The 66,909-nt window shown below is 41.4% G+C and overlaps 1 protein-coding gene and 1 pseudogene across 1 annotated transcript; one reads left to right on the top strand and one right to left on the bottom strand.

Annotated features, from left to right (window-relative positions):
- Positions 1–10,503: 10,503 nt before the first annotated feature.
- Positions 10,504–45,661, bottom strand: OPTN (optineurin). Its single transcript, XM_065871801.1, is given in 13 exon segments — positions 10,504–11,040; positions 15,391–15,470; positions 16,966–17,096; positions 21,914–22,072; positions 23,419–23,512; positions 23,888–24,037; positions 25,344–25,459; positions 26,988–27,090; positions 35,413–35,565; positions 37,701–37,774; positions 40,048–40,209; positions 44,688–44,890; positions 45,496–45,661. Coding segments are annotated over 13 exon segments (1,719 nt in total). The 3' UTR covers positions 10,504–10,912.
- A 13,553-nt stretch (positions 45,662–59,214) lies between these two features.
- Positions 59,215–60,602, top strand: LOC136118759 (ras GTPase-activating protein-binding protein 1 pseudogene; annotated as a pseudogene).
- The last annotated feature ends 6,307 nt before the right edge of the window (positions 60,603–66,909 follow it).

The raw sequence follows: 66,909 nt of genomic DNA, 5'->3' as shown, positions 1-66,909 counted from the left end.
GGGGGAGGAATGTAGATGGTTAGAGAAAGATGTGGCTAAGTGCCCAGACTACGCAGTTAAGACTGCATGATTTTTAATTGCCACATGCTAACTGTGCAACCTCGGCTAAGTTACTTAACCTCTCTGAGCCTCAATTTATTCATGTGCAAAACAAGGACAGTCATAGTTATTTCATAGGGTATTGTGAGGATTCATGAGAAAAACTTGAAAATATGCAGAGTGTGCCCAGCACATGTAAGCATTAAAAGTGTAATAACTTTTATTCTTACTACTTTATAAGGCAATGCTTAGGACGATTAAGCTAACAAAGATAGGTGCTCAGGAGAATTCCCTGGCGGCCCAGTGGTTAGGACTTGGTGCTTTCTCTGCCGTGGCCCCAGGTTCAATCCCTGGTCAGGGAACTAAGATCCTGCAAGCCGCACAGCACGGCCAAAAAGAAAAAAAATTCAAAAGATAGGTGCTCAGGAACTGGATACACCAGAAATTGAAGACAAAGAAGCTTGATAGATCGTGATAGTCCCAGACTGTGAGAGCTGAAGGGAAGGGACGAATTGGAAGCACTTTACGAGGGAAACTTACCTGCTTTGGTAACTGACCAGAGGAAAGTTACCTTTGGCAGGAAAAGGAGAGGACGATGGCCAGGTTGGCAACAGCTGAGAGACGGCTGACTTACAGAGGAGGAGCTTGCTTTGGACAGGGTAGAGATGTGAGTTCAGCCTGAGGCGATGGTGGGGAGATTTCAGCGCTACCTTTAGATATGTGACCCAAGCCAAGGGGACATATCAGGGCTGCAGGTGTAGGCTTAGTGAGTGCAGTTGAGTTCTCTAAAGTAGAGATTGTAGAAGCAGAATATCTTTGAGTATGTTTCCAGGGTTAATGCACCAGACGATTAAATCGATGCTTCCACCTTTCGGCCCAGCAGGAAACAATGCTATTCAAAGTCAGAAAATCGGGGCTTCCCTGGTGGCGCAGTGGTTGAGAGTTCGCCTGCCGATACAGGGGACACGGGCTCGTGCCCCGGTCCGGGAAGATCCCACATGCCGCGGAGCGGCTGGGCCCGTGAGCCATGGCCGCTGAGCCTGCGCGTCCGGAGCCTGTGTTCCGCAACGGGAGAGGCCACAACAGTGAGAGGCCCGCGTACCGCAAAAAAAAAAAAAAAAAAAAAATCAGAAAATCAGATCTTCTGTTGGAATTAACAGACGGTTTCCAAAGCACCCACACCACCTGCCTGTAGACATCTGTTTACATCTGCCTTCACATCTCATGCTTTATGGCACAGAATTCTCTAGAGTCTTATCCCGAACTTGAATTTGCCCAACTAACTGAACAAAAACGCTTTACTGAGAAAACTGTCATCCTTCCTCAGAGGCAGTGCTCTACTTGAAGATGAATGGCCCTCCTGAGAAAGGAAAACCCAGCCTCCTTAATTTTCCTAACAGAATATTGTCTTTGTTGCCCAAATAAATGTCTATTGCTTTTCAAACAATCTAGAGGTTACTTCAAGCAACAGGGTATGTTCCTCCATCTCAACTGATGCTTTGCAAAGAGAAGCCAACAAAAAAAACTCTAGCCTTGCTGGTTTTAATTAATTCATGAGAATGCTCAGCACATCTCTTCCTTGGTTTTGCTGAGTTAATAACTATAATATATACTCTATGCATGCAGAATAAATTTGACCCGTGATTATGGCTCCATACGTTTAAAGGACAAAATTGCTTCATAAACCTATCAGCTTACTGAGAGTTCCTAAGCCAATATTTTTTTGTATTATACTTCATATCTTTGCAATACTTACCTAGAAAAAAAGAACACTTGCAATACTCAGTGATGACCAATATCTTCACAAAGAGAACATAATGTTATTTCAATAATTTTTAAAATGACGAACTCCGTAAGTCAAAGGATACCAAAGAAGATGGTAAAATTATTTCTACTTTTTGCTTTCATAGCAAAGCAGTTTTGGTACCTGTCCTTTCACTAAAACATTTGAATATTGGTCCGTATACTTGATTCCTATTACACTGCAAAGCTGCAACTAGCTGTTCTATCAGCTTTCTTCCATTGAATTAATGATTGCATAATAAATCTGACATTTCATTAAAAGCAATTCCAACTTAGCCCTTTCATCATGGGTCAAATGAAATTGTTGGTCAATTTTCACCATAATCTTGATTTTATGATTTAATGTGAACGATTTTATATGTGTTCATATTAAATAATCTTATATATAGTTAAAAGGTTTTTTTTTCATTTTTAAAGAAAATAATAGACTTTATTTTTTTAGAGCAATTTTAGGATTACAGAAAAATTGTGTGGAAAGAACAGAGTTCCCATATAGCCCCTTCCACACACACAATTTTTTTTAGCAGATCTTTATTGGAGTATAATTGCTTCACAGTACTGTGTTAGTTTCTGTTGTACAACAAAGTGAATCAGCCATGTGCATACACACGTCCCCATATCCCCTCCCTCCCTCCCTATCCCACCCCTCTAGGTGGACACAAAGCACCGAGCTGATCTCCCTGTGCTATGCAGCTGCTTCCCACTAGCTATCTGTTTTACATTCTGTAGTGTATATATGTCCGTGCCACTCTCTCACTTCGTCCCAGCTTCCCCCTCCCCGTGTCCTCAAGTTCATTCTCTACATCTGCGTCTTTATTCCTGTCCTGTCCCTAGGTTCATCAGTACCTTTTTTTTTTTTTGAGATTCCATACATATGTGTTAGCATATGATATTTGTTTTTCTCTTTCTGACTTACTTCACTCTGTATGACAGACTCTAGGTCCATCCACCTCACTACAGATAACTCAGTTTCGTCTCTTTTTATGGCTGAGTAATATTCCATTGTATATATACACCACATCTTCTTTATCCATTCACCTGTTGATGGACATTTAGGTTGGTTCCATGTCCTGGCTACTGTAAATAGTGCTGCAGTGGACATTGTGGTACGTCTCTCTTTTTTAAAATTTATTTATTTTTTGGCTCTGTTGGGTCTTCATTGCTATGTGCAGGCTTTCTCTAGTTTCAGCAAGCGGGGGCTTCTCTTGTTGCAGAGCATAGGCTCTAGGAGCGTGGGCTTCAGTAGTTGTGGCTCGCGGGCTCTAGAGCGCAGGCTCAGTAGTTGCGGCGCATGGGCTCAGTTGCTCTGCGGCATGTGGGATCTTCCCAGACCAGGGCTCAATCCCATGTCCCCTGCATTGGCAGGCAGATTCTTAACCACTGCGCCACCAGGGAAGTCGCACATGTCTCTTTCTGAATTATGGTTTTCTCAGGGTATATGCCCAGTAGTGGGATTGCTGGGTCATATGGTAGTTCTGTTTTTAGTTTTTTAAGGAACCTTCATACTGTTCTCCATAGTGGCTGTACCAATTTACATTCCCACCAACAGTGTAGGAGGGTTCCCTTTTTCACCACACACTTTCCAGCATTTTTGTTTCTAGATTTTTTGGTAATGGCCATTCTGACTGGTATGGGGTGATACCTCATTGTAGTTTTGATTTGCATTTCTCTAATAATTAGTGATGTTGAGCATCTTTTCATGTGCCCCTTGGCCATCTGTATGTTTTCTTTGGCACACACACAATTTTATTATTAACATCTTGCATTAGTATGGGACTTTTTGTTACGATTGATGAGCCAATATTGATACATTATTAACTAAAGTCTATAGTTTACATTAGGGTTCACTCTTTGTTACACATTCAATAGGTTTTGACAGAGGTATCCACCATTACAGTATAATGCAGAACAGTTTCACTGCCCTAAAAATCTTCTGTGCTCTTAACCCCTCATCCCTCCCTCCACCAAACCTCTGGCAACCACTGACCTTCTTTACTGTCTCCGTAGTTTTGCTTTTTCCAGAGCATTATACAGTTCAAGTCATACAATGTGTAGTCTTTTCGGATTGGTTTCTTTCACTTAGCAATATGCATTTAAGGTTTCTGCATGGTTTTTTTTTGTGTGGTTTGATAGCTTATTTCTTTTTAGCACTGAATAATATTCCATCACATGGATGTACACCATAGTTTGAGTATCCATTTATCTGTTGAAGGACATCTTGGTTGCTTCCAAGTTTTGGCAGTTATGAGTAAAGCTGTTATGAACATCCATGTGCAGGTTTTGTATGGATGTAAGTTTTCAATACATTTGGGTAAATTCCAAGGATTGTGTGCTTAGTTTTGCAACAAATTGCCAACCTGTCTTCCAAAGTACCATTCTGCATTTCCATCAGCAGTAAATGAGAATTCCTGTTGTTCCACATCCTCCCAAGCACTTGGTGGTGTTATTGTTTTGAATTGTAGCCATTCTAATAAGTGTGAGATGGTATCGTTGAAATTTGCAATCCCCTAAAGACATACGCGGTTTGGCATCTTTTCATATGTTTATTTGCCAACTCTACATCTTTGGTGAGGTATCCATTATCTTTTGACCTTTAAAATATTGGGTTGTTTTCTTATTGTTGCATTTTAAGAGTTCTTTGGATATTTTGATACCAGTTCTTTCTCAGATCTGTGTTTTGTAAAGATTTATTCCCAGTCTGTGGCTTGAGTTAGTTTTTGTGAAAGGTGTAATAAGGTCTGCAACTAGATTATTATTATTATTTTTCTTTTTGAATGTGGATGTTCAGTTGTGCCGGCACCATTTGTTGAAAATACTATCCTTTCTCCACTGAACTGCTTTTGCCCCTTTGTCAAAGACTCTCTGGGTCTGTTTCTGGGCTCTCTGTTCTGTTCCATTCATGTATTTGTCTATTCTTTCACCAGTACCACACTGTCTTGATTACTGTAGTTTTATAGTAAGTCATGAAGTTGGGTAGTGTCCACCTTCCAACTTTGTTCTTTTCATTCAATAGTGTGTTGGCTATTCTAGGTCTTTTGTGTCTCCATATAAACTTTAGAATCAGTTTGTTGATAGCCACAAAATAACTTGGGATTTTGATTGTAATTGCATTGAATCTGTAGATCAGGTTAGGAAGAACTGATATCTTAACAATATGGAGTTTCCCTATACATAAACATGGACTATCTCTCCATTTATTTCTTTTATTTCTTTCATCAGATCTTATACATATTTTATTGGATTTATAACTAAGCATTTCATTTGGGGGTGTTAATATAGATGTTATCGTGTTTTTTTAATTTCAAGTTCCAATTATTCATGGCACACTGATATTGGTAATCTGTGTCTTCTCTTTTCTTAGTTAACATGGGTAGAGGTTTATCAATTTTATCAATTGTTTCAAAGAACCAGCTTTCGGTTTCATTGATTTTCTCTATTGAGTTCCTGGTTTAAATTTCATCGATTTCTGGCCTCAGTTGTATTATTTTCTTCTGTTTATTTTGCGTTTAACTTGCCATTCTTTTTCTAGTTTTTTTTTTTTAAAGAAGCGTTAACTATTGATTTTAGATCTTCTTTTCTATATATGCAGTCAATGCTACACATTTCCTGCTAAGCCCTGCTTTCATTTCATCCCCCAATTTTGATGTTATATTTTATTTCATTTAGTTTAAAATATATTTAAATTTCTCTTGAGACTTATTTAATCCATGTATAATTTACAAAGTGTATTTTTTTTTTTTTTTTTTTTTTTTTTTTTTGTGGTACACGGGCCTCTCACTGTCGTGGCCTCTCCCGTTGCGGAGCACAGGCTCCGGACGCGCAGGCTCAGTGGCCACGGCTCACGGGCCCAGCCGCTCCATGGCATGTGGGATCTTCCCGGACCGGGGCACGAACCCGTGTCCCCTGCATCGGCAGGCGGACTCTCAACCACTGCGCCACCAGGGAAGCCCTACAAAGTGTATTTAATCTCCAAGTGTTTTGAGGGTTTCCAGGTATCTTTGTGTTATTGATTTCTAGTTTAGTTCCACTGTGGTATGAGAACATACTGTGTATGATTTCTGTTGTTTTAAATTTCTTAAATTAAGTTTAAATTTCTGTGTTTAATGGCTCAGAATGTGGTCTGTCATGGTAAATGTCCTCTAAGAGCCTGAGAAGAATGTGTATTCTGTCATATGTACACTATGAAGTATTCTATAAATGTCAGTTAGATCTAGTTGATTGACGCCGTTCAGTTCAACTATGTTCTTAATGATTTTTTTGCCTATTGGTCTGTTAATCACTGATAGAGGGATTTTCAAGTCTCCAGCTATACTAGTGGATTGGTATATTTTTCCCTGTAGTTTTTGCCCTATGTATTTTGATGCTGTGTTTTTAGGTACATATACAGTAAGGATATTTATGTCTTCTTGGAGAATTGATCCCTATATCACTTTGTAATGCCCCTTTATCCCTGATAATTTTCCTTGCTTTGAAATCTTGTCTGAAATTAACATAGCTACTCTTTCTTTTGATTAGTGTTGGCATGCTGTATCTTTCTCCATCTCTTTACATTTTATCTATATGTGTGTTTATATTTAAAGTGGGTAGAGAGCATATAGATGAGTCTTGCTTTTTTATCCATTCTCAAAGTTTCTGTCTTTTAATTGGTATATTGAGACCAATGATGTTTAAAGTGATTACTGATATAACTGGATTAACATCTACCATATTTGTTACTGTTTTCTGTTCACTGCCCTTGTTCTTTGTTTCTTCTATTGTCTTTCATTCTATTTCTGACTTTTCTGGTTTTAATGGAACATTTTATATTATTCCATTTTCACACTTCTCTTAGTGTATCAATTATACTTTCTAAAACTTTTTTTTGGGGGGTGGGGTGGTGTTGCCCTAGATTTTGCAATATACATCGACTACTAATCCAAGTTCACTTTCAAAGAATACTATATCACTTCATGGGTAGGGAAAATACCTTGTAACAGAGTATCCCCAATTCTTCCCTCCCATCCCTTATAACATTGTTGTCATTTATTTCATTTATCCATTAGCTATAATCACCAAATACATGTGGCTATTGTTATTTTGAACAAACTGTATTCTATTTGGGAATTCCCTGGCAGTCCAGTGGTTAGGACTCCATGCTTTCACTGCCAGGGCCTGGGTTCGATCCCTGGTCGGGGAACTAAGATCCCACAAGCCATGCAGCACAGCCAAAAAAACACCAAAAAACAAAAAACGAGAAAACCTATTATCTGTTCATGAAGAATAAGAAAAATAAAAGACTTTATCTTCATGTATCCTTTCTCTAATGCTTTTCTTTTCTTTTTATAGATCTGAGTTTTTGACCTTCTCTGAGGAGCTTTTACATTTCTGGCAAAGCAGGTCTACTGGCAACAAATTCCATCAACTTTTGTTTGTCTAAGATAGTCTACTGCTCCTTCACTTTTGAAGAATAATTTCCATGGACACAGAATTATAGGCTGGTGGTTCTTCTCTCTCAACTTTCTTCTTGCTTGCATGGTTTCTGAAGAGAGGTCTGATATATTTCTTATCCTTGCTCTTCTACAGGTAAGTTATTTTTCCCTTTTGGCTTCTTTCAAAAAATTTTTTTTTGTTTTTGATTTTCTGCTTTTTGCCCATGATACACTTAGGTGAAGACTTTTTTGGCATTTATCCTGTGTGGTGTTCTCTGAGCTTCCCAGATCTGTGGTTTGTACCTGTCATTAATTTTTGAAAATTCTCAGCCATTATTACTTCAAACATTCCTCTGTCCCCTTCTCTCCTTCTGGTATTCTCATTGTACACTTTCTGTAACTGCCTCACAGTTCTTGAATAATCTGTTCTTCTTCATTCTGTTTTTAAAATTGCTTTTCAGTTTTGGAAGTTTCTCATGCCATTTCTTCAAGCTCACTGATTCTTTTCTCAACCATGGTTAGTCTACTCATGATCTCATCATAGGCATTCTTTATTTCTGTTACAGGCTTTTTGATTTGTAGTATTCCCTTTTGAGTTTTTCTTAGAGTTTCCATCTCTCTGCTTACATTTCCCCTCTGTTTCTGCATATTGTCACTTTTTCCATTAGAGCTCTTAGGATGTTAATCACAGTTGTTTCAAATTCCATTTTATATCTATCCATTATGTCTGAGTCTGGTTATGATGCTTTCTTTATCTTTAAAAACTGTTTTTTGGTCTTTTAGTATGCCTTAGAATTTTTTGTTGAAAACTGAACATGATGTACTAGGTAAAAGGAACTGTGGTAAATAGGCCTCTGGTGTGGGGTTTTTGTTTATCTGGTTAGGAATTGGACTATTAGTGTTTGCTGCAGCTGTGTCACATGCTGAAATTCCCTCTGGTGTCCTTGTTTTTGTCTCCACTGTTGTCTTTGAGTTTCCCTATAGACTTCTTCTTAGAGAAAGTCTAAGATGTGCAGTTGTTTCCGTTGTAATCCCTTGTTATTATACAGAAGCCCTGTTGATGTGGTGGTGAGGGGTAGCGGGGAGGGGAAGCATTCTATAGGTCTATGGTTAGTCTTTTCGTGAGCTTGTGCCTCTGGGCTGTGACCTTTACAGGTTTTTTCCCTCCTCCTTAGGTGCTAAGAATAAGGGGGCATAAGTTGGGTGTATCTGTTCCTCCAGGTTGGTCAGGCTCTGATAATATCCCAGCAAGTAAGGCTCTGGTAAAAAAGTTTCCCTGAGGGCAGCCTTCTTAAGAACAGAATGCTCTGGTGTATTTCAAAATGTCTACTCCCACCTGCCCCCCAGCCCTGCTGGAATTATGGGGGAGTTTTTTCTAATCTTTACTGTGGGAATCTGGTAGGATTTGTGGAGGTAAAACTCATGAAAGTGCAGAGTTCCCCCTAAGACTGGGCTCCCCCTGGAGTTTTTAACTCTCAAGCTCATCCACACTGAGACTTTAGCAATTCTTCAATTACAGTTTACGTTTTCCTACTCAGGTACTGGCTCCTACTGTGGTTTCTGCTCCTGAGACCGTGGTCTGGTCATCAGCGACTCTCTGTATCTCCCTGTTTGTCTCCAGTTTGGGGGCAGAGGTTTACCCTGTGACCTCAGTTCTCTGAAAGATTTAAAAGAGTTGACGATTTTAAGTTTGTTCAGCGTTTTTCTTATTATAAGGATAGGAGTGATGACGTCCAAGCTCCTTACATGCCAGACCAAAATTATTTTTAACATAATATTTAAAGACTTAATTGTGTAAAATTATTAGCTGTAAAAGTTTCTTTTGCTCCCTCATATTTCTTCACATTTGCCATCTTTCTGTTGTTCCCATTAGCCACACAAGAATACAGCATGGCTGGCCCTAGAAGAGGGGCCTAAATTCTGATGAGGTGTAGTTAACTGGTAACATGGAACAAGGCCTTGAAGACTAAATTAACTGGATAAGACATGCACAGACTTTACAAGTTGTTTACCAAACTGTTTGATTCCCCCAAAACAATAGCCTTAATTTAAATTGACCATATGAACTTGCCTTCATTTACAATCCATCTAATTAGCAAGGAAACAATTTGATAACAGGCTTAATCAGCACATTCACACTGTTATTTCACATTGGGATCAGGTTAATATTTTTACTTGAACAAAGTAAAAGGATATTCCCAATATCTTAAGTGTAGAACCATTTGGTTTGCTTTTTCATTTAGGATTCTGTAGAAATCTATCTTCTCCAATATAAGATAGTAAGGGAAAAAAATTTAAACTAGAAACTATAAACAAGAAATTAAAAGTAAAACTTTCGTAGTTATTTTAGAAATGTCTTTAACAAACCCCCTGGGGTGAGGGAGGGGATCTAAATTACTGTTGAATTTGTGCAGTGTGTTCTCCTGGCATGAAGCTGTAATTAACTGTTTTGATTCCTGTTTTAAAATATATATATACCTACACACATAGGCACACACAAGTCAAGTCTGTGTAGGAGAGATCCTTATGACAAAGTCAAACAGAGGAGATTTAAAATTTTTCTCTTAAATATTTTAGGATATAGATACATAAGGACATTGCTAACTTTTATGGCTGGTAAACTGTAGGTTTACAAAATATGGCAAATCCCTATCTTTTCACCTCCTTAGAAAGAACAGTTTCTAATTCAAACACCACTTACTGGTATCTAGTAAAGGGATTTGCTCATATTCACGGAATTAACAAAATGGTTCTGAATAAGTATTAAGCTTATATGAAGCTGAATACAGAAAACACATCCTATGAAATTAGCTAGTCATATATGAACAATGTGAAAGATTCATAAGCAAAATTTTATTTTGCAATAACTATTTTTTTTGCAATAACTATTTTTGTGATTATGAATATAGAGCCTGATCCAGGAAGAAAATTAATAGATAGCTATTCTTTTTCGAAATTAATACACTATTTACTGTATAGTTGATAAACATATACCTGCAGCACAACAAAAGAAAAAGAAAACTTTACACTGTGGATGATTACGTGACATCCAGTGAACCTAATATATCCGCTTCACGTAGGTCAGTATTTTTTCACTTGTCCTGAGGATCAAGTAAAAGGTCACAGGGCTCATCTGAAAAGAGCCACATCATAATTTTGGTGCTGTGGCTGAAATAAAACTGTTAAGATAAACACATACACAAGCCCAGATAGATCTATCTTAAATGAATAAAGAAAAATAACAATGTAATTTATTTAAAAATACTTCAAAGACACTTTTCTTGATTAAATCTGTGACCACTTCATTTTTCCTGCCTCCTTAGAAAGTTCTTAATCAGTGAGGCTTCTTCCATCTTATTACCACATTTACTCTATCCACGATGTCACACACTCATAACCCGCATGGACAGTTCAGTGCTCACATCAACTGAATATTAAAAAAAAAAAAAAAACCTCTTATCATAAGAGTGGTACGTTAAGGATTCTATTTTGCGAGTTTGTGGGAATGCACCAAAAAATGTCCTTTTTAGAACATAATGGTTTTCTTTCTCCTAAAATAATGAGCCAAAATATTTGAGTGAAACAAATGACACAAAAGTACAACTCTTGGAGGAAAAAATCTGACATTTACCAACAGTTTGGGGGAGGTGAAAGGTCAACACTTAAATGATGCAGTCTGTAACATGAATCAGTAGTGTATCTATGTCAGGCAGAACTTCTCCACATTTGGGGCAAGAATGAATTGGAATATTCTGTTGTTCCTGCTGCATCCAGTTTCTATCCTCAGCTCCTGGGAATAAGCATTAAATGAAATGTTAATCCATTCCTTCCATGTTGCAAGCAGTTTTTAAAAACAGATGGTAAATTTTAATTTTAACATCAGTTAAACTTGGTAATCAATACCTCGTGGGAAATGAATACAGGTTTTATTTTGGTCTTTAACTGAAGTAATCGACACACATAGAAAAAAATCTCCAAAAGTAATACCTGCTTCCCTATCATGTTAGGATTTAGGCTCTGTTCTAGGTTCTAGGTATGTGAAAATATGTGGTTTTGGTTTTAGGTACAGGATGATACATGTTGTAGTAAAAACTAGAATATTTGAGAGAAGAAAAGGATAGATGAGGATGTAAGCTAAGGAGAAGGAGAGAATTTGGACAGTGCGCAGAGCATGGAGAGGGACCCTGGAACAGCAGGGACCTTCTCAGAAGCAGAGACAACAATTACGGCCATTCAGTAGATGCTTCTGAGCACTTGGGAGATGGGAGAGAGGGATACAGACATGGCGGGGACATCAGGCAAGAAAAAGAGACAGTGGCACGACGTGAGGGAAGCACTGAGGCTGTGTCAGACACAAGGTGGTTTTGTTGGGGAGGGCAGAGAAGGGCGCCTGGCTCAGACTGCTTGGTGCAGACAGGCCCCCCGATGAGACCAGCTCCACTTGAGAGGAGTCTTAAGAATGAACAAGAGTTATCCAGATAAAGGAAGTGAGGAGAAGGAATTGAAGAATCAGTCCTATTGTTTCCCCCAATCCTGGAGTTGGACTGAGGTTCAAGTCTTAAATCTAAGAATGCTCTGAAGAAGTCATGGCTCTCAGCAGGTCCCCTGTGTGCAGACCGTGCTCAGTACAGGAAATGGTTTCTAGTTCCCAGAGCACCTCATTGATCTGATCTTTCTGCACCGATGCAAAGCATTTTAGTTTTTCAGCGTCTCCACCCAGGTCTCTAGATTCTTATTCAGCCCCCAAAGTGTTTGTTTTTGCAGATGATAGTGGAGGTAACTTTTCTTTTTTTGATTAATTTATTTTGGGCTATGTTGGGTCTTCGTAGCTGCGCGTGGGCTTTCTCTAGTTGCGGTGAGCGGGGGCTGCTCTTCGTTGCGGTGCGCGGGCTTCTCATTGCGGTGGCTTCTCTTGTTGCGGAGCACGAGCTCTAGGCGCGCGGGCTTCAGTAGTTGTGGCACGGGGGCTCAGGAGTTGTGACTCACGGGCTCTAGAGTGCAGGCTCAGTAGTTGTGGCGCACGGGCTTAGTTGCTCCGCGGCATGTGGGATCTTCCCGGACCAGGGCTTGAACCCATGTCCCCTGCATTGGCAGGCGGATTCTTAACCACTGCGCCACCAGGGAAGCCCGAGGTAACTTTTAATATGGTTATTTGCTTCTGAGCATATTATTTGAATTCACTAACATGGGAGACTGTTACGGATAGTTTGTGTTAAGCAAACTTTAGAAGCACCCTTGAATAGAAATACTGATCACAAAGCAGGATTTCTGAAGCAGGGAGCTTTCTAACAGTCTCATTGTTTTAGATCAGGGGTCAGTAACTTTCTGTAAAGGGCCAGACAGTAAATATTTTAGGCTTTACAGGTCATAAGTTTCGGTCATAACTACTCAAGTCTGCCACTGTAGCATGAAAGTAGCCAGACAGTATGTCAATAAGCGGGCATGACTATGCTGTAATAAAACTTGACATGCAAATACGTGGCAGGCCAGATTCGGCCTGTGGGCTGCCGTTTACCAACCCCTGCTCTAGATGACAATCTGCCACTTATCAGGGACTGTTAATTCGTCCCTTTAAACTTTACTGCATCTGTCTGTGCCTTTATTTTTGTCCTGGTCTAGGTTTCAAGATGCAGACTGGGGCTGTTTTATCAGTCAACTAATGGGTTCCCTCTGCCTCCTGGCTCCTCACTATAAAATAAGCTTAGTCAGTTTTCATTATTAACACATCACACTCATTTCTGCCTTTGCCCTTTTATTCTCATACAGAAGTTATCTAAATCCTGGCTTCCAGGTCAAGCTTAAAGTCACATCTTTCCAAGGCCTTTCTCAACCCCCCTGGCCCTTAGGGGTTATCCTTTCCTCTTATCTCCAGCACTGTTATTTCTATTCCTTACTTGTTATCTTGTATTATGAATTCATCTTTTTATGTGCACATCCTGTCTCTCCAACTAAACCATAGGCCTTCACGGATCTGACCATGCCTTATGCCCGTTTGTTCCCTCGTGTTCAGTCAAGCGCCCAGACCAGAGTAGACACTTAGACGGCTGCAGACAGCAGAGGACAACCATGATGAAATATACTGAGGGGAGCTATTGTTTAAGGCAGCTTTGTTAGGAAACAAACAAAAAATCTTAAGACAATCTGTTTGGAATATTGTTTTTTATAAGACAAAAAAGCTTATTAGGATAATTATGAATACATTTGCACTCTGTGGCAATTTTTTTTTTTTTTTTTTTTGTGGTACGCGGGCCTCTCACTGTTGTGGCCTCTCCCGTTGCGGAGCACAGGCTCCGGACGCGCAGGCTCAGCAGCCATGGCTCACGGGCCTAGCCACTCTGCGGCACGTGGTTTCTTCCTGGACTGGGGCACGAACCTGTGTCCCCTGCATCGGCAGGCGGACTCTCAACCACTGCGCCACCAGGCAAGCCCCTCTGTGGCAATTTTTAGATTTTAGGTCAAAGAGTGTTTGACCAGTTTTTTTTTTTTTTTTAAGTGTAAATAGATATTTGCCTTATATAGCTATGAGGAAGGAAAATCTTCCCCTAAGAAATCCAGGCGCAAGAGATTGTCCTTTTTTTGAACCAAAACAATCTTGGAGGCACTTCTAGGTATGGGGTATATGGATGTTGCTAGGATATTTAAATTCACGTTAGAGAAAAGGCCTGGTGGTGCTCACGTGGGTAGATGCAGCCTTCAGAGAACACAGCTTTACCTGCTGATGCTACAAAATGCCTGAGGCTAACATTTATGTCAGTCCCTGTGCTGCTTCTGCATATGCCCCATGAATACCATGTGTATTATTTTTTTTGGAATTTTTTTTCTATGTGTATTTTTAACCTGAATTACTACCTCTAAATATTTACTTTAACCTAATTTTTCCTGTAAAAGAACTCTGGCAGGGGCATCGGTGGAGTTAGGACGTAAAAGAGATACTCAGAAATTTCCCTAGGATTTAATAGTTAACTATACATACTAATATTGCTTCCTTGCTGTTGATAACACTGTGATAGTTCCATATCAATAGTCTGTTGGTATGTGGAAGGGACTTAGACTCAGCCAGCATTTAAAAAAAGTTAGAGAACCAGTTATGTGAAATGTGGATAACATCTCTCTCTCGCTCTCTTTTTTTTTTGGATAACATCTAACACCCTGATTCTTCTTACTGGCATTGCTATTAACTTTTCATCTAGCTATGTCAGTCTTTGTTCCTGTGAATTTTATGTTTTTTCATATCTAGACTCAAGGAAAATACTTCCCTTTCAGTGATGTAATTTACTGTAAATGACGGAACATTATTACTAGAGTATTAAAACCACGTAATAAACAAAGCACCATACTTTGAATAAGTGTCAGGATCAATTTCACTCAGGGAATTAAAATCTGGATGTAGTATATAATTAGTGCCAGTCTATTACATGCAGTACCATGTAGTGGTGAACAGTCAGATAACCTTGGGTCCCATGTCCAGTTCTGTCCCTAAAAATCCTCGTGATCCTGGGTTATTTAACCTTGTCTTCTGGAAGATGGTGATACTATATACCTCGTGGAATTTTTGAGGATCACATGAAATAATATGTATGAAGGGATCAGCACAGCATCCATGCATAGTAAACTCTCAATAAATGGTAACATTACTATGTGCAAAACAGGAAACAGGTGAGCATATAAGCTCCAAGGGAGCTTATTTATTACAGTACTTAAATGCATATTTAGAACACATAAATAATGGGGTTAAGAGTTCACTGGAAAGAGACTGTAGGAAGAGAGATATGAATGAGGGAAGGGCATCTACGTGAAGGATACCGCATAAGCAAGTATATGTAGCTATATAAGCTTAGGATAAGTTCAAGGAACAGGAAGTGATTCCACTGGCTAATATCTATAGGGGAACAGAGTGAGAGAAGGCTCAAAAGTTTGGCTATGCCAGGCCTTAACTGCTAGTGTGAAGAGTCTGGTCTGGATTCAGTAGAGAGTAGGTGGAGTTTGAGGTAGTGGAAATAAGACTGATAGGTGCTATATTTTTGGTAGCTTGATTTGGAATCCATTGTACAGATGTATAGTGGAATTTTTCTTCAAGCATCTTCTTCATAGGATAGCTAACCCCAGGAGCCCTGACAACCTAGAATCACACGTGACTCACCTCTTTGAACGAGATAAGCCTGCTGGTCAGCGTCACTTGCTCTCGCCCCATGACGGCTCTGCATTTCCATCAGGGACTGCCTGCTGGGATGAAAAGCAGCACTATATGTGAAACCCTGAAATACGACAACGTTGAGCAGGCATTCAACAGAAGTACGAGAAAAAAAGACCTAAACTACAAAGCCAAGGTTCATAGAAACCAGAACTTAAGAGTAATTTGAGCTTTAAATATTACTGGCACTAGGACACAATGTAGTAAAAGTAAATAAGATTTTTAAAAATCAGGAAACAAACAAAATGTCAATTGACCGGGGAAAAGATTAGAAAAAAGTGGCATATTTCTAAAACAAGACACAACAGAGCAATTAAACAGAGTGAAGTAAATCTACATATATATATACACACACAGAGTTCAAAATTAGTTATGTAAAGCACGTTGCAGAATAATACCTATAGTGACCGTTTTATAACCTAGGCACCTTGTTTTAAGAAATTAATATTACCTTGTTTTAAGATATTATATAGATGTGTATATATGCAAAAGTACAAAACAGCTGGGGATGCTGTTGCGGGCAGTGTGGGGAAGGGAGAGAGGACTATAATGGCAGGGGGTGTGGGGAGAAGACTGCAACTTCATCTACAACTCCTTTTTCTTTTAATAAAAATATACTTGGGGCTTCCCTGGTGGCACAGTGGTTGAGAGTCCGCCTGCCGATGCAGGGGACGCGGGTTCGTGCCCCGGTCCAGGAAGATCCCACGTGCCGCGGAGCGGCTGGGCCCGTGAGCCATGGCCACTGAGCCTGTGCGTCCGGAGCCTGTGCTCCGCAACAGGAGAGGCCACGGCAGTGAGAGGCCCGCGTACGGCAAAGAGAAAGAAAAAAAAAAAAATATATATATATATATATACTTGAAGAAAATATTAGTAACTGTCGATTCTGGATGGATACATATTGGTGTGTATTATTTTATTCTCTGTAGTTTTCTATTTTCTATTCCTTAATATTTCAGTTTTTTATCAAAATGAGAATTTTAAAGATAGAAGTAATTTTAGCAGTATTTTCTTTGAAAACATTACAGAATTATTTAAAGTGTTAGGAATATTTCATCCATGACAATGGCAGGATATGACTTCGGAACATATAATGTCACGTTTTTACAATTTATCTAAAAGAACTCGATCAGGTTCCCACAAGGTGCTGCCAGGCCTTGCAGGGCAAACTAAGTGTTAGGGACACCGTCAGGCAAAGTGTGCTCAGAGCGATTCTTTTTTTTTTTTTTTTTTTGCGGTACGCGGGCCTCTCACTGTTGTGGCATCTCCCATTGTGGAGCACAGGCTCCTGACGCACAGGCCCAGCCGCTCCGCGGCCATGGCTCACAGGGCCAGCCGCTCCGCGGCATGTGGGATCTTCCTGGACCGGGGCACGAACGCGTGTCCCCTGCATCGGCAGGTGGACTCTCAACCACTGCGCCACCAGGGAAGCCCCAGAGCGATTCTTATAGCTCAAATTAGGAAACACTGTGGGTCACCTCTCCCACAGACGGGGTGATATGTGCTCTAAGTCTTCCCCTCATTCACCTGCCTTCATCTTCAAAAGCATTATTCTCTTTCAGCAGAATTGCCAGCTGCAATGCCATTTGCTCCTTTTCTTCATGAATCTTCTCTCTTGCTGCTCTTTCTGCATGAAAGTCAGAACAATAAACCTCCATCTGTTAGAGGAAAAAAAGAGACAGAAGTTACCACCTAGACAAATGTGGATTCTCTACAGCTCACCTGCTGATAAGGTGAAGAGGTAGTGCTGCATCCTGTGACATATTTGTACCTTGCAAATAACAGGTACTTGTCCCTGCTAGAAACCAGTGTAATCACCATGACTTTCCAACTACCTTCAAATAGAAGACACAAGTTGTGTGTGTGTGTGTGTGTGTGTGTGTGTGTGTGTGTGTGTGTGTGCTTTAAACTATCAGAGCCCAGCAATTACATAGATATAGGTAGTTTAAATACTGTGTGTACCATTAGCTCAGTAAAATTCTCTGGTCTCTTTTTTAAAAATAATATTCAGCACTAGCTTAATATGGTAAATGGTTTATTTACCCTGTCAGGTATATTTATGAAGGCTGGCCTTAAGCTAAATTTAAAATAACAACAATAAATAGATGCTATTTATTGACTTCCAAACATCTGCAGGGTCCTATGTTTGGTGCCCTTATTGACCATTTTATTTCCTCCTTATCCAAAATCCTGGGAAGGCAGAATTGCTATGCTCATCTTACATTTATAAATTTAATAGCTCTTAATCTTGGGGAAATTAGTTAAGTGCTCAAACCAGCATTTGAACCCAGATTGAAGCCCATGTACCATGGACGCTTCCATTTACCATACTGCTTTCCACAGTGGTAGCCAGCCTCCAAGATGGCACCAGTGATCCTTACCTCTTGGTAATCATACCCTCATGTGGTCCCCTCCCACAATGAATGGGCCAACCTGTGTAACCACTAGGATATTACAGAAGTAATGGTGTGTGGCTTCTGAAACTAGGTCATAAAGGACACCATGGCTTCTGCCTTGTTCTCTCATGGATCACTTGCTCTGGGGGAAGCTAGTTGCCATGTCATGAGGGTATTCAAGCAGCCCTATGGAGAGGCACACACGGTCAGGAACTGAGGTCTCCCGCCCATAGCCATGAGAATGAGCCATCTTGGAAATAGATCTTTCAGTCCATCCTGAGTGCAGCCTCATGAGAGACCCTGAGTCAGAATCACCCTGCTAAGCTGCTCTTGGATTCCTGATCCATAGCAACTGTGTGAGATAACAAATGCTTGTTGTTTTAGCTGCTACGTTTGGAGAATAATTTGTTACCTATAAAAAAGTAAATATGCCATAATATGTAATTTCTTCACTGTTACAAAAATTATAAAGTGAAAATGAATGCCTTAATAGTGAATTGAGCATTATTTCAATACCAGTTTTTAACTTCCTATATTTAAAATTGGGTTTTTCATTTCAAATTTAGTGGTTCTCGGATACAAATTTATTTATTTATTTATTTTCTTGGATACAAATTTTTATCCATTACTTTAAAAAGTAAAATTAATAAAAATTTAAATATTCTAATCACACTGTAGTTACCAAAAAAGTATGAAATAGATCATTTTAAGGGACTTCTGCCATTTGTGAGTAATCCAACATTTTATGGTTATCATTGATAGATTATGGGCTTTTTTTTGAGTCAGACCTAAATCTGAGTTAGAGTCTCACCTCCATCAGTTATGAGCTTTGAGCCAGTAAGAACTGGGCCTTTGTTTTGTCCATTCCTATATCCCCGGCAGTGAGAACAGTGTCTGACATAAAGTGCTCAAAAAAGAGTTGTTGAATGAATGAACAAGAGTATCCATCAAAACAAATGTCTCTGTACAGAACCTGGCAAAAGTACATGACTACAGTATCATGCACAAACAAAGGAAATGCCTTAAAGAGCTCAGGTTGAAATTCTATTCCTGTCGAAATAAAACTAAAACCATAAGTTCAGTCAACCACTTCCATATTTCACTGGGCCAGCCACTCTGGGCAGCTGGTACTGAGTATGTATATAGGGAATAATAAACTTCTGGCATTGTTACACTACAAATAATTTGTTTATCTTCTTCAGATTGGCAAACATTTAAAAGAGTGATGCAAGGATGTGGGGAAATAGGAGCTCTCATCTACTTCTGGTAAGAGAATAATTTTCATTATGCATTTTTGGAAGATAACTTGGTAATACTTATTTAACTTAAAAACAGGCATATCCAATGACCCAACCATTCCATTTCTGTATCTTTCTAGAGATTCCACAAGTGCACAAAGACACAGATACAAGAATGTTCAGTTCAGCATTGTTGATAATAGCAAAAATATTGGTACAACCTACAGGTCCATTAATAGAGGACTGGTTAAACCTGTCATGGCAATGTACACTTTGGACACCATACAACTGTTAAAAAAAACTACATATGGCTGTGAGTAATAACATGGAGAGATATCCAAGATATATCATGAATGAAAAAGTAGTGTAAAATGTATGGCATGATCCCACTTTTAATTAAGCAAACAAAATAGAAACAAACAAAAAAAGGTTTTCCCCCACTTTTTTGGTGATTTTACATCTCAGGCAGGATGTATGTTCACTAATAAAACTCTTCTCTAAGGACTCCACCCACCAGTATGAAAAGTGGGCCAAAACAGTCACAACCAGCCAATTGTACACAAATTCTTCCAGAGAACAGTGAAAGAAGAAATGTGCCCCAACTTGTTTTTATGAGGCCAGTAAAACCCTGAAATCCAAACCCAACAAGGACATGAGCAGAAAGAAAATTCTAGGCCAATCTTACTCAAGAATATAGAAACAAAAATCCTAAGCAAAATATAAGCAAACCAAATCCAACAATATATACAGAGGATAATTCAAGAAAGGCAAAGTTTAATATTTTAAAAATCAGTGTGATTTACCACATTAACAAATTGAAGGAAAAAGGCATATAATTATCTAATTATATCATTATACGAAGAAAAACATTTCCTAAATAAAATTCAGCATCCACTCAAAATAAACATTTTTGGCAAACAAGGAAGAGAAGGGAATTTTCTTAATCTAGTAAGTGATACCCATGAAAAGCCTATACCAAACACCACACATTCAACAGTGAAATGTTGGAAACACTGCCACTGAGACTAAGAGCAAGGCAAGGCTGCCTGCTCTCTCCACTGTTACACAGCATTGCACTGGGGTCCCAGCCAGTGCAATAAGGCAAGAAAAAGAAAGAAAAAAAATATAATGAACTGGAAAGGAAAAAAAAAAAAACTGTCATTATTTAACTGATCTTAGTGTACCAAGTCCAAAGGAATATTTAGAAGTATTATTAGAATTAAAATGTGAGTTGAGTAAGTTTACTGCATGGAAAGTCAATATTAGGAATCAATTGTATTTCTATATAGCAGCAACCGTTAGAAAATGAAGTTTTAAAAAATGCTATTTATAAAACTATCATTAAAAATAGAAAATATCAAAAAAATAGAAAATATCTAGGAATAATCTAATAAAAGATGAGCAAAATCTTTACTAAGAAGATTAAAAATATGACTGAAAATAATTAAAGAAGATATGTCATGTTTGTGGACTGGAAGAGTCAATGATGTAAAGTTGCCAATCATCTCCAAATTGATTTTTATATATTTAATAAAATTCTAATCAAAATCCCAGGGTTTTTTTTCTGTGTAGAAAATATCAAGCCAATTCTGAAATTTATAAGAAAAGGAAAACCTAAGGTCCTCTTGAAGAATCTCAATGAGGTAGGAAGACTTTCTACCAGATATCAAAGCATTTGATTCTTTATAATAAGAAAGTATGGTACCAGAGCAAGGATGTACAAATAGCCCAATGGAACAGTACAGAATCCAGAAATAGACCCGTGGGTACCTGGACACAATATGTGACAAAGAGGGCAGCAGAGTCCTTAAGATGACCTTTTAAATAAATGGTGCCAAATGAACAGGATATTCATGCAGAAGAAAATATGAATCTTTACCCTTACCTCACTCCATATAGAAAAGCTAATTCCAGATGGTTTTTAGATCTTAATGTAAAAGGCAAAACCATAAAACTTTTAGAAGACAACATAGGAGAATATGTTCATGGCCCTGAGATAGTGAAAGTTTTTAAAACAGGACACAAAAAGTACTATAATCATAAATAAAAAGACTCATAAACTGGATTGCATTAAAATTAAGAATTTTCATTCAACAGACACCTTCATGAGAGTGGAAAGGCAAATCATAGAGTGAAGAAATCTGCAAAAAGTATAACTGGCAAGGGCTTGTATGTGGAATATATAAAGAACTCCTATAAATTGAAGAAAAAGCCAGAAAACCAGAAGAAAACTGGGCAAAGACCTGATCAGGCTCTTCACAAAAGGGGATGCTTAGAAGGCCGTAAACATCTGAAAAAGTACTCACTCTCATACCATCAGGGGAATGCAGATTTAATGAGACACCATCATAAACCCACTAGAATGGTTAAAAATTCTGACAATACAAGTATGGGTAAGGATATAGAGCAATAGGAACTCTCTGTTGGTGGGAGTGAAAACTGGTCCACTTTGGAAACCTCTTTGGCATTATCTATTAAAGGTGGGTAACATGCATACGCTATGAACAAGCAATTCCACTCCTAGGTGTGTACCCAACAGAAATGAATGCACAGGTGAACAAAGAGACACGCGTAAGAATGACAGAGCAACATTAAACACAAAGCCCCAAGCTGGAAATAATCCAGCTGTCTATAAACTGTAGAATGGATAAATTCAGTGAGTAATACACTTAAAAGTGTGGTGCACTTTCCACCTGTGATATACTTCGGTAAAACGGTTTTTTAAAATATACTGGTGGAAATAGTATAAAATCAAAAGATATTTTAAGCACTATCACCTTCCTGTTAGAGAATATAATCGGGGTTGGCCTGCCTCGGCTCACATTTGGGAACGAAGCCTACCTGAGCCCTGAGAACAGCCATGGTTTCCAGGTCCTTCTCCTGCTTGGCGATGGTCTGCTTCATCTCATCCATTTGGAGCTGCTTGGAAGCCAGGGCTTTCTCTGCCAGTTCCAGCTTTCCACTCAGTTCCTGCAGCACCACCTTATCCACTTTTTCCGACTGAAAAAGACAAACTTATTCTAGATATGGTTTTGGAATAATTCAACCTATTTTAGTAAAATATTAGATGAAGGTTTATTTTTTAAAAAATGACTGGCTCTAAACTATTCTGGCAATCAGCGGTGATAACTTATTCAACAACTTTCATGCACTTAATTTACAGCTTGAAGGTAATAATTTCCTAATTTAAAATAGTGATTTATAAAAAGAAAACACTAAAATAAGGGAGATAATAGCAAACCCTATCTCAGGGCGGGTGTAAGTTGCTGATACTCCTATTCTTTCACTCACATTACTCTTAACTTTATGAAGTCAGTGGAATGTTTGAATTAAAAATTTACTAGGTCCTAGAGAGGAACAATATTCTAGTAAAAGTAAATGAAAAACAGAAAATATATTTCTAAGAATATAAACTCAAAGACCCCTTCTAATTCAAAGCTCCCATGGTCTTTATTTATTCCAGCTTTATTGAGGTAAAACTGCCAAATAAAATTGTAAAATATTTAAAGTGTACAACGTGATGATTTGATATACATATACATCGTGAAAGGATTCCCACCATCAGGTTAATTAATACATCTATCACCTGACATCTCTATCCATGGTGTTTAAATTATCACACCATTCTGGGGGCATTATTACTATTACAATAATTTAAGATGCAGCCGGATAAGTCCAGGGCCTCAAGTTCACTGACAGCAGGCAAGCTAGCCCTGTGATAGCTCCAGGCAGCAGTCTCACTATACAGTCATTACTCATGTAGGAGCCCAGGCTCAGCTCTCCTACAAACCCATCCACTGTTAGAAATGCTAAAAGCTTAGCCACGGAGCAAGTAAGCCCATGCGCCACAACTACTGAGCCCGTACTCTAGAGCTCGTGCTCTAGAGCCCGCGAGCCACAACTGCTGAGCCTGTGTGCCACAATTACTGAAGCTTGCGTGCTTAGAGCCCGTGCTCTGCAACAAGAGAAGCCACCGCAATGAGAAGCTAATGCACAGCAATGAAGAGTAGCCCCCACTCACTGCAACTAGAGAAAGCCCGCGCACAGCAACAAAGACCCAATGCAGCCAAAAATAAATAATAAATAAGTAAATAAATTTATTTAAAAAAATGCTAAAACTGTACTCCAACCGTAGGACATGCACATCACTTCTGTACACAAGGCACATTATACATATGTGGAATATCAGGAGTTATAAAATGTTATAAACACTTAGACACAAGAAATCAATTATAAATGGAAAAACAACCCTTGAAACCAGACCTAGTTAAGGATTAGCACAACTACTTTAGATATTTACATAAAATGTTAAATGGCTATGAAAGTAATTTTTTTTCTATGAGTACCTCTCTTCTTTTTAGTTCCTCGGTTGTTTTCAGTGCATTATTGTATTCTTGAAGAAGCCTGTTGTGTGTCAACTGTAGAGTGGCTAATTTGGACCTATTTAGAAAGAAATTTTAAAATGGAATCTTGGGAAAAATATCGTAGAAGCTTAGTCTTACCTCACAACCCTCTTCTGAACACTCAGGTGACAAAATCTTCCCTCCCACCCTTATCATCCCACCACCTACTAGCATGTGCTTACTTGCAAAGAAAACAATTCCCCCCTCCCCAATCAAGACAGATTACAAATAATTTTCATAATTGTTATTATAAAACTTAACATTTATCTCCTCAGAAAAGTCTACTAGTACGCCTTCAAATAAATAAAAGAGAAAAAATTTTTAATTTATTCTTAAATCCTGATTCCAATCTGCATAAAAGAGCTATTCTATCTTCTTTTAGCAAGTAGCCATTCAGTCACAGCATACTCACTTTTCATCTTCTGTTTTTGCTTGCTCCATTTTGATTTCTGATCGCATGCTTTCTACTTGGAGCTCTAACTTTCTGTTATTATAAACAAGCTCTTGCTTTTCATTCAGCTCTGATGGGGTTGGAGAATTTTTCCTTTCAAGGGCCTGACATCTAAGAAAGAGCAAAATTTCATGAGGACAAAACAATACTTCATTTCTCAGTGGCTTTTAAACGAATCCCCAGATTATGTAGCAAAATGCAAAGAATTTTAGGATTACATTTTTCAAAAATTTAACAGTACAAAATTAAATATTTTATCCTCCCTGCTTCTTTACTAGAAGTAAGTAATATTTCTGAACCCTTATGCCTAGTATAAACAAGTACAGATCTAAGATCACACAAGCTACTGTCTACCTGGAGTAATTGTTTCAACTAGTCATGCAAATATATTTCTGTGGTTTAGATACAGACCAAACTAGTAATTGGCTAGAGGTGCTTCTCATATAGTGATCCATGGATATCTTTAGTATTTTTAAAACTATGGGCTCTGTTAAGCATAAAAAATATGACTTCTGACAAAGATTCAATAGGGGAGAAGGAAATGCTTTCAGTCCTCTTAAAGATCAGAGAGAAATTTTCAATATAACAGCAAATACAAACCATTGATAGCTATGTGCAAGGCATTAACGCAAAGCATGTTAAACGTTAGCTTACTTAATACAAAGTCAGAATTATGACACACAGTTTACAAATGATAAAACTGAGACTCAGAGAGGTTAAATAAATAACTTGTCCAGGGTAATACCACAAATAAGGGGTAGATCCATATTTCAACCTTAGGTCTGTTTATCCAAAGTCCTTAGCATCAGCTGCTATGATGTACTAGATAACCATTAATACTGTACAACTTTGGTCAGTGTAACTCCATGGAAACATACACTTGTATATTGGGCTGGAAATATGTTTGCTAACTAATCCAAAAGAACAACATCAACTTACCTTTCCTAAATTTGGGATAACTTCTTACATCAAGAGAAACAAGCAAATGCAAAATTCTCCCAATTTATAAATTAGACTTCATAACTGACTGAAAATCAATTTTTTTTTCCTAAGTAAATCTCACTCAAGTTCTTCTTGCCCTTTGTAGCTTTTATGTTGGTTCACATCAATGTTGTCAGCTCACGCAAGTCACAGGAAGTCTGGCTCACTGCTTTTTCCAGGTCTTCATATACGCTTAACAAATGTCCCCAAACAGCAGAATCAGAGTCCCTTGGGCCCATTCCCCCATATTACTACAAGGACTTCCTAATATGTTTCTATATTAACCTGAACATTTGTGTTTTCTGAATTCATATTTTAATTAGGTCTCTTTTTCTTTTACTCAGTAAAACAGTAATAAAACTATATTTTTGTATATTAACGTATTTTGTAAAACTGTACACTTTTCGAAGGAGGATAAAATTCATCTCACTCTTACTTTTCCTGAAGTCTCTTCTTCATTAGGTCAGCCTCACTGAGCTTTGTGTGAGCCTCCTGCAGCTCCTTAAACAGGGTTGTCACCTGAAGGTTCAACGTTTCCACTTCACTTCCAACCTGTCATCCAGGCAATCACAAACACGCATTTATCAGAGGCTAAATGAACCTCTTTGTGAGAAAACAGTGTGAACCACTGGTGTCTAAATAAGACTGTTGAATTGATTAAACTTTTGGCAATTAACGCCCCAAATATCTTGTATGGAAAAAAAAAAGATTTGGGTACAACTCTGCTTCATTATAGATCATTAACTGATCAGTTTGGATGCACTTGTGATAATGTCTTTATCTTGATTAAAATGAATCCTGGACTTCCCTGGTGGTGCAGTGGTTAAGAATCTGCCTGCCAACGCAGGGGACACCGGTTAGAGCCCTGGTCCAGGAAGATCCCACATGCCATGGAGCAACTAAGCCCGTGCACCACAACTACTGAGCCTGTGTTCTAGAGCCGTGAGCCACAACTACTGAAGCCCAACATGCCTAGAACCCATGTTCCACAACAAAGAGAAGCCACCACAATGAGAAGCCCGTGCACTGCAATGAAGAGCAGCCCCTGCTCGACGCAACTGGAGAAAGCCCGCACGCAGTAACAAAGACCCAAAGCAGCCAAAAATAAATAAATTAAAAAAAAAAAAAAAGAATCCTGATCATAGTTCAAGGGACTATAGGTCACAATGATGTCAAAGCACAATCTAATTTATCCAGCTAGCAACTCATGCCCATATTCCCTGGCTGATTTATTTTTCTAGTTTACTCAACTATTTTCACTGTACTGCCTTTTCCCTGGCAGCTCTAGAATTTTTGTCAGTGAGTTTTATGGTGCCATGGAAGTCTCAGTACTTCTCTATTATTAGTTATCGATTAGTTTTAGTCAACAGGGTACTACGACTCACAGGTGTTCTCTTCATCTCAGTTTTTAAAATATTCTCCATTCTCTTGAAAGTAGGAGACGCAGCCCAGAGCATGGCATACAGTAGGCATTTGATATATATTTGCTGAATAAATAAATTAGCTAAAGTATTTTATGTAAATGCCTTCTCACGGGCTACTGTGGGTCTTACAACTTCCTGCCTTCATCACCTTTCCCCAAGCTACGGACTGTTTGCAGGCTACAAGGCACGTCTCTGAGTTGCCACAGAACAGAAATGTATATGAGCATGTATATAAAAATGAGCCTTTTTTGTTCATAGTATTTTGTTCAAACAAGTAGTGGGATAGAACCAAGGTCTTTCAATGCTACCTTACGTTTCTGGGTCACATCCTCAAATGATCTTATTATAAGTTGGACAAAATTCCTTTCTCAATTAGTGGGCCTGTCCACTTAGGAATTCTGGAGAGAAAATCAGCCAAGGAGAGAGAGAGACGTGATTTCTTAGAATCACTAGGACAGGAATACATCTCAGTACAATTTACAATGAATGAAATTCAGATCAGGACAAGGAAATATGAGAGAAATAGAAAATATTCAACATGGAAATTATTTCTCTATTGCTAAAGCCAGTAACACATCACAAGACGCGGCTCCAGCGCCTGCACTACTCTTTGTCCATCGGGGGTGTAGTAACAGTCTTAGACACTTAGTACCCACAGTTTCTGTGCCTTTCTCCTCTTCTTTCTCTTGTTCTGTGCGCCCTTCTGTCTGGGTCTCAATCTCACAATGATCCTTCGCTTTCTTTTCAAAATCAGAAATTCTGAAAAATTAAAGAATATAGAAAAGTTACTTTCTCTTTGGCTTCCAGAGGAAAAACAATTGTGGAAGCACTGAAAAGAACAATGTTCAAAATCTGGATAAAAGATCAATGTTTTCAAAATCTCTTCACATTCTCTATATCAGCTCTGGTTTTGCTTTCAACCTGATATTGGCTAGAATTGATTTAAGGGATGAATGCACATGGAGGTATAAGATATGTATAATTTATCTTGAACACTGAAAAATACTGCCTCTTTTCACGTCATTGTCATGCACAGAAATATTTTTTAAATTTGTGTTTTTATGTTTGTACACATGTGCATGCATATGTGCTACATGAGAGTGGGTGTCCCTTTATAAGGATTCGGCAGAGAGGGAAAGACTTGTTTTTTGGGACCCATATAAGTTTATGAGGTCCTGAAAACAAACAAATATAGCAACATTCTTACACTGAATCATAATCATATGAAAGCCATCCCGATACAAATGAAATAAAGAGACTTGTGGTTAAAGACGGTAGATTTAAATATACGCATGTAATTTTTCTCCCACCTTGAATGCCACTAAAATGACTTTTAAAAGCCACACACCTACAAGAACAAAGAGAAAGGGAGAGGAAATAATAGCAAGAAGATTTGGGAAGCATTAGGTATGAGTGGGAACTGACTAGATAGCCCAAGAGGACTGGATCTGAGCCAACAGTAGGGAGAGCCAAGATGGAACCCACTTCATACTGTGGGACCCCAAAGGCTCAGGAATCAGTGACACCAGGTACCTCTGGACATGGGGATAAAGTTGGGACTTGTTTAAGAATGACTAGAAGGTCATAAAATAAAGGGTCTCTTGACTCAGAGTCATTAATCAGAGTTGAGGGTTTGGGTTCCCTACTGAAAAGAGGGGAACTTACAGAATACTAAGACCCTCAGCCTTCTGTTCCTACTCATCTCCAGAATGCTGGCATCTAGAAAAGTACCCTTCAGACAGGAGACTGGAAAAGTCTCCTCTGGAGAATTTGATCAGGATAAGGAAAAGATTTAAAGTTTCTGACGTAAGACTTCCCCAAGGAAACCTCCCGGCCAGATCTCCCTACATGCACACAGCACTTTGTTTGTTTTTAAATAAATTTATTTATTTTAGGCTGTGTTGGGTCTTCGTTGCTGCGTGCGGGCTTTTCTCTAGTTGCGGCAAGCGGGGGCTACTCTTTGTTGCGGTGTGTGGGCTTCTCATGGCAGTGGCTTCTCTTGTTGCAGAGCATGGGCTCTAGGTGTGCGGGCTTCAGCAGTCGTGGCTCACAGGCTCTACAGCGCAGACTCAGTAGTTGTGGCGCATGGGCTTAGTTGCTCCGCGGCATGTGGGATCTTCCTGGACCAGGGCTCGAACCCGTGTCCCCTGCATTGGCAGGCGGATTCTCAACCACTGCACCACCAGGGAAGCCCCACACAGCACTTTGATCAGCATCTAACCCCCCAGTCTTAAATCTGATCAAACAGTAAAGATTACCAGACATTTCAGGAAAACCTTAAAATGAAACAGACAAAGTAAACCAGAAAATAAAACAACTTACTGAAATTAGAATATGCCAAGGGGAAAAAAACTTCAAAAAAAAAAAAACCTATCATTAATATCCTTAGGGACAGAAGGAAACATGTTACCACCATAATAAAATGGAAGAGGAACATTCAAAGGAACTGTCCCCCGCCCCACAAAGAAGATGAAAGTTGATCAAATGTAACAGAAAGAAGAGAAAGAGCAAGAGTGAAGGGGGGATGGAGAGAAAGAGATAAGGAGAGAGAGAAAAATGGAAGAGGAACACCCAGTTGAGAAAGTCAGAGGACTGGTCCAGGAGGTCCAATTAAAAATAACAGTAGTGCTAGAATGAGAGAACAGAGAAAACTGAGGATAAGAGATTATCCCTGAATTATTTCAAGATCATTTTTCGAGAACTGAAAGACATGAGTTTGCAGAATGAAAGAGGCCAAGAATGTCCAGAACAAATGGATGAAAACAAGGTCACACCAAAGCACATGTGAAATGTCAGAAAACTTGGGACAGAGCAAAGAACCTTTGGGGGAGAGGAAAAACAAAAGAAGTTTTAAACCAAAAGATTAAGAATCAGAATGGCAATGAGTTTTTCAACATTAACACCAAAAGCTAGAATATGATGAAGTAATGCTTTCAAAATTTGGAGGGAAAGTTATATCCAATACAGATTCCTATATCTAGCCAAATTATCCATTAAGTATAAAAAGGTAGAAACAGACATTTTCAGATATGCAGTTCTCAGAAAATATCCTTCCCATATATTCTTTCTTAGTAAGTTAGTGGAGATATTTAAAGATATTTAGGGAATGAGAAAGGCATTGGATTCAGGAAACAGGTGATCCAACACAGTAGAGATGAAGGAATTCCACAGGACAATGACAAAGGGAGATTCCAAGATGACTGCAATACAGCAGGACCTAGATAACACCCAGGCTGACTCCAGGAGAAAAGTCTTCAAGAGAAAACTATTAGACTACTAACACGTTTGAATGTAATTGAGATTTCCTCACTGGAGAAGAGTATGGTGAAACTAAGCAAATTTTTATAAAGGGAATTCTGCATAGAGATTTTTTTTTTAAGTATAAAAAAGGAAAAGTGGTCAAAGCATAGAGCACAGCTCAACAGAGAACTGTATGTGTGCGTGGGTATGTACACATAATAATAATAAACACTGAGTAGTGACCTAACTGAATGTCAATATAATCAGTTTTGGAGTGGGGTGGGAAGAAGGGCCCGGAAGTGTGTGGAGTGACAATGGTGAGGGTGAAAGGCAGTTAAATCCTCATCCTTCATAGCGGGAGGTCAATAGATTATGTCTAAAATAGGAAACAAAATTTAAGTAGCAATTTAATCTTGATATATGGGAGTATGTATCAAAAGAACCAGCTAAATATGTTGCAAGTGGTTGTCTGAGAAGCAGGAAAAGGAGGTGGGGGGGTGGAGAGAGGTTGGTCAAAGAATTACTGTTTTTCCATAAAAAGCTTGTGGAACCAATTCTTTAAACTATGTGAATTCAAACCTGATTTTTAAAAAACTTAGTGATAGGGGCTTCCCTGGTGGTGCAGTGGTTGAGAGTCCGCCTGCCGATGCAGGGGACACGGGTTCGTGCCCCGGTCTGGGAGGATCCCACATGCCGTGGAACGGCTGGGCCCGTGAGCCATGGCCACTGAGCCTGCGCATCCGGAGCCTGTGCTCCGCAGCAGGAGAGGCCACAACAGTGAGAGGCCCGCATACCGAAAAAAAAAAATTTTAAAAAGAATTAAAAACTTAGTGATAATAACAAATAAACAAACAGCATTAGTATCTGTTGCAAACTGCCCAACCTAACTGGTGCGCAGGCACTGCTTCTAGCTAAGCAAATCAATGGGCCAAGAGCTGGTTGGTGCAAGGTTGAAGGATGGGCCGTTATCACATCACTCACATATGACGCAGGCTTCTGACCTACATTTGAATTTCAACTTAATTTTGTAGGGCAAATTTTCATCTCGGCTGACTTTTCCCTACTACCTCTTGATTATCCCGGGTCACACTTCATGTATACTTTCTCTCTCCTTCCTGGCTATCAGTTTAAGTTTGTTCAGAAGACACAAATCGCACGAAATATGAATCCTGGCAAACAATGGAAGAAAGGCAAGTCTGTTGTCCGCTGTCCCCACAAATCCCTAAAACTTTTCAGAGTAAATTTTAAACTGTCTGTTACCCTTATTTCTCATGAAAATGGTTGAAGACTGACTTATGTATTTGAGAAGAAGACATGTTAGGTCTTGGAACGTTTTTCCATCATATCCCACATAGTAAATCAAGCCAGGTTGTCCAGGAATCAGTGATTTTATTTCTTGGTTTCAGTCCGACCTTAGCCAGGAGGTCATCCTAATACCCACATGGGGAACATTACTCTCCGCAACCAATCACTGACTTACCAGGTGTTAAATACTGTGAGAAGGCTGACTCACAAAATGGAAATTTAATGCTATTGAGAAAGGGGTCCTTTACAGGGAGCTCAGGGTGAGAGAGGGAAACACCCATCTCAAAGTCAGGCCTGACTTCCTAGCTGCAATCTGAAAAGCTATACCTCCAGACAGAGCTATCATTATTTTGAAAGTAGGCAATATATACCAGATTATATGAAAGATCCGGATGTATAATCAGAAAATTCCTAAGTTTACACTTTTATTATTAAAGCTAATCATGTTATCTGAGGAAGGATGAATTACTGGCTAAACTTGACTTCTTAGAATGGTGTGCAGAACTCAGGAGGGTAAACATGCCAATGAAACAGAAACACACTGATTACTTATGACTATTAAGGGTCTTTTTCAAAGTAAAACATCTTCCCTTTAAAAATTGGCTGGAATTATTAAGGTGTAAAAAGAATGCTTTTACTTAATTATTTTTCTGTGCATTATTACTAGATTTTGGGACTTGTCAAAAAGGCAGGATGAATATTTTACTCCATTAGAATACATGGTACTAGTTTCCTGGAAGTTAACCTCTGAACTTTTCTAAGGGACAGCAGTAAGGATATGGGGTAAAAACCTACGATTCATAGCTATCATACCTTTTTCACCTCTGAGAAGAGCTGACGATCAAATAAGTCATTGGACAAACACTGAATATTCTAGGTTACCCTCATTCTGAATAAATAACTTACGCTTCATATTTTAAAAACAGATCTTATAGTTAAAAATTTCAACTGCTTCAGTTAGAAAGTGCTTCTTATAGTGCTATAATTTTAAGATTAATGAGCCATTTATAATGTCTGAGAGAATTAATTATGTCTCAGACATAATATATTTATGTATATTATAATATATCCTATTTATAGTATATTTATTATAAATGTTGCAATCAGTGGAACCCTAAAACTGTTGCATTATCTCCCCCGTCTTATGTGATTTCGCACTTTGCCTTCATAAAAAGTTCATTCATACATAGAAATTCATTGACTTCACAACTCTATGAGGTAAATAAATTTTATCCTAAAGTGCGTGTGTATACCACATTCTATGAGGCCAGTATTTCCCTTATACCAAAGCCAGACAAAGACAACATAAGAAAAGAAAACTACAGACCAGTACCCCTTAGGTATACAGATGCAAAGATCCTTAACAATAGACTAGCAATCCAAACCAGCAACATATAAAAAAGATCATACGTCATGACCAAGTGGGATTTATCCAAGGGTGAAAAGTTAGTTTGACATTGGAAAATCAATCGATGTAATACATTATATTAATAGAGGTTAAAAAAACCCATACAGGGACTTCCCTGGTGGGCCAGTGGTTAAGACTCTGTGATCCAATGCAGGGGGCTCGGGTTCGATCCATGGTCAGGGAACTAGAGCCCATATGCATGCCACAGCTAAGAGTCTGCATGCCACAACTAAGAGCCCGCATGCCACAACTAAAAAGATCCCCCATGCTGTAGTGAAGACCTGGCACAGCCAAAAAAATAAAGGTAAATATTAAAAAAAAAAAAACCCATACAATCATCTTCATAGACTCAGAAAAAGCATTTAACAAAATCCAAAACCCTTTCATGATAAAAATTGCAACTAGAAATAGAAGGGAGCTTCTCAACTTGATAAAAGCATCTATGAAAAACAAAGGTAATAGCAGCCTAATGGTGAAAGACTGAAAGCGTTCTCTCCTAAGATCAGGAACAAGACAAGGATGTCTACTTTCTGCTCTTTTATTTAACACTGTATGGGAAGTCTAGCCAGGGCAATTATGCAAAAAAAAGAAATAAAAGGAATCCTAGTTGGTAAGGAAGAAGTAACACTATTTCTTTGCAAATGACATGATCTTGTTTACAGAAAATCCTAAGGAATCCACTAAAAAAATGATTAGCACTAATAAATGAATTCAGCAAGGTTGCAGGCTACAAGATCAATATACAAAAATCAGTTGTAGGGGCTTCCCTGGTGGTGCAGTGGTTGAGAGTCCGCCTGCCGATGCAGGGGACACGGGTTCGTGCCCCGGTCCGGGAAGATCCCATATGCTGCAGAGCGGCTAGGCCTGTGAGCCATTGGCCACTAAGCCTGTGCGTCCGGAGCCTGTGCTCTGCAACGGGAGAGGCCACAACAGTGAGAGGCCCGCGTACCGCAAAAAAAAAAAAAAAAAAATCAGTTGTATTTCTCTACACTAGCAATGAATAAACCAAAAATGAAATTAAGAAAACAATTTCATGTATAATAGCACCAAAAAGACTAGAATACAAAGGAATAAATTTTGAAAAAGAAGTGCAAGACCTGTATGCTGAAAACTACAACACATCATTGAAAGAAATTAAGGATGACCTAAGTAAATGGAAAGACACCCATGTTTATGGATCAGAAGACTTAATATTGTTAAGATGGCAATGCTTCCCAAATCGATCTCCAGATTCAATGCAATCCCTAACAAAATCCCAGCTGGCTTTTCCCCCCAAATTAACAAACTTATCTTATGAATTACATAAAAAAAAAAAACAAGGGACCCAGAATAGTCAAAACAGTCTTTTAAAAGAAGAACAAAATTGGAGGACTTGCATTTCCCAATTTCAAAATTTACTACAGAACTAAAGTAATCAAGACTGTGTAGTACTGACATAAGGATAGACATATAGATCAACTGAATAAAATTGAGTCTTTAGGAATTAATCTTTACATTTATGGTCAACTGATCTACACCAGGGGTGTCAAGACAATTCAGTGAGGAAAAGAATTAACAAATGGTGTGGGACAGCAATATATCTACATATGCAAGAATGTAGTTGGACCCTTACCTCACACCATGCACAAAAATGTACTCAATATGGATCACAGACTTAAATGTAAGAGCTAAAAGTATAAAACTCTTAGGAAAAAACACAGGGGGTGAATCTTTGTAACCTTGGGTTAGGCAATGGTTTCTTAGATACAACACCAAAAGCAGAAGGGACAAAAAACCAAACAGATAAACAGGACTAGATCAAAATTTAAAAATTTTATTTTTTTGGCAAATGATGGCATCAAGGAAGTGAAAAGATAAGTCACAGACTGGGAGAAAATATTTGCAAACCATATACCTCATAAAGGACTTGTATCCAGAATATTAATGAACTCTTACCATTCAATAATTAAAAGACAATCCAATTTTTTTAAATGGGCAAAGAAGAAGATATACAAATGGCCAACATGAAAAGATGCCCAACATTATTGGCCATTGGGGAAACAGAATCAAAATCACAATGAGATACCACTTCATATCCACGAGGATGGTCATAATCAAAAAGATACACAACAGTGGTGTTCATGTGGATGTGGAGTAAGTGGAACCCTCATACATTGCTGGTGAGAATGTAAAATGGTGCAGCCACTGTGGAAAACAGTTTGGTAGTTCCTCAAAATATTCAACAGCAACCATGTGACCCAGCAATTCAACTCCTAGGTATATACCCAGAGAATTAAAAAGATATGTCCACACAAAATATTGTGCATGAATGTTGAGAGCAAATATTATTCATAATGGGAAAAAAGTGGGAACAACCCCAATGTTCATCAAATGATGACGAGATAAACAAAACGTTGTCTAGTTACATCACGGAATATTATTTGGCAACGAGAAAAGAACTGACACATGCTACATCATGGATAAACTTTGAAAACATTATGCTAAATAAAATAAGCCAATCACAAAAGACTACATGTTATATGATTCCATTTGTATGAAGTGTCCAGAAAAGGTAAGTCTATGGAGACAGAAAGTAGAATTACTAGGAGGAATGGGGAGTGAGTGCTAAAAGGTATTGGGTTGCTTATTTGGAAGGAAAAATGTTCTAAAATTATAATGTGGTAAAGGCTACATAACTCTGTGAATATTCTAAAAAAAAAAAATTGAAACGTACACTTCAAATGGATGAATTGTATGGTATCTTAATTATATCTCAATAAAACTGTTAAAAAAGCTTCCCTAGTGGCGCAGTGGTTGAGAATCTGCCTGCTAATGCAGGGGACACGGGTTTGAGCCCTGGTTTGGGATGATCCCACATGCCACAGAGCAACTAGGCCCGTGAGCCACAACTACTGAGGCTGCGTGTCTGGAGCCTGTGCTCCGCAACAAGAGAGGCCACGATAGTGAGAGGCCTGAGCACCGCGATGAAGAGTGGCCCCTGCTCGCCACAACTAGAGAAAGCCCTCGCACAGAAACGAAGACACAACACGGCAAAAATAAATTAATTAATTAATAAACTCCTACCCCCAATATCTTCTTAAAAAAAAAAAAAAGCAATGTATGCATATTTCGCGTTGCCTATTTCATACCTTTCTTTGGCTTCCTTGAGGGCAAGTTCAAGTCTCTCCACCTTCTGGTTTCCTTCCCTTAGACAAAGCAGGAGCTGGCTCACAGTTAATTCCTCAAATTCCAAATAATTCCTGGCACCTTCTGCAGATTTGCTCCTATATCAGGACAGCATAAAGGTTAAAAGGTTTTCATGAGAAAACAAAAATGTCAGAGTCTACGAATATTACTGGAACCAGTTTAAAGGAACTGCTTTCCAGAATATTCTCTAGTTAATTCTCATTTACAGATCAAGCACAGCTGGCCCGGTGACCACCAGTGCCTCACTCCTCCATGCTTTCCAGGGAAGGAGTGGGGACTGATGGGTAGGCTCGATTTCCACTGCACGTGCTCACTTCCTCCAAATGGTCACCACGTCCACGGCACCAGACCACAGGACCCACCGAAACAGTGGGGCAGAGGTAGCCCTGGTTTTTGGTGTCCGGCTTTCCTAGAGGACTAACCTCCAGGAAGACCACAGTCATACAAAGGGCACAAGCATGTGTGCTGCCCATGGTGACACGCAGACCACCGGCATTTCTCCAACTCGACCGAAACCACCACGTTCTCTAGTCAAGAGAAGAAAATCATTTTTGTTTCTGGTTTCAAACAGTTAGAGCAGAGAAATGTAGGCACTGTTGGCACGTCAAATATTTTTCTTGATTTCCAACTCAGATTAAATCAAGAGGCAGTTCAATGATGAAGAAAACCACAACGAGCACTGCAGCAACTAAACATTCTGGACAACTATGCTGAAGCCAACGGCAGCTGCTCTTTCACTAACCTACTCAAGGTCACACATCTAACAAAAAGCTAGGATTCAATCCCAGTTCCTGTTGCCAAAGCTCAAACTCTGAACCTAGAAATCCATCTCTGACTCCTTAAAATACTTTCAAAAAGGGTAAGGAAGCTGTTATTAAAAAATAGCTGTGTGGGGACTTCCCTGGTGGTCCAGTGGTAAAGAATCAGCCTTACAATGCAGGGGATGCAGGTTCGATCCCTGGTCGGGGAACTAAGATCCCACATGGCATGGGGCAACTAAGCCTGTGCACCACAACTGCTGAGCTGGCGCGCCTCAACCAGAGCCCGCCTGCCGCAAACTACAGAGCCCAAGTGCTCTGGACCTGCGCCACAACTACAGAGCTCACACGCCCTAGAGCCTGCGCGCCACAACTAGAGAAGAGAAAACCCACACGCCACAACTAGAGAGAAGCCCACGCACCGCAACAAAGAGTAGCCCCCGCTCGCTGCAACTAGAGAAAGCCTGCGCGCAGCAACAAAGACCCAGTGCAGACAAAGATAAATAAATATAAATAAATAATTTTTTTAAAAAAAAGCAATAGGGGAAAGGGGGAAGCTGAGGAATTTCTAACTAAAAAAGGGAGTAACTTTCATTTCTGCCAACTGCGCTGTTTGATGAAAAAATATTATCTAATCCTGATTTTCTCCCTTATACAAAGGCTTGGGAGCATAACTGAAAAAAAAATAACCCACTTTTATGTTTTATAAGTACATTCATCAAGTTATAGAAAAAAGATACTAAAAGCCTATGAGGGAAGAGATCCTTAGGGAAATTTTCAGATAACTCTTAAGCAGAGTCATGCAGTAGGAACCTGCTTACAGAGGATGAGCTGACAGCGCATTCTGGGTCAGAGCTGCTTGCAAGAGACTCAGGTGCCCAGTTCCCCTGCCGTCTCCTCCTCAAGGTCCCCCCACCTCTTAAGATGTCGGCTTCCTAATATCTACTTGTCACAAGTCTACTTGCAATTCCCCAGGTAAGATATCTGGGCACTTTCAAAAAAACAGCCACCGTCGCTCAGAGCAACAACAGTCATTGCTATGGAAGATTATCCTGAATTAGTCACCTTGGCTTGTACTCGGGAATGAACAGGGAAGACAAAATGGAAACTTCCCCCTTATCAGCTGGGCAGCCTGGTCCGGATCAGACTGCACTGGTAAACAAATCAGGAAACATGGGTCTCTTAATTGAGAAGAAGCTTGTTTTCACTGCCCATCTGATGGAGATGAAACACCTCTACACAGAGTGGTGAGGGGTCAGTTCACCGACAGAGGCACCAAACATAGTTTTTCTTCTCCACCAGTTTGGGCTGCAACATTAAATAGCAATTCAAATGGAACATTCTTGAAAGGTCCCGGTATAAATTAATAAGTGGCTTTTTCAGCCCACCATGTTTGGCCTCCCAGGGGAGAGCTGAAAGTGACAAGACTGCCCAGCGTGTCTGTCTGAAAGCCCTAGTCTGTCTTCACATACGTGTCAATGGAATCAGTTCTTGTGGGCCCAGGACTTGGCTTGATTTCTTTCGTTGCCACATCTGCTTCTCCCTCCTGTAAAAGCAGAAATGAAAGGGATTTAACATAGTATGTCTGCAAGACAAATTCCTTATCAAAAGAGAAAAAGGCAAAAGAGCAGGAATCTGGATGACACACAACCCAAGGAACCTATCAAACGTGGAAATGTGAGATGTTTAAATTCGGTCACTCAAATGTAATGGAAATTTACCCTTCCCTCAACCTGCACTCCCCGTCAGGACTATAAACATCCAGGCGAAGACGAGAAGGTCAAGAAGGTCGGGCTCCTCTCATTCAGCAGTCAACCTGACCGCCAGCACAGGAAAGCTTATCTTCTCTTTCTCCTTGGCAGTTCCCTTCTCCCCGACCAGATTAAGGTCACACAGAGCTAGTGACAGTTCCACATACCTTTCCCACACAGTCCTTTAACATGCAAAATGTTAGGACTTGCTGAAGCCACGTTGAAGAGAAGGCTGTTTTCTGTGGGCAAGGCTCACAAGCATAGGTTAGCTCCTATTAGAAATCTGTATGCATGTTGGGCCACTTAGGGAACAGGAAGACTAAGACACTTAAATGATTTGAAAGACGTTTCTTTTTCTTTTTCTTTTTTTAAATATTTATTTATTTATTTGGCTGCGTCGGGTCTTAGTTGAGGCATGCGGGATCTTTCGTTGCAGCATACGGGCTTCTCTCTAGTTGTGGCACGTGGGCTTCATTGCCCTGCAGCATGTGGGATCTTAGGTCCCTGACCAGGAAACAAACCGGCATCCCTGGCATCGGAAGGCAGATTCTTAACCACTGGACCACCAGGGAAGTCCCTTGAAAGACATTTCTATTCCAGTGAGCTAGCAGAAAGATCTTCCAAAAATACAGAGATGGTTCTAGACAATTCTGTGTGTGCACACCGTTCCTAAATCTTGGGCAGTGTTTTTCTGTTCACAGAAGCAAGGCAAGAAAAACATGTTGACACTAGAAATAACTGTCACTCATCAGTGAGGGAGAATATTCTGCTAACCATTCATCCCAAAGAAAGAAGCCTCATTTGGAAACTTCTGATACGCTCCTTGGGCTTCCTGAATTTTATCAGCTATCTGTAGAAGGTTAACGCTCTTTGATCAACGCTGTGTCTTCATAATCTTTGCTCACTTGCAGAAAGAGTCCTCTGACTTTAGTGTACTTCCTGATTAGTATTTTACTTCGCTTGACTTCAGCCCCTATTCATCGAAAATTTATGAGGGGCGTGGGTGGTAGGGCTAGTAAGAGCCATTTTGCAACTCTGTTCACCTTGTGCACGGCAAATAAATGAGAAGGTAAAGTCGCACTCGACCATTTCAGACACATCCATTAGTTATTAAGCTTTCGTAAGGTGCCCCTCACCCCGCCCCACTCCCACTTACCTACAAAGTCGAGTTTTCTTTTTCAGAGACACAGGTAACCTCTCTGCCTGTATCAGACGTGTACTCCGACAACGCCGGAGTGACTGTGTGTGTGAGAGAGGATTTTCTCCTCCTGTGCTTGTCTCCCTCACCCTGTATGCAGTTTTTTTCTAGTAGCAGAGGAGAGGTCCCTCTGGGCTTCACTTACCTTCTGTACTCTTTAGCAGGACTGCCTGCACGCCAGCTACCCTGACACGTGCTTCCCACCAGGGATGGGCTGGCACGTGCTGCCTCGCCCAGCTCGCATCATTTGGGGTTGCACATAAATGCCAGTTAGACCACCCTGCCTTCAAACCCTGTTCTCGGGGGTTCCCTAGCAGCTGCCGTTAGAGCGGAGGGACAAGCCAGGGTATTCCCTGAGGGTACAACCAGAGCCGCTCTGCTCTTTCTTTTCTCCACTTCTTAGTTTTACTGTATCAACGTTCCTCGTAAGACTTTGCTTGAAAAGAGGGCTCTGTTATTAGTAAGTGTTTTAAAGCCTTTTGATTTTACCACATCTGATCACAACTCCGCTTACCTAAGGGAAATGCTGAACACAGCTTTGAGGCCTGGGCTGAAAAACTTTATGCCTTTTTTTTCTTTTTAGGTCAGTCACATAAATTTGTCAGGACACACTGGAAGAAAAAGGACTATCTCTTGTCAGGACATACTGGAAGAAAAAGGACTATCTCTTTGGTCATAAAAGGTAGTCAATATTTTCCATTTCAGCTATGATAGCCACAAGCATTATGTTATACATTTACATTGACTACACTGAAGTTTCCCCACTATCTGGCTACCTCATGTTGAAAGGAAATGGTGGTATTTGTAGCAGCTGTCCAGGTGAGGTTTTTGTAACTTGCTTAAAAACAAAACCAAAACCAACACACTTACAGCCATCCTGATTTCAACAAAGGAGTCTTCGGAGGGGCCACCTGAGTTCAGCTTGAGTTGTAATTCAGACACGATTCCCAGCAGATCGACCTTTTCAGCTTGAAGGCGTGCCACCTGGGTCTTCAGCTGTTCCACTTCCGGTTCTGCTTCTGCCTTGGGGACCTTGGGGACGAGGAGCAAAGTGAATTAATGAATCACGCTAGGGACTTGGCCATCAAACTCGAGTGTCTCCATACCCACTGGCAAGACAGCTATGCTTTACAGTAGGATATTCTAGCTTATCCTTAGCAATTTATTTTGACATGCCAATTAAAATGGAAAAGCTTACATTATTTTATCACCTGCAAATAATTGGAAGTTAAAATAACCTCATGACAAGAAAGGCTTCCTCAGCATGCTGAAATAATCTGATGCCATGAAAATAACCAGCCAGACTTTGGCGATGGCAGACTTGTAACTTCTAGTCCAAAATTCCACAAAGAACTGCCACAACTCAACCTCTTGCCTTTTTTTTCCCCCCTACAGATGCATACCCACCCCCACTCTCCCCATTCTTGTCATGTCTACTCAGAAGCCAAAGCACCAAGGGCATAATGTTATAGTAATGACAAAACACAACGAAAGGTCCACAATTCTCCCAGGTATGCAGTCTGGTTGCTACAGTACTCTATGCTCATGTTTTAAGGTTGCTAAAAATAAGTCTGGTGAGAAATAAGAAAACTGAAAATTCACAGGCTGGTACCAAGGGTGGAAAAATTAAATTTCTGCCTCTATAAACATTAATAGTAAACATTAATATTTCCCTGAGTACCTGCTGTGTTCATCCTGTTGCAGTTACTACATATGACAAAGTCATAAGAGAAAGAGCCTGTTGACATGTGGTGTTTTTACTTGGGAGAAGGGAGAGCAGATTCTAGTCCACACTCTGCTAATCAGAGCATGTGTCACCTTGAGCAGATTCACTCAATGTCTTGGCTTCAGTTTTCTCGGCTCAGAAAGAAAGACGTGGTACCACGTGGTCTCTGTGGCCTCTTCCAGTCGTGACCTTCTTAGCCTCTCTGATTTCTTCCCTCACTGCTCTTATGGACATGGTGCCACCAGAAACACATACACTTGAGATTACCAGAGGATTGCAACACACAGAAAATTCATACACACACACACACACACACACACACACACACACACACACACACACACACCCTATGACAGATCTCCTAAGGAATGGTAAACAGGCCCAAAGGCTTATAGTAAAACCAAAAAATTATCAGAAAGGCTTGTGCACGGACCATAAACCAGCTAGTCCATGAAGTGTTAAGAAGAGAGGGCTTGGTAGTGATTGGCAGCATGGAAGTGCCCCTCACACCAGTGGAACCATGCTCTGCCTTCATTTGGACCATTCTCTTGCTAGGAAACTCCCACAGGCGTTACAAAAAGCAACACATTGTAAAACCGAAGGGTTAGGTCTGTAAGGACAGGTTCGAAGCCTGTGCAATCTCTCCTGGTAATGACTCAGAGCAAAGAAATGTATATTTAAAGGCACGAAAACATAAAAGAAAATGTACCGCCTAGCCTGGTACTAGGAAGCAGGCGGGCAAGGGCAAGACTATGCCCTGTGAGGGATTTTCACATCCACCCTCTTGCCCTCCCTGAGTACACTGTGAAGAATGGACTATTAAGGAAGGAAATAAGAGTTTTAAACAAGGGTCTGAGGACCAGGGATATAAGGCCATGACTCTAGAATCTCAGATGTCAGGTTAATTTTCTTCTTTGCAACTGTGCGGATCTCTTAACTATGCTGGGGAAATTATGGATCCGCTTATTTGGCTATAAAGCACCTTGTGAGGTGACACTTTAAATTTCTCTTCATTTCACTTGTTAAGGCTCTGTCCATCGTCTTCCCGGACTAAACTTCCAGGGCTTATTCTCTGGATCTCAAGCCCAGCTCCATTATTTATTATGTCTTTCATCAGTTTTGAGCACTTAGCACTGATTAGCTTTTGTGACACAACAATTTCTCTGTCATTTTCTGTGCCTGTATTGTCCTGGAAATGTGCCCAGGATGATATGCCATTTTATAATCCAAAAACAAGAGTCTATCTAATGACCTTTGCCTGGCCATCTGTAGTTAAAAGTTAAAAAGTACTCTTTAGAGATCATTATGATGTATAATTCAGTGAAACTGGATAGAACCAGTAATGCCTCGGACTCACCCTAAAGATCAGAGGCACATTTCCAAAGGAAATTCCCTGCTCCCTTCCCTTGTGTGACACAGACCACAGGAGAGGCCCTGATGGCTTGTGGGGGTGGGTGAGTGGGGAGGAGGGGCGCATCCTGCAGAAGCAGCAGCAAAGATGGACCAGCATGAGTGAGGAAAATCTGAGGCCTTGAGAGCTTTAGTAAATCAGGAAGATGAGGGCCTAAATTAAAAACAACTGGGCTTCCCTGGTGGTGCAGTGGTTAAGGATCCACCTGCCAATGCAGGGGACATGAGTTTGAGCCCCAGTCTGGGAATATCCCACATGCCGCGGAGCAACTAAGCCCATGCGTCACAACTGCTGAGCCCATGTGCCACAACTACTGAGCCTGTGCTCTAGAGCCTGCAAGCCACAACTACTGAGCCTGCGCTCCAGAGCCCATGAGCCACAACTACTGAGCCCGCGTGCCTAGAGCCCGTGCTCTGCAACAAGAGAAGCCACTGCAATGAGAAGCCCATTGCACTGCCCCCGCTCACCGCAATTAGAGAAAGCCCGCACGTAGCAACGAAGACCCAGTGCAGCCAAAAATAAATAAATTAATTAAAAAAAAATTTTTTTTTAAACCAAAAAACAACAACAACACAAGTGGTCCAGGAGACAAACATTACAGAAGAGGCGGGGGGGCAAGGGGTGGGCCTGGGAGGTACAGTTTGGGGGGATACAGCTGATGACCAAGGGTTTTTAAGAGTCCTAAACGTCCCTTTGTCCCAAGGACTCATTTCTGAGTCCTGCTTGTAGTTTGCTTCAGCTGATCGTCTGCATTGAAAGAAGCTGTCCAGAGCTCCAGCTTCTGATCTCAACTTCTTCCAATACTGGGACCTTTTTGGAAAACCTACAGGCAGACTATCTCAGGCAGACAAACTGCTTCTGGAAGCTTCCTTTTTGGCTTCAAAGTGCTGGGCCCCCGCAGGCTGAAGCCAACTGTCAGCCCACATCCCAAAAGCCAAGGGAGGAAAACAAAGTGAGATATTTTCTTCCAGCAAGTAGAAAATTACCCATATATCCCAGTGATCATTTCTTCAGAGTATTCTACCTCAAAAATATTTAGACAATGAGAGGTTTCGCCCAAAGAAGTGACTTAATGCCCTTTGAACTGTAAGACAAACTGAAGCATCAGACATGATAAATCTTATCAACAATGAAACATTCGCAATGCAAATACAAATTTATTAAAGCTGAATGTTTTCATTGTCCCATGAGCAGGAGTTGATAAGTAAGGTCATTGATATAAACTATGATATTTTTCTAAACAACTTTTCATTCTTTAGATTATTCCATATTTCTCTTTTCCTTATTTTATTTCTTTGTTCGTATTCTTTACCTATTTAAGAAATTAGACATCAACAAAGTTCAAGGTAAAGTCTCAAGAAAAATCACTGATGAAGGGAGGGATAAATGAGGAGTATGGAATTGAAAGATACAAACTACTTCCTGTAATAAACCATGATGGAAAAGAAAAAAATAAGGGAACAGATACAAACTACTGTACATAAAATAGATAAGCAACAAGGATTTACTGTTTAGCACATGGAACTATACTATGTATCTCGTAATAACCTATAATGGAAAATAAACTGAAAAAAATTTATATAACTGAATCACTTTGCTGCATACCTGAACTAACACAATATCGTAAATGAACTGAAAAAAAAAAAAAAAGGAAAGAAAATCACTGATATCCAAGAATTAACCTAGTGTTCCATCCTCCCTAAAGCTGATAAGCTCTAGGTTTGGAAGAAAATGAACTGCAGATGTCCATCTAAACAAATAATACCCAGTGAGCCTTAGAATATGGGCAGAGGCTTCAAATGTGCTCTGATTTTCTTTTTCACTCACATCTTTGATACTCGTTCTCAGGTGTGAGCACACCTCTTGGGTTCTTTGGGTCAGTGGAAATGTGGCAACCCTCATATCACATGACATTTGTCAAACCAGTTTTCAGAAGTAAATGTAAAACATAAAGCGAGGAATCTATTTTAGACGGAGAGAAAGGACAAGGTCAATGAGTGAAAATTCTGAGTGATAGATTTTTAAAGTGTAATTCTACATCAAAGACATAAACTAATGACTAACACTTGGATGGTTCTAGGCAGAGGTCCTTCTGTACCATCTATAATGAATACAAAATACTGACTTATAACCGTAACACTCTTTTGACTATAATCAATATGGTCAAAGCTTTACCCATTTCTTTCCTTCACCAGAGATTATACATGACCCTTAAAATTGTAACCAATCTTCTCATCAAGCACGCTTCTTTCAAGATAATGCAAAGCACCCATCTAGCCTGCACCGTGAAAGGTTCTGATCTAGAAGTCTGGTCAAGTAAGACTGCACTACAAATATGAACAGAATAAAATCACAAGTGGTCAGTCTGCTCACCTCGAATGACCTTTCAGTTTTCCCTTTTAGTTTTCCGAGGTCCTGCTTCAGTTTTTCATTTTCAAGACTCAGTGCCGTTAGGCGCTCTTTGGCTTCTTTGCTCTGGGTCTCAAAAAAAAGGCGTTCTTCCCTCTGCTTTTCTGTCCAGGCTGAAAGCTCCTCAAATCGCCCTTTCATAGCTTGATTGTTCAGCTTCATGGCTTCTGCATGGGGTGCAGAGGGAGAGTGTCACACCAGGGGACTGGACTTGGGGTCATGAATGGAACCTGCCTGGGCCCCAGGGTCAGCCGGAAAGACTGCAAAGCAAGATGAGTGAGTGGTTTCCGCTTTCAGACAGGACTAGCAGAGTCTAATGTCATCTCTAGTCCTGAAGAGTCTCAAGAAAATAAAATTGATTTTATTGACATTATAACAAAATGTCTATTAATAACTACATAGACTGAGGTCCATCACTCCTGGATTCGAACACTGGTTCTCCCAAAAACCATGGCTGGAGATATTAGAATGCTTTCTTTTAAGGTAATATTTAGGACTAACTCTGTAATAATAGCAGCCTTGTTTTCTTTTTCCTTTTAAATGGGCTAAATGTCATTATGCCATTTCCCAGAGAGGCATACTTTTTATTTTTACCTGTATCCAAAAGTAAACAATGGAAGCAGCTTTAGCCTTACTCAAAGCTAATTCTGTGCTCTTTCTTCCCCCAGGGAACCAGGCAGAGGGAAAGGGATTCACGTACAAGCTATTACCAAAGGATGGCATTCCCGAAGGCCCAGCGGGAATGAGGAAACACGGGGCCGGTGCTGCTCACCTTTCAGCTGATGGTTCTCGGTTAGAAGCTCTCTCATCTGCTGCAGCAGCTCATGCGGGGTGAACGTGTCCAGGTTCGGGTGAGCCAGACCGGGGGGTCCATTTCCTGTGGTTTCGTTGGGGCTGTCCCCCTTTTCAGTCAGGCAGCTAACTGGTTGGTGGGACATGGCAGCAGTTCCTATGGAAAAGTCACAAACCAAAACTATAACTGTTCCCCTCTGCGTGGCGTCCTCACGAGTCCCACAAGCCCATGTGCAAGTGCTAATAAGTATTCTACAAGGTGCTTTCTCTCCCATTATATTTATATATATATATATTTTTTTTTTCTTTTGCGGTACGCGGGCCTCTCACTGTCGTGGCCTCTCCCGTTGCGGAGCACAGGCTCCAGACGCGCAGGCTCAGCGGCCATGGCTCACGGGCCCAGCCGCTCCGCGGCACGTGGGATCTTCCCGGACCGGGGCACGAACCCACGTCCCCTGCATCAGCAGGTGGACTCTCAACCGCTGCGCCACCAGGGAAGCCCTCTCCCATTATATTTTGAACAATCCTGATTCTTCCTTTTTAAACAAAAAAGGTACATCCTAGCTTCAGTTTGTATGTCTGTGTATAAGGGTGTATAAAGGGGTACAGCAAGGAGACGCGGGCTAGAGGAGGGAGAGATGGACATGATATCATGATGATCAGAATCGTACCGTGGCGAGTTCAAGAGGCTTTCCATATATACATTTGTAGATGTTGGCAAAGTATTATTAAATGGATTTTTCCCCAGAAAAATCTTTAAGCTCAAATCTTCCTATTTTGGGTGAAATTGTATGGTATGTGAATTATATCTCAATAATTAATTGTTACAAAATCTCCATATTTTATTTCTTGTATATTTGGCTGAGAGGAAAGGGAGAACTAACATATTTCCAATGCTTACTATGCTCTTGATCACCGCACCAGACTGTCAGTTTCTAATCCTCACTAAAACTCAACTAGACGGCTATTTTCCTGGTGACAGAGCTGAGTTCACAGAGGTTTTATAGCTCATCCAAGGTCACTCAATGAAGGGCACAACCGAGCATTAAGGATGATTCCAAAGCCCAGCCCTGTCATACAGTGAAGGCAGCACTGAATACTTAGGCTTCCATAGTCGATACTTTTGCAAAGCGTTCTAAAAGACTACGAAAATCTTGCTTAGTTGTTGCATATTCTGAGAATATTTTAAGCATACCACTGTATTTGTCGAGGGGTCAGTGTAGCCATAAATAAGATAGACGGGTGTATCCCAACTGTGCTTCTGTATGGCCTACCACCTGGGCAAACACAGAAATCAAATGCTGTGGGCAAACATTTTCCTTTACACGTTTCACAAAGATGATGATATACCTTTTCATGAGGAATTGCAGAGTTACGGCATCAGTCACTGGAAGCTGAGGAGAAAGAAGTGCTCTCTGATCTATTGCTGTATAACCTCTGGGTGTGCTCTATAGATAAACGTGGAAGGCGGGCCCATTCACCTCGCCCAGAGTTCAGATTCCACTTCACCCATCCATTGCACACTGCCAGAAATCTTAAAGAAATAACCAAGGCTGCCGGAAGGATTTTTTCTTCTTACTTCTTAGCAATAACAGTCAATGAATTGCTTACAAACAAGTTACTAACAAATTTTCACTGCGTCCAAAGAGCCTCGTCCCACGTGTGCCGATAGAACCTGCCACTGCCGAAAGGAGGGCAGAGTACAAATGACTATCTCTCTAAGAGGCTGCAAGGGAAGCTTCAGTTATGGTTTTCGTTGCTAAGTCCCTGTGCATGTTAGGGCAGAAGCTGGGCAAACCACCATGTATTAATGCCCGTATATTAATGCACCAAACCCTTGGGGTGCAGAGCGGTGCTTCTTTCCCCCTCTGGCAGGAGGCAATCCTTGGCTCTCTGGAGGTCTCCTGGAACTGAGAGCCTGGTGACCTGCTTTTGGTCTAAAGGACCTGTAAGGTGAGCTGGGACGAAGTGAGAGAGCGGCATGGACTTACAAATACTAGCAAATGTAAAATATCTAGTGGGAAGCAGCCGCACAGCACAGGGAGATCAGCTCGGTGCTTTGTGACCACCCAGAGGGGTGGGATAGGGAGGGTGGGAGGGAGACACAAGAGGGAGCAGATATGGGGATATATGTATATGTATAGCTGATTCACTTTGTTATACAGCAGAAACTAACACACCACTGTAAAGCAATTATACTCCAATAAAGATGTTAAAAAAATAAATAAAATAAAGGACCTGTAGGAAATCAGAGACAGTGCTGCTACTGAGGGGACAGCCGGCCCCCAGCACTGTGGCCTGTGTGATTCCTCTAGAGCAGCTGGCACAGGAAAGGCATCCTCATGGAATTCTTTAATGAGGATGGCAATTCTATGAAGTGAAAAACACGGATAAAGCATTTTGAGCCTTTTGAAAGCATCTGTGTTTTACCTATCCTGATTCATTTAGAAAGAGGTACACTGCTAAAGTGTGCTATCTCTTAGCATTAGGTGACCAGAATAGACTGCTTTTGTTTTCCCCAATAAAATAATTTGGATTATTTTGCATAAAATAATTTGGATAAAGCCAGTTTCTGACTTTCCATAAAACTCATTTTTGCATAGTACTATGTTGGCACTAAAATTTCATAAAAATGGGTTTTTACTAAATAACAGTGCTCCTATCTATTTTGCAAAGAATACTAAAATTCTAAGTAACTGACAAAGATAAAATCCTTGTAACGTGTGTCATTCACTTGTCAATATTAAATTTCCTCAGGTATTCAAGGATTAGACTATACTTTGGAGACATTTAACAGATTTGTTTTTAAAGTATCTAAAGCAGAGGGAGTGAAGAGTAGGGGAAGGGGGAGGGGAGAGAAGGGAAGGGGGAGGGGATAGAAGGGAAGGGGGAGGGGAGAAAAGAGACTGTTCCTTCCGATATTTTTCCTCCTTGACTTTCCGTTATATCTCCACCAAGACTTGAGGCACAACTGTAACCGTTAAAACCGATTCTCCTTATCAACTTTTTCTGGTTGCCCAGATTTTATAAGGATATGAGAGAAAAAAAAAAAACCGGGTTATGCTGAGGGAGACAGTAGAAAAATAAACCGGGTGCCACTAACCAGACACGTGACCTTGAGAACTCATCTGACCTCTGTGATGATTTACTGACTTGCCTAGCAAATGATGATCACTATAGCTGCTTTCAGCTCAAAAGCCCTATGAAAAGTATTAAGCTTCTAGCAAGATCCCAGTCCAACCCGCACTGTCCAGCACGTACACCCCAGCACCCTCACGGCCATGCTGCCCTCTGTCACTCATACATACGCCCATCCCGATTATAGTGAGCTCTTTGCTACGCAGCATTGTTAGGAAAACTATTTGGTAATTCAAATGTCATAGTATGTAAGAAGTTAACATAAATGCCAAACATAAGCACATAAATACTTATAAACAAAATTTTACTAAAAGCAATTTAATTGATTTTTGGTGACTCAAAATGCACTTTATGATTTTAGAATATTTGGGGGGCGTCATTACAACCTATCACAGTACAGTGTGTATATGAGATGTCTACTGGTAGAATGCCAGTTAGAGAAAGCTGAATTCTCTAAATGTTTAGCATCACCTTGAAATATTTTCAATTGAGAAAATGCAGAGATGTATTATAAATCCTTGCACACATCCTCAAATGTTATGAACTAAGGAACTAAGCCATTTACTCCAAGATTCTGTCTAATAACAGAATTTCTCATAAAAATCCAACCGATGATCAGAAATGCATCATTTCCAAACAAAGGTGTTTTATTTTTAACTACAGAAGGGTGAATTAATTTAGCACAGGATTTGTCAAGATTTCACCAATGAAGAAAAATAGGAATCACCTGGAAGGTGGAAGATCAAAAGCAAAATCTCCTAGATTTTATTCCTGGATCTGCTATTCAAATTCCTGATTATAATTATTGTTCTTAATTCCAGAGGTCAAGTAATTACAGCAGTGACTTGACTTTGTAGGCAGGAGCTTAAATCTTGTTTCTGAGTTGGCCTTAAAAATGACCCAGCCGAACTTATTCAATGCAGGAATGTCCTGTCCGGTTTCCATGGCAGATGGTCATATAGACCAGGCTCGAATGACTTCAATGACAGAAAAAATGAGCACATGACCTTAGCAGGCAACTGCCCATTCTATTCCAGGATGGCTCTGACTGCCAGAAAGCTGTTTTGTATCCAACAGAAATCTGCCTTATACTGACTTCTCTCCATTGGTCGTTGGACCATCAAGAATAATACAGAATAAACCCAGGTCCTTACTCTGGTGTGGCTGATTCTCTGAACCTGCGGATTAAGTATTCACAGGTTCAATCTCCACATGGATAAATTAGTTTTAAACAGTGAAAACCTATTTCCTGATCAGAGACAATTGCTGGCTATTGGCAAATCCTGGTTTGGGTTTTCAAGGGGATTGAGTAACATTCCAAGATTGCATCAACTAAACTCATCACCATCCTGGAAAAAGAACTCAAAGTACGTATCCTATTAAGGGGGTAAAAGAAGACTTACCTTTTATGCCAGAAGTGGTACTCTGACTTTCGTAAGTGCAAACATACAGAAAATGGAAATAGACAGCCTCATCACCCAAGGCAGGAACCTGAGAGTTATGCTTGATTCTTCCTATTTGCTCTTCCCTCAAGTCTAATGGGTCACCGAGTCCTGTCACTCCCACCTCCTCTCAATCCCCACCAGCTTAGGTCAGGCTCTTCTTGTCTTGTCTGGCCCACAGAGTATGAGACTTTTGTCTGTTTTGTCCACTGCCGTGTCCCTAGCACCTAGAACATTACCCGACATATATGGGGGTTCAACAAATACTTGCTGAATGAATTTGCATAGCTTCCTCCATGGCTAGACTCATCTCCTTCCATTGCAGCCCCACTACCTCCATGGTTTCTTTCCTAATACTAGGGCATCCCCCTGCTTAAACCCCTCCCACACAGACAGAGCTCCAGCTCCCGAGCAAGACAAACATGGTCTTTCAGGGACCGGCCCCCACTTACCCAGCAGTATCATCTCCTGTCACCAATGCCACTCATGCCGGAGGTACATTAAAGAGCTCACAGTTCTTGGCCACCTTTTGCTTTTCTACCCTTCCCCGAGATGCCCGGATCTGCTTTTACCCTGGCAAACTCCCACTGGACAGTTCAATGCCAGCTCGAACAGATGTCCTGTGTAAAATGACCTGTTCTTTCCTCTGAGCACCCAACAGTGCTTTGTGTGTTCCACCCCCTTGGTCCTTTTATGTAAAGTACTGTGATCACACCATGCCAGTCAATGTTCCCATCAAACCTAAGTCAAGGTCTCTATTTTATTCTTTCTGCAGACTGGCACACTGAGAGCAGGCTCTCAGGAAATGTCTGCTGAAATGAAATGAAGCTATAGTGTAAGAGGTAAAGTCATACACTTGTAAAACACAAACCCGACATACTAGTATTATGAGTTTTTCTACAGTTCAGTGGCACTCATTTCCAGATTCTTGAACTCAACTTATTTTGAAAATTAGTACCACTTTTAAAATATCACTACAAAGGTATCTGGATGTCATTTCATAACACATATTCTATTACTCAACCCACATAATAGGTCAAAGTGAAAACAAGAACTTTCAGTATAATTTTTTTCTTTCTCAGTGAAACAGATTTTATTTTCAAAACACAGAGTTTAATTTTTTCCTTTTCCTTTGGATTTACTATTCCATAGATTCCAAAGAACATATCACACAGTCCAAGTCTTTATAAAATTCAGAAAAAGTGAGGCTTGGAGAAGAGAATACCCATGTGCCCCTACCTAAGGGTAGGGATTCCATGGGAGGGTAAAACAGTGACCAATTCCTTTCAAGAATGTTTGTTTTTGTTTTTTTGAAAGTTTAGTTGGAGCCCATAATATAATATGCAACTTGAGGTCAGTTACCAAAAAAAAAAAAAAAATACTACTTTTATAATGTTGTACACAATACATAAAGAAAAACTAAAATTGGCCCAGTAGAAGAACTGGCCAATCACCCGGAAGACTCTAATTACTGTCCTCTCTACAGGCTACATTTCGACTAGTCTTGCCCAGGGCATTACGGGGCAGTCCCTGGACTGGCCTCTGCTACTGAACCTCCCCAGCCCACTCCAAACTGGGCATATCCTGGGCGGGGTGGCCAGGTCCCCCTAGCTCTTCTCTCCTTCCGGCAAAGAGCAAGGGTGAGGGGTTCTTCTGTTAACAGTGCGTTTGCTTAACCAGATCCCAGGCTTTTGATGTTTTAAGTTTCGGTTTTCCGTTTCATCCTTAAGCAGTGCTGTGGCATATAATTTCCATACAGCAGTCTTCCTGGTGGAGGAAGGAGGCTAGACGGAACCTGGGTTACATTTTCTCTTAGCGATGCTCACTGCTTGCAGCTTACACGATAGAAACAATCCCTTTGGGGTTCTCGGCCTCATCACATATTCATATTCTCTATGTATCTATAAACACACACAAACACATACATACATACATGCCCTCCTAGACACAACGGTTTATGAAGATTCTTTTCAGCTGTTCAGTAATACCGCCACCTTAGAGAGCGGTCACCGGTTCTTCAGTGTCCTGGGCCATCTCGTAAAGCTAGAGTAGTTTGCACGTCTTCCAAAGGTGTGTCCTTAACCCCTTCCCTTATAATGAGGAACTGGCTGTACAATCATTCCCAACCTGCGGAAGGATGTCAGCCTCAGACCACCTTCATGACCTACAGGGGAAGGCACCTGCGGCCAGCCTGGAGGGTAAAAAAGGGGGAAGGGGCGCTTTGGGCTGGACGCCCCCGCTGCCCTTCCGCACCAGGTCAGGATCGCCAGGGCCCGGAAACCCTCCCAGCGAGCTCAGCCGTCCCACCCGAGGGGACGCCCCACCCTCTCCACCCACGTCCCTACTGGCTCCGGGTCGCAGGGAAGGCGGCTACGGGAACCGCTTCCAGGGCGGAGAGGGAGCCCCTGCCCGCCCCCTGCCCCGGCTCACCCGCCGCCCGGGTTCTGGCCTCCCTCGGGGTCACTGCCTCCTCGGCATCGTTACCGCTGGGAGAGGGCTCTGGACCCGGATGCAGACGCCGACCAGGGGACCGGCCGGGGGCGGCGGCGGCGGCGGGGGCTGGGGAGCCTCTGGCGGACGCGCGGCCTCGCGACCCCACCCAGCGCTGCTCAGCTGACAGTCGCGCCAGCCTCCTCACCTCCGCCCGGGAATTTCCCGGGCCCCGCCCGCCGCAGTCCCCAGCCCAACGCCCGCCCCTCGGCAGGCCGCTCCCCCCGCAGGCCCCGCCCCAACTCTCCGCCCTGCCTGTCTCGTGGGCCAGCCCACAGCCTCCCTGCTAGCCCCGCAGTTCTCCCAGGGTCCAGGCCCGGACGCGGGTTAATGCGGGTTGCGCATTAAGCCAGTGTGACTGCCCTGACGGACGCCGTTAATGAAAACACTGTTAATTAAATGGAGTGTGAGGTGTCGGTCTTCGCCGCAGGGGGTGCCTGTAGAAGTCCAGAGCCACGGGGGCCGCTGCGCCCCACCGAAAGAGGGCGACGGTCCCAGGCATCCTTGGGACGAGACCTCAACCTCTGTTAAAGGCCTTACATTTAGATAGAGTTAATTGAGCACTCACGGCTTTCCACCCGATTTTGCCCTTGAAATAGACATTTAATTAAAAACACAAAGCCTGCCGGATGCTTCTGGGGCTCTTGCTCCCGGGGAACAGGCCAGCCGTTGACACTCGGAGGTTTCAGGTGCTCCAGGCAGGTGGGATTACTAGATCGACCTGGACTGTACCTGGAAGACAGAAGTATTGATCTACTGGACAGGAGAAGGGTGGTTTCCTCCAGACTAGACAGCGTGAAAAGTGAGGAAACAAGACGAGGAAGGAGGGAGAGCCGCCCTAGTTTGCATCCTAAGCACCGCGAAGAGGGATAAGCAAGGACGCAGACACAGGACACACAAGGCGTCTGATCGCGAGGTCCAGGTCTCGGCGAAGCCGGTGCGGCCGGTTCTCCGGGTAACAGGCCACTCGTGTGAGATAAAACAAATTTGGGCGGCGTCCCAGGAGGTGAGGGAGAGAGAGCCTGGGAGCAGGTTTGTGCTGAAGACTAAGAAGGACGCGTCGCACGTGGGAAGAAACTTGATTTACGAATGAAGAGGCTGACGCTGCTCAAATCAGCGGGATACCAAGCACGTTGTAGCTCACCCAAACTGCTTGGTTAGACGGAAACGAAAAAAAAAACAACCCTAATCGAAATAGGAAAGGGGGGACGCGCCCTCTCCTGGTATCCTGAAGGATTCAACTCCTCTATTTAGACCGCCTGCTCCAGGCCAGCTCTTCCTGCCCGACTCTTAACACCACCCAGAGACTAACCCCCTGCTCAAGGCAAAGAGGGCTAGCAACTCAGTACCTGCCCCAGACCCAATTCTGGAGGGTCCCTCCTGGGCTTGTTAGGGGTGCCTGGGGCGAGTCAACTCTACGGGCTCACTTCCGGTATTTTAAACCATGTTAAAGGAGAGCTTAAATGAGTATTAGAGAAGCTCGGAGCAGGGATGGGATGGGATGGGGTGGGATAGTTAGGGGTGGGGGGAGGCGTCATACACAAGGCTGCCACCAGCTGTGGAGTGAGAAGGTTGAGGATGGGTGAGCTTCTGGTAGAGAAAGTGGTCAGGGTCGTTTTCTCCAGACCCCCTTGCTCCTGAAACGTTGAGCACTCCCACCACTTCTTAGCTGTGTGACCTTGGACAAGTTACCTAATCTGGATGTGCCTCACTCTCTTTATCTGTAAAATGGGGCCTCTAATACAGGTCCAAAATTCCAAAGGTCTGAGAATCCAAAGCCTTTCTCAGTTCATTTTGGTGGCAGAACCAGACCCAGACTGATGCAAAGTTATTTACATTCTTTATTTACATCACTTAATATGATTATTTCACTGAAGCCACCTTCATTAGATTGTATGAGATCTGTTTCAGACCCTCTTGGGGAGTTATATTATGTAAATTACATGCACCTTATTACCTTCCTGAAATCCAGAAAATTCTGAGTTCTGAAATAGAGTTCACGCCAAAGGCTTTAAATAAAGGATTTGGAAATGCAGAGCTTACTGCCTAAGGTCACTGTGATGATGAAGGGATAATACATGTAAAACACTCAGAACAATGCCTGATGCACAATGGTAAGTTGCTCTTCTTACTGCTAGTGTTAGAACCAGCTCTGGGGACTTCCCTGGTGGCACAGTGGTTAAGAGTCCTCCTGCCAATGCAGGGGACACAGGTTCAAGCCCTGGTCCAGGAAGATCCCACAAGCCAGTGCTCTAGAGCCCGCGAGCCACAACTACTGAAGCCCACAGGCCAGCCTGTGCTCCGCAACAAGAGAAGCCACCACGGGGAGAAGCCTGCGCACCGCAACGAAGACCCAACGCAGCCCAAAATAAATAAAATAATAATAAAAAGAGCCAACTCTGTTTCTTAGCCTGAATAGTCCAGCGGGGTGCCTCCTTCCTCTCTCACACTTCCATGAGTAGATCGAATCTAAGTGCAGCTAAGGGAACTGAAATTATGCCATGCTTTCCACTGTTCACTGATGTGGCTTTGCGGTAGGTTAATGCAAAGCAGTGTGGTAGGCTATTTAGTGAGATACTCATTTGTGTCATGCTTTCTGTGCCCCTCCCTACCCACCCGCTTTGTTTGGAGAATACAGCTAATCCCTTTGTGTTTCCTATCACAAGGGTATTTGCAAGATTCTTGGAAGACCAACCTTTCTTCTTATCTCTTGGGAAAGCCCAATCATCATCTACCCCAGGTGTCCTGGAGAGAGAGAGCTGAGAACCCAGGTGGGGTGGGGGGCTTTCACAGCATTTGGGGCAGTGGGAAAGGGGTGGAGGTTGGTGGTCTCCTGAGCATCAAGGACTCAAGCCTCAGCCCCTGCAGCACCAGGACACATGGCCAGCTCTTGGAGTGACACAGCTATATGAGACGTCTATTGGACCTTGGGGACTTGTTCTCACAGCTTCTGCAGATTCTGGAAGGCTGGCTTGTCACTGGAAATAACAGAGCAACCTGCCCTCTCCTTAGAAGAAGCTTTATGGTAGATGGTGAGGATACCAGCATCAATGGAATCAACTTAACGGGCTGAGGAATAAGTGGCCCTAACTCCAGTGGATGCCAAAAGCCTTCCTGGATTTTTCCATGACCCCAGGGAAGGAGAGCCTCCACTCAAGGCCTCAGTGATGCTCATGGATTTCCCTACACTCCTACAGGGCAAGGGCTGGGTGCACAGAAAGTAAAGATATGTAACATATTTATGCATATCTGAGCTACTGGTAGAAAAATATACACACTTGGGACACCAGATCCAAAGACTACCTAAACTATGATCTACCTATACTATGACTCCATATATATGAAATGCCTAGAAAAGGAAAGCATAGACGGAAAGCAGACTTGTGGTTGCCTGGGGCTGGGAGTGGCTTGGACTGCAAACGAGCTCGCGGGAATTTTGGGGGATTGAGGAAAATATTCTAAAACTGGTTTGAAATGAGGATTGCACAACTCTATCAGCATAAAGATTATTGAATTGTACACTTACAATGGGTGAATTTTAAGGTATGTAAATCGTATCTCAGTACAGCTGCAAAAACAACACCGAGGAAATTCCCCGGCGGTCCAGTGGTTAGGAATCCACGCTTTCACTGCTGAGGGCATGGGTTCGATCCCTGGTCAGGGAACTAAGATCCCACAGGCTGCGTGGCGTGGCCCACCCATCCCCCCAAAAAACCAAAATAACAACAACAACACCACAAAAAACCACCAAAAATAATACCAGAAGTAAATCATCATGCTATCCGGTAAAGCGTATGCCCCTTCTTCTGTTGGGCCAGCGGTGAAGTGGCTGTGTCAGTCATCTACTCTGTAGCTGAGCTGGGTCTGGGCTTCATCTGAGCTTTAGTTAGATTCAGTTCACAATTGGCTCCAAATATTCTGAGGATGGCTTCCTCAGAAAAAGTTCAACAGAATTACCATATAACCCAGCAATTCTACTCCTAGGTATACACCCCGAAGAACTGGAAACAGGGACTCAGGCGAGTGCGTGTAAATGCCTCTAATAGGTCGCTTCCCTCTTACTGATACCTGGCGTTGCAGCAACTCCCTGGATGAGGAGTGAGGCTTCCGTCAGAGCCAGGCTCTGGGATTAGGGGCTAATCTGTTGCCCATTTAGCAGCAGCCTCAGTCAAGTATCTGGAGTCCCAGGAACAATGCCTCCGCTTTGAGAAAAGCCGGAGCAAGTGTGTGTGTGTTCGTGTGTGCGTGTGTATGTGGTCTCTACTTCCTTCCTCTCCTTTGCCCCCCAGCTCTAGACCTTGAAACAGTAAACTCATTGGGGAGAAGCTGGGTGTTTATCTTTTAGGTGATCTTCAGTCCTCTGTGAACATTGAATAAGAAGACCACAATAATACTGCTACTTCCTGCTTCTTCCCATTGTGTAAACACTGACGCTGTCATACTCCCTGCCACCTTTTCCATCAAGTCAAAGTAGAGCATGGAGGAACACTGAATTCTTGTTTCTTGTTGTGGCACATATATACAATGGACTATTACTCAGCCATAAAAAGAAACGAAATTGAGTTATTTGTAGTGAGGTGGATGGACCTAGACTCTGTCATACAGAGTGAAGCAAGTCAGAAAGAGAAAAACAAATATATGCTAACACATATATATGGAATCTTAAAAAAAAATGCTTTTGAAGAACCTAGGGGCAGGACAGGAATAAAGACACAGACATGGAGAATGGACTTGAGGACACGGGGACGGGGAAAGGTGAGCTGGGACGAAGTGAGAGAGTGGCATGGACTTATATATACTAGCAAATGTAAAATAGATAGCTAGTGGGAAGTAGCCGCATAGCATAGGGAGATCAGCTCGGTGCTTTGTGATCACCTAGAGGGGTGGGATAAGGAGGGTGGGAGGGAGATGCAAGAGGGAGGAGATATGGGGATATATGTATATGTATAGCTGACTCACTTTGTTATACAGCAAAAACTAACACACCATTGTAAAGCAATTATACTCCAATAAAGATGTTAAAAAATTCTTGTTTCTTTGTTTTACTTTAAAAGTGTTAACAGTTCCTGGAGCAAAATTTTCTGTTGAAGCATTAATTAGCCAGCGCCCATTGATTTGGGAAAATAATCACAATGAGACACCACAATTCTTCGTCATGGTCTGAAAAGCATTGCCATCCTCTTCTTTGTGTGCCTGAGGAGTGAGAAATTGCCTCGGTGTCTCACTTTCTACACAGTTTCTTGCTTCTGATTAAACAATTCATCTGTCAGTGTTGAAGGACATGATTTCTCCTTTTCTCATCTCCCTTATTCTTCCAAAATGAGATGTCTCACTTCTCAGAAGTGCATGGGGGAATGGGGGGGCACAGGCCTGGGTGTCAGACTATATATTTTATATATCTTATATATTTTTGTATATTATTATATATGTTATATATCATATTATATTTATATTATATAATTATATTATACGTTATATGCTTTATATATCGATATTATATATTATGCTATATTAATATATAATTATATTATATAATATATTTATATTATAGATTATATTTATATGATATAATTATGTATTATATATAATTTTATTTTGATTTTACAGTTTGAAATACATATATATATATCGAGAGAGAGAGAGAGGAAGAGAGAGAAAGATTGATTTATTATGAAAAATTGGCTCATATGATCATGGAGGCTGCCATTGGCCAGCTTGAGAGGCAGGATCAGGTGTGATGGAGAGCTAAAGCTGTGGTCCCAGGCCAAAAGCTGGCAGGCTTGAGACCCATGAAGTCAATGTTTCAGTTTGAACCTGAAGGCAGGAAAAATCTGATGTCCCAGCTCAAGGCAGCCAAACAGGAAGAATTTCCTCTTATTTGGGGGAGAGTCAGCCTCCAGTTCTATTCAGGCCTTCACCTGATTGGATGAGGCCCACCCACATTACGGAGAACAATCTGCTTTATTCAACCTTATCAAATTAAATTTTAAACTGATCCAAAAACTCCCTTATGGAAATACCCAGAATAATGTTTTTCCAAATGTCTGGGTCCCCCATGGCCCATTCAAGTTGACACATAAAATTAACCATTGTACTTCTATAGACCCTGACTTAAGGCGTGGCTAGTTAAATTATCAGAAGTGATTTTGCAATTTGAAAAGTTACAAGTCCCCTGTTTTCATGAGAAAATGTATTCATATGTGGCTTTCAAATAGACTACTATAAACCTGGATACAAAACCTTAGCTGGATTGCCCATGACCTTTTGTCCCACAAAACCTCAGTGTTCCCCTCACCAGACTACGTTACCCCTTTTCTGATTTTGTGGACAGAGTTCCCATTTCCCTTGTCACAGACCAATAGACAGTTATTAGATTTATAGGCATAATGCCCCGGTGAGCAGTAATACAGGTTTCTCTGGGGCTGGTCCCCTCCGATCTTCACAACTGGATGCCAGGAGCATAACTCTTTCTTTTCTAAGGTCCATGGTTCAATTCTCCAGCTGATATAGCTTTAAATTTTGCAACTGGTGCTGATGCAGTTGAGTGAGGGGTTTTTTGCTTTTTGCCGTGTGTGGAGCAGAGCTCGTTCCTCTCCCGCTCAGCCATGCAGGTTGAATTGACCAAAGCTATGGTTATGGAGAAGCCTAGTCCCCTGCTGGTCAGGTGGGAATTTGTGAGACAGTATTACACACTGATGAACCAGGCCGCAGACATGCTACACAAATTTTACGGAAAGAACTCTTCTTATGTCCATGGGGGATTGGATTCAAATGGAAAGCCAGCAGATGCGATCTATGGACAGAAAGAAATCCATAGGAAATTGATGTCACAAAACTTCACAAATTGCCGCACTAAGATCCGTCATGTCGACACTCATGCCACTCTGAATGACGGTGTGGTGGTCCAGGTGATGGGCTTGCTCTCTAATAACAACCAGGCTTTGAGGACATTCATGAGACCTTTGTCCTTGCTCCTGAGGGCTCTGCTGCAAAAAAGTTTTATGTTCACAATGATATCTTCAGATACCAAGATGAGGTCTTTGGTGGCTTAGTCACTGAGCCTCAGGAAGAATCTGAAGAAGAAGCAGAGGAACCTGAAGAAAGACAGAGGACCCCTGAGGTGGTACCTGATGATTCTGGAACTTTCTATGATCACACTGTCAGCAATGACTTAGAAGGACATTTAGAAGAGCCTGTTGCTGAACCAGAGCCTGATCCTGAACCAGAACCGGAGCAAGAACCTGCGTCTGTGGTCCAAGAGGAAATGTCTGAGTGTATTGGAAGAAACTATTCCTAAGGATGCTCAGAAGAGTTCTCCAGCGCCTGCAGACATAGCCCAGACAGTGCAGGAGGACTTGAGAACCTTTTCTTGGGCATCTGTGACCAGCAAGAACCTTCCTCCCAGTGGAGCTGTTCCAGTTACTGGGATACCACCTCATGTTGTTAAACTACCAGCTTCACAGTCTCGTCCAGAGTCTAAGCCTGAATCTCAGATGCCACTGCAGAGGCCTCAGAGGGATCAAAGGGTGCGAGAACAGCGAATAAATGTTCCTCCCCAGAGGGAACCTAGAGCAGTCCGTGAGGCTGGTGAGCAGATGATGTTGAACCCCGAAGAATCGTGAGACACCCTGACGGCCACCAGCTCTTTACTGGCAACCTGCCTCATGAGGTGGAGTAGAGCTTAAAGATTTTTTTCAAAATTATGGGAATGTGGTGGAGCTGCATATTAACAGTGGTGGGAAATTACCCAATTTTGGGTTCGCTGTGTTTGATGATTCTGAGCCTGTTCAGAAGGTGCTTCGCAACAGGCCCATCATGTTCAGAGGTGAGGTCTGCCTGAATGTGGAAGAAAAGAAGACTCGAGCCGCCCGGGAAGGGGACCCCCGAGATAACCACCTGCAGGGACCTGGAGGCCCTCAAGGCGGGTTGGGTGGTGGGATGAGAGGCGCCCGCCCGTGGAGGCATGGTGCAAAAACCAGGATTTGGAGTGGGAAGGGGCAGTGCTCCGAGGCAGTGAATTGCTCTACACCAATCTTCAGGCAGCAATACAAACCCTAGCTCCCACAGAATGGTGAATTTCTTCAGCCAACTTTTGGTATCTTGGAATCTGATCCTAGTCTATCATAACCTGCTTAAGTTTGTACAATTTTACTTTTTGTGTTAATGGTGTGTGCTCCTTCCTCCCCCCCATTTTAGTCCTTCACTTCCAATTTTGTGGAATGATATTTTAGGAAAAATGGATTTTTAAAGAAGAAGGGAAAAAAAAAAGACTGCATTTCCTTGCTTTATTTGCATATACAGACTGGATTTTTTTTTTTTTTAAGTTTCCCCAAAGGACTGTGTCTTGCTTATTACTGACATTTGGTATGTTTCATTCATTGGAATTTTTTTTTTTTTTTAAATTTTAATTTGGCTGTGTTGGGTCTTCGTTGCTGCGTGTGGGCTTTCTCTAGTTGTGTTGACGGGCTTCTCATTGTGGTGGATTCTCTTGTTGTGGAGCATGGGCTCTAGGCGTGCAGGCTTCACTAGTTGTGGTGCATGGGCTCAGTAGCTGTGGCTTGCGGGCCCTAGAGCAGAGGCTCAGTAGTTGTAGCCCCCAGGCCTAGCTGCTCTGCAGCATGTGGGATCTTCCCGGACCAGGGCTCCAAACCGTGTCCCCTGCATTGGCAGGTGGATTCTTAACCGCTACGCCACCAGGGAAGCCCGGAATATTTCTTACTTATTTTCTACATGTTTCAAAAGCCTGTGAGAATTAACAGGATTTGATAAATATTTTGAAGGCAGGAAAAACCCAAATTGTCTCTTTTGAGAGTCATGACTACCTTCTGGTGTGGAAAATTTGCTGTTGGAAAAATTGACAGTTTAGATTCTCTATGGTATGTTTAAAAACTGAATAAAAGGAGTGTTAGTGGAGCTTTTCTTTGGGTACGTGATCACAAAACAGTTCCAAAGCCTACTGTTCTTACCACTGAAATTTAAATTGTGAGATAGGTTTTAAATGTCTAGAATGCAACTGATAAGCTTTTCTTGAACCGTTAGATTCTTTTTTTTTTTTTTTTTTGCGGTACGCGGGCCTCTCACTGCCGTGGCCTCTCCCGTTGCGGAGCACAGGCTCCGGACGCGCAGGCTCAGCGGCCACGGCTCACGGGCCCAGCCGCTCCGTGGCATGTGGGATCCTCCTGGACTGGGGCACGAACCCGTATCCCCTGCATCAGCAGGCAGACTCTCAACCACTGCGCCACCAGGGGAGCCCTGTTAGATTCTTTTTGAAGTAGAGTTTGTTCAAGTTTAATTTGTATTTGTAAAAAAGAAAAAAAAATTTTTTTTAATCTGAATGACACAAAACCAGAGCAAAACTGTTGTGCCTTCTATTTATCTTTGATTCCAGTCTTGGCAATTGTTTAAAGAAAAAAAATGAAAAAGAAACCTAGAAAAAACAATTTACAGCCTGTTACCCCATTGTTATTCCTGACCTCATTAATTTCTCTTTCTGGTTCCACTGGGAACTAAGGAAGGAAAATGAGTTATGAATGGAATATATAGGAATTATTCCAGTGTGGAATTCACATAAAGAAATTCTCACCTAAATTAATTTGATCCGACCCCAGGGAGCTGGAAAAAGTCGCAGCCAAAATACATTTCTTGACGACTGGATATTCATGGAATATTATGGCAAAGGTGGCCAAGTTTCGAAGAGCTGGCTGTGAAAACTCCAAGAGGAAGATCTATTTGTGAACTTAGAAGTGCTTCTGCAGTATTTCCCACTGCAGTAATTTCAGAGATCTCACATAAATTTAGAACTTTCACATTCATTGGGTCTTATTGTAACAAGGCCCAATAATGGGAAACTGCCCCATTCTGTTTATTGTAGAAACAGGAGAAGAGTGTCTGTGAATCTTTTGATAAAACAATTTCCTATCTACCTTGGCTCCCATGCTTGTGAGTTTTAAAATTTACCTTTCAGTGCAAAAGGATATTTTAGTTGATTCTGGCTTGGTTGGCTCAAGCACAGTTTCTTTGTCTGTATGTTCATGAAATGTCACCCCAGTGACTACTCTCTGCCCCCTGCACATTTTCTTCCCTGCTCTTATCCCTCACCCTCCAATTTGCACCCTTACTCTCTGTGTGTCGCATCAACTTTCCCACTGGAAGGCTAGTCCATCAACTTTCCCACTAGAAGGCTATATGATACAGCAGTGACACTTTCGTGTGTTTTTTATATACGATGTCACCTTTCCAGAGCCTTTTGCATTTAAGATGATTTCTAATTCTGTAATAAAAACCTTGTCTGTTAGAGGAATTTCAAGGATCCACCATTTCAGGGAGGAATTTTTTTTTAGGGTTGGGCCCTTCCCAGTAATCTTGAAATCAGACATATAGGGAACCTCCATCTCAGCTTCAAAAGAAGCCATATATTGGACTCTGTCAGAAAAAAAGGAGATACATTTGGGAGCTTTTATACAGGTGGAGTGGACAGAATTTCAGGATGACTAGATATGACAGGTGAGAAAAAGAAGTTATTGAAGAGAATTAAGAATTTCTGCCTGGGTGACTGGACAGATGGTAGGACCATTAGCTGAGATGAGAGACACAGGATGGGCAGCAGTGCTGGTGGGAAGATCATTCGTCCTGTCTGAGGAATTTGAAGTACCTGTTGGACAGCTGAATGAAGTACATGTGGGATAGGTGTGTGATGTCTACAACCATTTGGGAAAATGGGTCTGAACCTCAGGAGAGAGATTAGGCTTGGAAATATGGCCTTAGGAGTCATCCTCAGATCTCATCTGCAAAGGTTGAATTCTAGAAAGTTCCTCCATTTAAGAGGTGCTCCAAGGAAATAGAAAGTTGAAGAGGAGGGCAAAGGGAGCGGACAGAGGGGAAAAAGGGAAACTGTGCCATGTCCCAGAAGTCGGGGGAGGAAAAGTGTAGAGAAGAAGGAGCCATTGAAATTTTCAAAGGCCACAGAGCCATCATAAAGGCAGGAGCAGAAAAGTAGATTTGAGATTTGAAGACTTCAGTCAATCAGTTCCCATCGGCTTCAAAAGAACAAAACAATAACACAAAGTTGTTTACTTGTGTTCTTTATGTGACTAAATATGTCCATAACCAAGTGTTAAATAATATACTTATTATGTGAAAAATGACTTTCCAAAGAGTTGGCCATTGTATGTAAGCTGCAAGACAGAGTTTTATATGGTCAGCTATGTATTTCTTGGACCTGAACCAGACCCTGGAGAATTTGAGGGGCAAATTTGTTCTAAACCTAATTCTACAATTTTTACAGTTGCTAAAACATTTCTTCCCTCCTTCCCATCTTGTCTCCCTGATGCTGTTTAATGCCTCATTTCCTTCTTTTGCCTAATTTTTTGGAGATGAGGGCAAGCAGGTGAGAGGCAGCCTGTCTGAATCATTATATTCACTCGGTGGCTTCGATTATTATCATTATTATTTTAAAAAATATTTATTTATTTATTTATTTTGGCTGTGCCGGGTCTTAGTTGCAGCACACGGGATCTTTGTTGCGGCATGCGGGATCTTTAGTTGCAGCATGCGGACTCTTAGTTGCGGCATGCACGTGGGATCTAGTTCCCTGACCAGGGATCGAACCCGGACCCCTGCATTGGGAGTGCAGAGTCTTACCCACTGGACCACCAGAGAAGTCCCCGATTATTGGTAATATGTCATCTCTGGGAGATCTGCAGCTTAGTTTTCATCCCTGATTCCTTTTTGAGATCTTTCAAGATCAACAATCTATTTCTCAATGTTATCCATTCTACCTGGAGGCTTGTGCTAATTATAGTTGATACGGACATTGCTGGCTTTTAGGGGATGTCATCTTATGTTGTCTCTTTCTTGTTTGTAAACACTGGTTTAGTCAATTCATATCTCTCCTCCATTTATTCTGAGATTTGTCTCTCTCCTATGGAATTGGAATCTTTCTGTCTTTGGAGATGCATGTAAATCCTTTCTATCCTCCACAGCACTATTTCTAAACCGTTGAGTCTTTTTATGATAACTAAGAACCAATAAGAAAAGCCAATTAAGATGACTAAATGGTGAATAAGACTGCCCAGACTTCCTGTATATATATTTGCTAACACGAATTTACTATGGTTTCATCTTGCCAGGATTTGATAGAGGCTGCTATGTACGGTTGTGCAGGCTACTCACTGCACAATGGGGATGAATACGGGCTGAGGTGCAGCTGGCAGTACACCCATTAAGCCACGTGCTTTGGTGTGGGGCTGGATCTTTCCAGGGACACAACTCCTTATTCTAGTTCACACAAAGGCCCTTTATCGAACAGCAGAGTCCTGAATCTTATCATTTTACACAGCTCCTCAGCCTACAATGCTATCACGAAAGGGAGGGAGCGGTACAGACCTTGCCCAAATGGTCTTAATGTGAGCACACCTAGAAAGTCTGGAAGAACATATAAGTCTTATCTTCAGGTCCCAGCTGGACATCCCAGCCCATTACAGAGTTCATTCATAAGGGACTTGCAGCCACAGATCCTCTGCTCTACAGGACTAGTTCCCCTCTCCAGATTCTCCACTGGCACCAAACCATACTTCTGTCTCCAACATGGCCACTATCTTATAAGAAGGAGGAAAGGTTCTCCCCTTTGGACCTCCTGTTTTCCCCTCCCACTGCACATAACCCTTCTGTGCCTTTCTCTCACCCACCCCACTTCCAGGGTCTTGACTCGTCTTGTGCTGGTTCTCAGGCTTTCCATCTGGTCTTCTGTTACTGGGTGCCCTGTTGTTGATTCCTGATGGATAGAGGAGCAGGGGTGGGCATGGAGAAGGCAGAGGACCAAAGAGGCAGTGCCAGAGACTGTCAGCACAGCCCCTACTCCCTGATGTCACAGAGGCAAGCAGCCTGGGGACTAGATTTCTGAGGCTCCAGGACAGGGCTGAGAAGGGGCATCTGTGCCATGGCTGCAGCAAGGGCTTCAGCAGATGGATTTGCAGCCCCTCTCGCGTTCCTTGGACCATTCTCAGCCCAGGACTGTGGGCATCTGTGACCATCGGCAGTGGTTTTCTGCATTTTACTGACCTCTGGGTGGAAGCTGCAGCTTCTGGTATCTTGGACCACAGCTCTAGAGAGAAACCTGAGAGCTAGTGGTGAACCTCCATGTGCTCGTTGTAGAGCCTTTTGTAGAGAGTCAGAGTTTTATCCGTAATTCCCCCAATATTAAGAACAAATGCTGTAAGTTTTGTTTGTTTGCTTTTGTTTTGGGGTTTTTTTGGGGCCGTGCTGTGCGGCTTGTAGAGTCTTAGTTCTCCAACCAAGGATCAAACCCAGGCCCCCTGCTGTGGAAGCGCGGAGTCCTAACCTCTTTTTTTGTAAGTTTTAATATTGACAATAAGGGTGACTTGGAATTGTTATGCCAACTTCTTTGGCAATATCTTAAAAACATGATTAGCCATCTATGCTGTATTTAAAACTTACAAGTTTTGCTTAAAGTCAGACAGAGAAAGATAGATAGTGTATGATATCACTTATATGTGGAATCTAAAAAATACAACAGACTAGTGAATATAACAAAAAAGAAACAGATTCACAGACATAGAGAACGAACTAGTGGTTACTAGTGGGAGAGGGAAATGGGGGAGGGGCAAGATAGGGGTGGGGATTAAGTGGTACAAACTACTATGTATAAAATAAATAAACTACAAGTATATATTGTACAACACGGGGAGTATGGCCAACATTTATAATAACTATAAATGGAGTGTAACCTTTAAAAACTGTGAATCACTGTTGTATACCTAGAACATATAATGTACATCAACTATACTTCAAAACAAAAAAGAAAAAGAAAAAAAAAACCTTACAAGTTTTGGGTTTCACTTTCTTTCATTTATCATTGATATAGGATGTATTTACCAAGTAAAAGCTACTTGATTATAAACTCCTTGAGGGATTTGCTCCAAAAATTACTCTCTGCTTCTCCTGTTGGTCACTTTCCCTTTCTTGGGCCACCTTCCTTTGACCTAGAAACATAAGGAAGTCCCTACCATTCTAAAAATAACTCCATCACTAGATACATAAACCTTTTCTTGGTTCTTCTTTTCTCTTTACAATCATCTGTTCTAGTTCATTTCCTTTGCCCCCAAATGTCTTAGGTGATATTTGACTCCTTGAATTTCCAATATTTTATGGGCTCTCCATAGATTTTTAGACTGAAAATGGGGGTTGTGGGTCAAAAAGTCTCCATGCAGCAAAATTTAGGAGAATCTCTGCTTTCTGAGGCCTTTAGAATCTGCGTGATTCACACGTTCGGCGCTTCCTGAATGCTTTTGGCTGAGAACGCTTTG

The sequence above is a fragment of the Phocoena phocoena genome, chromosome 2, assembly GCF_963924675.1.
Source record: "Phocoena phocoena chromosome 2, mPhoPho1.1, whole genome shotgun sequence".
Taxonomy (NCBI): Eukaryota; Metazoa; Chordata; class Mammalia; order Artiodactyla; family Phocoenidae; genus Phocoena; species Phocoena phocoena.
Note: the sequence above shows the minus strand (reverse complement) of the source record. Positions and strands in the feature narration are given on the sequence as shown.